Genomic DNA, 71,479 nt, shown 5'->3' with positions numbered 1-71,479 from the left:
ATCCTTGCACTTCGAATTGAAACGTGGAACTTTATTGAATCTTGTACACCAGCTCTGAGTATGAGCCATTTCCCTCTTACTCTTAAAGCCTCAGAGAGCTCTAAGCTGGCCATCTGTTTCAAGCAAACCATATTCAAGTGGAAAAGTAAAGAGAAAGGTTAAGGATTGTACCCACTTGAAGCTTGTATTGGGTGGTAATGGCCTTGGGATAGGTGTTTCCAGTGGTTCTGTAAGTTCTACTCCCTTGTAATCTTCTGCGAATTCCTCCACTTCTTTGCAAACTTCTTCAAATGCAACCACGTCTTGATCAAAGTCTTCGATATCTTCTGCATCACTCAAGTCATAAGTTAGAGGTTGAGAAAAATCTACCTCGACATCATCTTCGTATTCACTTGGATAAGGTTCTTCAATCTCAGAGAATTCACGTGCGGATGCGATTTCATTACTAGGAGAACTTGATTTGAGACTATCATCATCAAGGAAACTTGCATCTTGGGTTATTCCGTCTAGTTCTTCATGAAATACCTGCTTTGGGGGTTGTGCACTATCCTCCTTAGCATCAATTGTAACGTCCTTGACGGAATTTTTCACAACTCTGGATTCCCATGGAGGTTCAGCATCTCCTAAATCTTCAATCAGTACTTCTTCTTCTTGGATAATTTGAGCTTCCTCCAATTGTTCCAGAATAAAGTTATGCTCATTACTGCCTACTAGGGTTTCTAGTGTCTCCTTCATGCTACGTTTGTCCTTAGATTCTCCACATAAAGCTATTGGAGTTCCTTGAGTGTCTAAACGTCTGGAAGATAATTGATGTATTGCTTGCTCCAGCTGATGAAGGGTTGTATGAAGTTGATCTACTGTTTTCTTGAGGTGAGCCTGTGATTCTTGAGGTGATGGATATGGACATGGTACATAGGGAAGTGGTGGTGTTAGGGAGTGATTGGATTAGAATTGGGGTAAACAAGGATCATACGGTGGTGAGTGGTGAAAAGGAACTTGTGAGTGTGGTGGTTCAAAGCTACATTGAGAGGATGGTCTATAGGCACAGGGTGGGGCTTGTTGGTGATTACAAGGGGGTCCACCATATCTATCAGCTTGGTATGCATTGTGGAGTGGTCCTTGCCCATGATATCTTGGAGGGTGTTGTTGCCTAAAGAGTTGATCAGATCCTCTTGGCTCCATGCATCTTTGATTGCTCTGACCTTGATGCATGTTCCTGCTATAACTTCCGTTCCCATCAACAATATTAGAACCAAACTCAAAACGAGAGGGGTGAGAATTCATAGTAGCTAATGGAAATAAGAGGAGAAAACAAAAACAAATAAACAAGTAAAAGAAATATTTACCATAACCATTAATAGGGCACACGTTTGCAGTTCCCCGGCAACGGCGCCAGTTTGACGATCGGTTTTTCTATCGGTAAAGAAATATAAAAATATGATCGCGTTGTAAGTATAGCTTCTAAACCAACAGAAAATCCTTTCATATAAACGTTTTGGTTGTCACAAGTAACAAACCCCTTTAAAATTGATAACCGAAGTATTTAAACCTCGGGTCGTCTTCTCAAGGAACTGTAGGGAGGTGTTCTTATTATTGGTTATGAGTTTTGTAAATTGGGGGGTTTTGAAAGTAAGGAACAAGTAATTTAAATGACAAATAAAATAAATAAATAACTGTAAAATAAACTCTTGGCAAGGTATAAAAATTCGGAAGTCCCATCCTAGTTACTCCTATGAGAATGGAAGTTAATCCCACTTAGTTAACCATTATGAAAGCAAGGGAAAGTCAAGTGAACTAATTAGTTAGATTCCCAAGTCCTAGCCAACTCCTAAGAAAAGACTAGAGTTAGTGGAATACCAGTCAATTTAGCCGACATAACAACCAATCACGGATAGTTGATAACTCAAGAGCTTCCAGTTAATCAATTAAAGCCAATAACATAAAAAGCTAAATAAGAATCAATGATCTGAAATACCTCAATTGCATTAATAAGAGAAAATCAATTTAAACATAAAGAGTTCATAAGCCAATCTGGCAACATAAGTAATTAACGGATAGCATTAAAATATCTGAAAGTAAAAGAGAAATATAAAGTAAAAGGAATGTTAAACCTGATGAAGAGTTGAAATTCTAAATACTTTAAGAGGAATCCTAATCCTAAAAACATAAGAGAGAGGAGAGAACCTCTCTCTCTAAAAACTACATCTAAACTATGAAAAGTGAATAATTGAAGACATCATAATGAATGGATGCATTCCCCCACTTTATAACCTCTAATCTGTGCCTTCTGGACTTGGATCTGGGCCAAAAAGGGTTTCAGAAATCGCTGGGAGTGTTTTCTGTAATTTCTGGTGCGTGGGTCACGTGGTCGCGTCATCTGGAGTTTTCCTTGTCACGCGTTCGCTTCGGTCATGCGTACGCGTCATCTGTGTTCTGCTCATGGCGCGTGTCCGCGTCACTCACGCGTTCGCGTCGCTGCCTTTTCGCACTGGGCATGCGACCGCGTCGTCTATACGTTCGCGTCGCTGCCAGTTTCTTCAAAAACTCCATTTTGTGCTTTCCTTCCATTTTTGTATGTTTCTTTTCCATCCTTTAAGTCATTCCTGCCTTAAAAGATCTGAAACTTCTCAACACACAAATCACGGCATCGAATGGTAATAAAGGGTAATTAAAATAAATAATTTTAAAGCATAGAAAACATGTATTTCACATATATCACATAATAAGGAAGGAAAAGTGAAACCATGCAATTTACATGAATAAGTGGGTGAAGGGTTGAATAAATCACTTAAATTGAGCACAATATATATCATAAAATATGGGTTTATCAATTACCTAGATTAGACATTTTTTTTCTATTTTCGCTTGTACATTTAATTGCTTTTGTTCTTTGTTTTCTATGCTCTTTAACTGTTTGTGTTAATGCCTCACCAAGAAGCCCCTGTTCATGACACCTCTGGCTCTTGGTGATTGTGTTATTAACACATAGAATAGTTTCTTTTACTTAGTTTTCTTTCAAATAAAATTGGCATATGGTTACATTCCAAGTTTGGTGTTGCCCTGCAATAATCTATTTTCAATCTTTCTGGACACTTGCATCAATTCTAAGAGAAAGTGTCACACTAAGTTTGGTGTGCCACTTATTCTTTTATGCAATGTATCCAGCAACACCACTTGTTTGTATAATTATAATGCCTTTACTTCTTAGGCCTACAGTGTTATCCTTAAACTTTTGCTTGCTTAACCACATATACTACTAACATTCCATTGTTTAAGACATTCATGACCCATCATGAACCTCATCATCACTGTTTTATTCATTGCTTGAAGACAAGCAATCATCTTAAATTGGTGTGGGAAGGGGAAGAATAGGAGGAAGATGACAAACAACAATGAAGATGAACTACAAGGTGGTAAAGTTTCTTCTTCCTCTTACTTATTCCCAGCACTTTAAATTGCATGATTGTCTTCTATTTTCTTTGTATGTATGTGTGATTGCTCCTTGTGAATAAGCATAGCTTGATTTTTGAATTGTAACATGTTGTTGTGACATTATGACTACCATCTAGAATTTTGCGAGTCCAAAGTAAGTTAGTTTTATGATCATAAACAAACAAGGTCATTAAAGAAGAACTTAGCATGGGCATATAAGTATTGGAAGGCTAGCATGATTATTTTGTTGCTCAATTGCATTGGAATTTATTTAATTGAAGTTTTCATCTAGGACATTTTATGAATTTTTTTGAAATCATGAAAGCCTTGAAGAAGCAATTGCAATTAGGTTAGAAGGGAAAGAATGAGAAAGATGAAGGCTCTGAGTTCCAATGACAATTCAATTGTTAAGTACTTATGGTGTTTATGTATAAGCAAAAAGCTTGAGAACAAAACACTTAGAGTCAAGGCTAGGCTCAAGTGCAAAAGCACTCCCTCAAAGCTCAAGGCTCTGAGCATCAATGATTAGAGAGTAAAGAAAAGAAACAAATGAGCTAAAAGAGTCCTCTAATTAAATGCTTGTGGTGCTTATGTATCAAGTGGTAATACTTAAAAATAAAGCATTTAGAGTTGCAGCTTTCAACTCATGGTGCAAAGCACCCAAAAAAAAAAGATAAAAAGAGAATGAAAAGCTTGTTCAAGGAAGAAACATAAAGAAAAGATTTTATAAAGTGAGCTAGTGATGATTGGATTTTTGGTGGTTTAGAATTCACTAATGAAGTCTCGTTGCAAGTATAGTTTCTAAACCAAACAATAATCCTTTCATACAAAAGATTGTTTGTCACTAGTACAAACCCTTAAATTTATAAACCAAAGTATTAGAACCTGGGGTCGTTCTCCCTAGGAATTGCAACAAAGTGTCTTGTTATTGGTTAAGAGGTATGTGATGGGTGGAAAACGGATTCCACACCAAAACTCACCGGCAAGTGTACCGGGTCGCATCAAGTAGTAAAACTCACTTAGAGTGAGGTCGATCCCACAGGGATGGATGGATCAAGCAACTTTAGTGGATGATTAGTTTAGTTTAGCTAACATTGGTGAATTTGATGAAATTTAAAGCAACAGAATGTAAATGACAGGAAATTTAAAGTCAGAATGTAAATGGGCAGAAAACTTAAAGAGCAAGAAAAGTAAATTGACAGAATCTTAAATGACAAGAAATGTAAATTGCATCAAATGTAAAGGAGATTGGGCGCTAGAAATTAAAGAGGCAGTAAATCTAAGCTTGGAACAAGAGGCAGAATCTTAAATGACAAAGGAAAGTAAATTACATCAACAGAAAAGGGAATTGAGGTGTAGGGAAATGTAAATTTCTTAGAAATGTAAATCAAGCTCACAGCAAACTCATGTAAAATTTCAGAAAGAAAATTAGCAAGGGGGTAGAGAATTTAAATTGCATAGAAAGCAGACTTAGCTCAAGCAAAATGTAAAAGTGCAGAAAAGGAATTGCAAAAGAGAGAATTGTAGAGATTGAAAGTGTATAAGCGAAATTGCATTGGAAAGAAAATGAAGCAGAGAAGAAAAAAGAACCCAAATCTGATTTCCAATTCTCAAATTCAAACAGGAAAAATAAAAGAGAGTTCTCTACTCTACTCTTACTCCTACTGCTCTCTAATGGAGCCAGCCTCTTTCTAAAATGGAACAGATGCCTTTTTTATAGGCTTTCTACAAAATAAAAATGAAAATTGAAATTGAAAACAAATTACAATTAAATGAAATTCCTAATCTACTGATCCTTGTGCCTTTGAGTGATGTCAATTGGGTTTTGCTTGCTTTGGGGCTTCAATGAAATAGGTTGATTTGGTTTTGAGATGCTTGGTGGGTTGCGTCAGGTGGGTTGGTGCACCTCCAATGGAGCGCTCAGTGAAGTTAAATAACATAGCGCTCCCTTGCTTGTGTCAAGCCCTTCGAACCAGGCCTCATACATAGCGCTAAGTTAACTAATGCAACATAGCGCCCCTTGCTTTTCTTTTGTTTCCCTCTTCGAGCCCTGACCAATTCCTTTTTGAGCCAATTTCCTTATCATGTGTAGCGCTCAGTGAGAGGTTTTAACGTAGCGCTACATGCCTTGGAGTGAGGCTCCTTCTTTGAACCCTGGCTGCTCCCCTTTTGCCAATTTCATTTTGAATGCTGCTGGTGCACGGAATTGTGATCATCAACAATGGCGCCAAAGACTTGGTGCTCTCAAACGTGAATCACACTTTGTCACAACTTCGCACAACTAACCAGCAAGTGCACTGGGTCGTCCAAGTAATAATTCTTACGTGAGTAAGGGTCGATCCCACAGAGATTGTCGGCTTGAAGCAAGCTATGGTCACTTTGTAAATCTCAGTCAGGCGGATTCAAATGGTTATAGAGAATTGATAATTAAAACATAATTAAAATATAAACTAGGATAGAGATACTTATGTAATTCATTGGTGAGAATTTTAGATAAGCGTATAGAGATGCTTTCGTTCCTCATGAACCTCTGCTTTCCTGCTGTCTTCATCCAATCATTCCTACTCCTTTCCATGGCAAGTTGTATGCTGGGCATCAACGTTGTCAATGGCTACATTTCGTCTTCTCTATGAAAATGGTCCAATGCGCTGTCACTGCATGGCTAATCATCTGTCGGTTCTCGATCATACTGGAATAGGATTTACTATCCTTTTGCGTCTGTCACTACGCCCAGCACTCGCGAGTTTGAAGCTCGTCACAGCCATCCCTTTCCGGATCCTACTCGGAATACCACAGACAAGGTTTAGACTTTTTGGATCTTAGGAATGGCCGTCCATGGGTTCTAACTTATACCACGAAGACTCTAATATCTCGGACTCGGTCTCCTGTGTTAGATATCTAAGAGATACTCATTCTATCTCATCTTCATGTAGAACGGAAGTAGTTGTCAGGCACGTGTTCATAAGTGAGAATGGTGATGAGCATCACATAATCATCACATTCATCATGTTCTTGGGTGCGAATGAATATCTTAGAATAGGAATAAGCTTGAATTGAATAGAAAAACAATAGTACTTTGCATTAATACTCGAGGAACAGCAGAGCTCCACACCTTAATCTATGGTGTGTAGAAACTCTACCGTTGAAAATACATAAGAACAAGGTCTAGGCATGGCCAAGAGGCCAGCCTCCATGATCTCAGAACTAAACGTCCAAAAGATCCCTGAATACAATAGTAAAAAGTCCTATTTATGCTAAACTAGTTACTAAGGTTACATAGATAAGTAAATGATGCAGAAATCTACTTCCGGGGCCCACTTGGTGTGTGCTTGGGCTGAGCATTAAAGATTTCACGTGGAGAGGTCTTTCTTGGAGTTAAACGCCAGTTTATAACCTATTTCTGGCGTTTAACTACACTTTGCAACCTGTTTCTGGCGTTTGACTCCAGAATAGGGCAGGGAGCTGGCGTTGAACGCCAGTTTGCATCGTCTAAACTCGGCCAAAGTATGGACTATTATATATTACTGGAAAGCCCTGGATGTCTACTTTCCAACGCAATTAAGAGTGCGCCATTTGAAGTTCTGTAGCTCAAAAAAATTTACTTTGAGTTCAGGGAGGTCAGAATCCAACAGCATCTGCAGTCCTTTTTCAACCTCTGAATCTGATTTTTGCTCAAGTCCCTCAATTTCAGCTAGAAAATACCTGAAATCACAGAAAAACACACAAACTCATATTAAAGTCCAGAAATGTGAATTTTATTTAAAAACTAATAAAAATATACTAAAAACTAACTAAATCATACTAAAAACTATGTAAAAACAATGCAAAAAAGCGTATAAATTATCCGCTCATCACAACACCAAACTTAAATTGTTGCTTGTCCCCAAGTAACTGAAAATCAAATAGGATAAAAAGAAGAGAATATACTATAAATTTCAAAATATCAATGAAACTTAGCTCTAATCAGATGAGCGGGACTATTAGGTTTTTGCCTCTTGAATAGTTTTGGCATCTCACTTTATCCGTTGAAGTTCAGAATGATTGGCATCTATAGGAACTTAGAATTTAGATAGTGTTATTGATTCTCCTAGTTCAATATGTTGATTCTTGAACACAGCTACTTTATGAGTCTTGGCCGTGGCCCTAAGCACTTTGTTTTCCAGTATTACCACTGGATACATAAATGCCACAGACACATAACTGGGTGAACCTTTTTAGATTGTGACTCATCTTTGCTAAAGCCCATTAGAGGTGTCCAGGGTTCTTAAGCACACTGTTTTTTTTGCTTTGTACCTTGACTTTAACCGCTCAGTCTCAAGTTTTCACTTAACACCTTCACGCCACCAGCACATGGTTAGGGACAGCTTGGTTTAGCCGCTTAGGCCAGGATTTTATTCCTTTAGGCCCTCCTATCCACTGATGCTCAAAGCCTTAGATCCTTTTTATTACCCTTTCCTTTTGGTTTTAAGGGCTATTGGCTTTTTGCTCTTGCTTTTTGGTTTAAAGAGCTTTTGGCTTTTTCTGCTTGCTTTTTCTTTTTCTTTCTCTCTTTTTTTTTCGCCATTTTTCTTTTCTCTTTTTTTTTTCGCAAGCTCTTTTCTATTCACTGCTTTTTCTTGCTTCAAGAATCAATTTTATGATTTTTCAGATTATTAATAACATTTCTCCTTTTCATCATTCTTTCAAGAGCCAACATATTTAACATTCATAAACCACAATATCAAAAGACATATGCACTGTTCAAGCATTCATTCAGAAAACAAAAAGTATTGTCACCACATCAAAATAATTAATCTAGTTTCAAGGATGAATTTGAAACCCTGTACTTCTTGTTCTTTTATTTTTAGAACATTTTTCATTTAAGAAAGGTGATGGATTCATAGGACACTCATAGTTTTAATTCATAGACACTTAGACACTAATGATCATATAGTAAAGACACAAACATAAATAAAGCATAAGGCTCAAAAACCGAAAAATAGGAAAATAAGAACAAGGAGATTAAGGAACGGGTCCACCTTAGTGAGGGTGGCGTCTTTCTCTTCTTGAAGAACCAATGGTGCTCTTGAGCTCCTCTATATCTCTTCCTTGTCTTTGTTGCCCTTCCCTCATAGCTCTTTGATCTTCTCTAATTTCATGGAGGATGATGGAATGCTCTTGGTGCTCCATCCTTAGTTGTCCCATGTTGGAGCTTAATTCTCCTAGGAAGTGTTGATTTGCTCTCAATAGTTTTGTGGAGGAAAGTGCATCCCCTGAGGCATCTCAGGGATTTCATGGTGAGGAATTTCCTCATGCTCATGTTGAGGTCCATGATCTCTTGTTTGCTCCATCCTTTTCTTAGTGATGGGCTTGTCCTCTTCAATGAGGATGTCTCCCTCTATGTCAATTCCAGCCAAATTGCAGAGGCGACAGATGAGGTGAGGAAAGGCTAACCTTGCCAAAGTGGAGGACTTGTCATCCACCTTGTAGAGTTCTTGAGGTATAGTTGATAAACCCATATTTCATGAGTTCTTTTGTGCTTAATTAGAGTGATTTATTCAACTCTTCACCTACTTATTCACATTAATTGCATGGTTTTACTTTCCCTTCCTTATTATGTCATGTTGTGAAAAACATGTTTCCTAAGCTTTAAAAATTAATTATTTTAATTACCTTTATTTCCATTCGATGCCGTGATTAGTGTGTTGAGTAGTTTCAGATTTTCTAAGGCAGAATGACTTAAAGGATGAAAAAGGAAACATACTAAAATGGAAGGAGAAAGCAAAACGGAGCTTCAAAGAAACTGGTATCCACGCGATCGCATGGATGACGCGATCGCGTGCCAAGCACGAATCAGCAGCGACGCGGCCGCATGACTGACGCGACCGCACGCCTTAAGCAGAACGCATATGATGTGGTCGCATGACTGACGCGACCGCGTGGCAAGGAAAAGCTCTGAATGACGCGACCGCGTGACCCACGCGGACGCGTGACAGAGGCCACGCACCAGAAATTACAGAATACGCCCCCAGCGAATTTTGAAGCCCTTTTTGGCCCAGATCCAAGTACAGACAGCATAGACCAGAGGTTATAAAGTGTGGGAATGCTTCCATTCAGAGAGAGCTCGCATATTTTTACCTTTCAATGATTTAGATTTAGTTGAGAGGGAGATCTTCTCTCTCTCTTTTAGGATTTAGGATTTCTTCTTGTTTTAAGAGTAACTCTGGATCCCAAGTTTAATGTTCTTTTAGTATTACTTCTATTTATTTATTCCAACATTTGAATTGATTATTATAATTTGATTTATGAATTCTCTCATGTTACAGACTGTTATTTGAATTAATGATAATTGAGGTATTTTCAGTTTATGATTATTCTCTTTGATTTAAGTTACCATTGCTTCCCATCTAAGGACCTCTTTATCATTCCAGCAATTTTACTTTTCCCCTTTTGGTTCTGGTTAAGAATTTAGTAACTCAACAGTTATTTAACTCAACATAATTGATAATCGTTATCTTGCTAATTGAGCTGAACTTAAATAATCCCAACCTTTTCTGAGGAAATAATTAGGATTCGAAAGTCAATTTAATTAGTCCCTTAACTTTCCTTTGCCCTGGTGAAGGTTGACCAAGTGGAGTTTAGATTCAACTTTCATTATTGTAGAGAGAGATAACTAAGTTGGACCTCTAATTTTTAAAGGGGTTTGTTACTTGTGACACCCAACACGTTTGTACGAAGGGATTTTTTCCGGTTTAGAAACTATATCTACAACGCGACTGTTTTTATGACATTCTTTACTGGCAAAAATCCTAATGTCAATAATCTCATGAACCTCCACTTCCTCCCCAATCATGATACTATGGATCGTGATGGCTCGGTCTATAGTAACTTCAGACCGGTTGCTAGTAGGAATGATTGAACGTTGAATGAACTCTAACCATCCCCTAGCTACTGGTTTGAGGTGAAGCCTTCTTAGTTGAACCGGCTTGCCTCTTGAGTCAATTTTCCATTGAGCTCCTTCCACACATATGTCCATGAGGACTTGGTCCAACCTTTGATCAAAATTGACCCTTCTAGTGTAGGGGCGTGCGTTTTCTTCCATCATTGGTAAGTTGAATGCCAACCTTACATTTTTCGAACTGAAATCTAAGTATTTCCCCCGAACCATGGTAAGCCAATGCTTTGGATTTGGGCTCACACTTTGATCATGGTTCCTAGTGATCCACGCGTTTGCATAGAACTCTTGAACCATTAAGATCCCGACTTGTTGAATGGGGTTGGTGAGAACTTCCCAACCTCTTCTTCGGATTTCAAGTCGAATCTCCGGATACTCATTCTTTTTGAGCTTGAAAGGAACCTCAGGGATCACTTTCTTCTTGGCCACAACTTCATAGAAGTGGTCTTGATGGACCTTTGAGAAGAATCTCTCTATCTCCCATGACTCAGAGGTGGAAGCAATTGCCTTCCCTTTCCTCTTTCTAGAGGTTTCTCTGGCCTTAGGTGCCATTAATGGTTATGGAAAAACAAAAAGCAATGCTTTTACCACACCAAACTTAAAATGTTTTCTCGTCCCCGAGCAAAAGAAGAAAGAAAGAAAGAAGGAGAAGAAGAAGAGAAATGGAGGAGAGGGAGAGAGGGGTGTATTCGGCCAAGGTGGTGAAGAGAGGGTTGTGTTGTGTGAAAATGAAGAAGGATGGAGGGGTTTATATAGGAGTGGGGGGGGTTAGGGTTCGGCCATTAGGGTTGGGTTTGGGAGGGAAAATAGTTTGAATTTGAAGGTAGGTGGGGTTTTTGGGGAAGAGAGGATAGATGTGAGTGGTGAAGAGGTGATAGGGAAGAGTGATTGAGTTGATTGGTGAAGGGTATTTGGGGAAGAGAGTTATGAAAAGGTGTGAATAGGAGAGAAGAAAGGTGGGGATCCTGTGGGGTCCACAGATCCAGTAGGGTCAAGGGTTTAACATCCTTGCTCCAATTAGGTGTGTAAAATGCCCTTGCTGTGCAATCCTGGCGTTTAACTCCAGACTGCTACCTGTTTTTGGCGTTAAACGCCCAAATGTAGCCTGTTTCTAACGTTTAACGCCAGGTAGATGCTTGTTTCTGGCGTTAAACACCAGCTGATGGTGTTTTTGTGGAAAAACGAATTTCCAAACACATAAATACTAACCGGCAAGTGTACCAGGTCGCATCAAGTAATAATAACTCACATGAGTGAGGTCGATCCCACAGGGATTGAAGGATTGAGCAATTTTAGCTTAGTGGTTGATTTAGTCAAGCGAATCAAGTATTGGTTTGAATGATTTGTAATTGACAGAAGCTAAATTGCTTGAAATGTAAAGTGAAAGGGAAGAATTGCAGTAAATTAAAGAGAACAGAAAATAAAAGTGCTGAATCTTAAAGAATAAGTAAATTAAATTGCAGAAACTTAGATTGCAAGAAATGTAAATAACTGAATATTAAAGTGCAAGAAAGGTAAATTGCTTGAATTATAAAAGGGATTGGGAGCTGGGATGTGCAGAAATTAAAACAAGCAAAAGTAAATTGCAATAAACAGAAGAGTAAAAGGTGAATTGAAGTAAAATGGATCTTAAACAGCAAAGTGAAAATTATTGAAGAATTAAAAATAGAAAATGAATGTAGCTCAAGTGTAGGAATTAAAAGAGAAATTGAAGATCTCAGGAGTAGAAGAGACTAGAAAACAAGTCTAGATCTCAAATCCTTCCTTGATCCAATCAAGAACAATTGCAACAGAAAATAGAAAAGTAAGTTGCAAAAGTAGTAGAAGAGAGAAGATGAAGGCAGTAAACAGAATTTGAATTATGCAGAAAGATAAACAAGAGATCTCAAGGTGAGACTGAAACAGAAGTTCTTCAATTCTTCACCCAAGATCCAAGACAAGAAGTAAAGAGTGCTCAAGCAAGAACAAGGAAGAAGAGAGATCAATTCTCCTTCCAAATTCTCCAAGATCCAAATTCAAAGTAAAAACTCTAAAAATTCTAAAAAATGAAAATTCTCAAAGTAGCAAAAGGTGATAAAAGTCCCTAACTAAATCAAACTAGCTTCTATTTATACACTTTATATTCTTGGATTTAAGAATTTGGGTGGGCTTTTTAATTTGGTGAAGATTTGAATTTAATTGGATTTTTAATTAAATTTTCAGCCCAAGAGAAATTGCTCCCAGTGGAGTGCTCTGCTCTTGTAGGGAGCGGAGCATTGAGGCTTGTGTTGGAGCTTCTTCTTGCGTGCCAAGGCTGTGGGGCAATCAGGATAGCGCTCCGCTCTTGTGGGGAGCAGAGCATTGTGGCTTGTGTTGGAGTCTTGTGCGCACCAAGCTCCCTCTGCCCGTGTTATGTTGCGCTCCGATTCCCCCTGGCCGTGTCAAGTTCTTGCAAAGGCTAAGGAGAGTAGCGTTCTACTCTCCTTGGGAGCGTAGCACTCCTTTTGCTTGGGTGAGGTCCCAAGTTCGAAACTTATTGGAGGCATGCGCTGACTCCTTTTCTTTGTGAATGAAGTGGCGCCTCTCTCCTCTTTTTCTTGAGGTGCTTGGTTCAAATCCTTGTGAGTGCAATTTGGCCAGGTGTGGCTCATTTTCCTTTGTGAGTAACGCTCCCCACTCCCCCTTGCTCATAGGTTCGATCCTTGGAGCAAGCATTGGCAAACTATTTCCTTGGATTTATTCTTGAGTGAAGCCCGATAATTCTCTCAAGGGGAGCAGAGCATCATTCTTCTTTCCTTTGTTTCTTGGTTCAAAAGTGTGCTCCGCTCTCAAGGGGCTCGTAGCATCAAGCCTTGCTTTCTTGGTTCATTGTTGTGCTCCCTTGAGAGAGTGCTCCGCTCCTGAAGAGAGCGCTATGCTTCCTCCTTCCATGTGCCATGCTTCATTGTTTCCTTTGCTACACTCTTCTTTTCCTTGGGCCACGCTTCTTAGGCCATGCTTTCTTATTTTCTTCTTTTCTTCACCTACAATTAATCAAAACAACCAATCAAAGTATCACCAAATTCACAAGGTTTATAAATCATTCAAATATCAATCAAATTTAACTTAAACCTCATGATTTAGTATAAATTAAATAGTGGTTGATTGATTCAAAGAAATCATGCAATTCCATTCTAAATTACTTACTTATAATGCAAGAAAGTGCATAAAACTTTATAAAAACAAAGAAATAGACTAGTAAAACTAGGCTAAGATGACTTGTCATCACAACACCAAACTTAAAACTTGCTTGTCCCCAAGCAAGAAAAGAATTATGCTCAAAGGTTCTTTCAATCAGAATGGATTTGAAGAATAACATGTGCTATCCTGTGAGTGAAGTGATTAAGTGACAGTGGGGTGAACTCTAAATTATATGCTCAGGCAAGGGCTTCAGTGCTTACTAGTCCCTACATCTTGGAAGTCTTAGGTCTTAGAACTTCCATCCAAATAATATCATGGAGATCTCTCTATAGGTAACCACCTTGAAGCAGCTTATAATTTCTCTGTTTTGGCCTTGACTCTAAGTGTCATGTCTCAAAGCGGCTCTTTGGATAAGCTTTCAATCAATGCTCCTAAACCAGTTGGTTTTAAGGTATTAGGTGTTAAAGCACCCCTAAGGATTTACTTGCTCAAGCCTCTCTCTTTGATACAACTCGACCACAAGCATTTACTAGGATAACAACTTTTTGAGTTCTTGTTTCTTTCTTCTTTTCTGCCTAGTAATTGATGCTCAGAGCCTTGGGCCATGTTCTTTTGTTTTTGTATTCCCTTTATTTTCTTTTGTTTGCTGCTTCTTGAATCAATAAATATTTAAGAATCTCCACAATACTTCTTTGAACTCTATCTCCTGCCTATGAGCTCCCATGCAAGTTTTCACAAGCATGTAACCTCAATGCATAATCATACAACTAGAACCACCACTTCTCCTAATCTTTTGCTTGCCTCAAAACTGTTTAATTCTGTAATCCTTCTTTTCAAAGAACTGTCATGTGATGCTTTTTTGAGACATTGAGTGCAAACAAGTTTGGAGAGTATAGGGTTGTGAATGATCAAGCATCTCAATTATTGAATTACAAAGAAACTATGCTAAACAGGCAGACAGACAGGGGTACAATAGCACTTTCAATCATACTAGTATCTGATGTAAAATAATCACTTAACAATACAACCTTTTGGAGTTTACTTGCTTTATTCCTCATCATCATCATTGTTGGTCTTCACATTCCTTTTTCCTCTTTCTGGTTGATGATGCTTAATCCTTCCAAAAACTTGTATGATACTCTGCAATGATATTGAAAGTTGCTTGTTCCAAAACACTTGAAAAATAGTTAGCACGCATGAGTTATTTGTGGGCTTTTGAACTTACTTTAGTGTGGGAACACCAAACTTAGTACCTTGCCAATGGTTCTCATGCATCAGATTGACCATATGTAAAACTCTTTTTCTTTGACAAAGGTAATAGAACTAAAACCTAGAAAACAGCAGAATAGTTAACTAGTTTATCTAAATGCTTGAAGCTAGCATTATGCAGAAGGTGAGAATGTGTTTTATGATGAAGTTTTTAGTGGAAAACCAAACTTAAAATGCTTCATTCTCCCTTAGATTATTTTGGTGTGCAACATCAAACTTAGCTTCTTGCAGTATAGATAAAACTAATTGACTTTTTTATTAAAATAGCTACGAAAAAAAAACTACCTTAGGTTGGGTTGCCTCCCAACAAGCGCTTCTTTATTGTCACTAGCTTGACATTCTCCATCCTCTGATCATGGAAGTTGAGAATTCGGTTGCCTTTGAGTTTCTCCTCTTACTGTGGGCTTTCTTTCCTCTATTTCTTCTTGAGGAACTTCTCTGTGGTGCTTCTCTTTGATGATTGTTTCTTTTTCTGTAGCCCTCTCACTTCCCTCTATGATTTCTTTCCATTTCTCCCACCTAGCAACTTTTTCATTGTCTTTCAGGTTGTCTTCAGTGGCTCTGGGGAAAGTATTTGCCCTCTTCTCACCCATTTTTATAAGGTGCTTAGCCAGTTGTTCCATTTGCCTCTCAATTCTTCTGATTGAGGTTTCCTGGTTCTTTGTTGTCACCTCTTGGTGCTTTATCATTTTCTCTATTAAGATCTCCAAGTTGGTGATCCTCTGAGAGTCTTGTGAGATTGGTTGGTTGTGGGGTGTTGGAGGTTGGAAGGGTGGGTGTTGTGATGGTGGTGTGTAGTGGTTGTTGTTGGTATGGTGGTGTTTTTGCTGGTTTGTGAAGTTGGGGTTGTTGTAATTGAAGTCCGTTGGTCCTTGATTTTGGTGCTCAATCCTCCTCCAGTTGGAATGAGTCCTCCAGGGTAGGTTGTACACATCACCCTGAGACTTGTGTTGGAACAGGCTTGAGGTAGTGTTTGGAGAGTGTAATCGCTCATGATTTTGTTTCTCATAGTTAATTGCTCCAAAACCTTTTTCAGGTTGATTCCAACCATGTAAATTTTGAGGTAGGTTGTATGTATTTACTACAGCAGTTCGCAGCTCATTGATTTTTCTGACCATCAACTCCAGTTGTTGTAGAGTTTGTTGATGCATCTGCTTGTTTTGGTTCACGACTGCATTTACACCTTCAATTTCCATCACTCCTTTCTCTTGTGTGGATGGTTGCACTTCTGCTTCTAGCTTACCAATTTCCTCGGGTGGTTTCAACTTGGCCAGGAATTCACTCATTAGATCTTCCCATCTGGTGATGCTTCCTTGTGGGAAGGCTTCAAGTCATTGAGCAACATCGTTCATGGTGATGAGCGGATGCTTCAAGTCATGAGTTGCATTGTCATCTAAGGTGAGGACACTACTCCCACAATTACTGGAATTCGTTGAGTTCCCCTCCATGATCTGCACAATTACAAATAGTCCAAATGAAGATTGAATCTACTCATGCCAAAATGTGGTTAGAGGATTAGTTGACACAATGTATCAAATAGTTGACAGGCTAGAAAGATTAATAAAAGAGAATTTGCTTCTGTCATGTACTCAGCAAGCAAAAACACAGGGAATGCATATAACCAGCAAAAACCAGGAAAACTTCACTCTATTGCTAAAGTGAGGTTTTAGTTTGCTTAAGCAAAAATTCAAACAGTTAGTGGGTTAGTTGAAAAGTAAAGAAACAGAAAAGAAATGGTGCTTGATCTAGATCTCTACTTCACTTAATCATTGTCAATTTAATCAATCCCTGGCAACGGCGCCAAAAACTTGATGGTGTTTTTGTGGAAAACCGAATTTCCAAACACACAAATACTAACCGACAAGTGTACCAGGTCGCATCAAGTAATAATAACTCACATTAGTGAGGTCGATCCCACCGGGATTGAAGGATTGAGCAATTTTAGCTTAGTGGTTGATTTAGTCAAGCGAATCAAGTATTGGTTTGAGTGATTTGTAATTGACAAAAGCTAAATTACTTGAAATGTAAAGTGAGAGGGAAGAATTGCAGTAAATTAAAGAGAACAGAAAATAAAAGTGCTGAATCTTAAAGAACAAGTAAAATAAATTACAGAAACTTAGATTACAAGAAATGTAAACAGCTAAATCTTAAAGTGCAAGAAAGGTAAATTGCTTGAATTATAAAAGGGATTGGGAGCTGGGATGTGTAGAAATTAAAACAAGCAGAAGTAAATTGCAATAAACAGAAGAGTAAAAGGTGAATTGAAGTAAAATGGATCTTAAACAGCAAAGTGAAGATTATTGAAGAATTAAAAACAGAAAATGAATGTAGCTCAAGTGCAGGAATTAAAAGAGAAATTGAAGATCTCAGGAGTGGAAGAGACTAGAAAACAAGTTTAGATCTCAAATCCTTCCTTGATCCAATCAAGAACAATTGCAACAGAAAATAGAAAAGTAATTTGCAGAAGTAGTAGAAGAGAGAAGATGAAGGCAGTAAACAGAATTTGAATTATGCAGAAATATAAACAAGAGATCTCAAGGTGAGATTAAAATAGAAGTTCTTCAATTCTTCACCCAAGATCCACGACAAGAAGTAAAGAGCGCTCAAGCAAGAACAAGGAAGAAGAGAGATCAATTCTCCTTCCAAATTCTCCGAGATCCAAATTCAAAGTAAAAACTCTAAAATTCTGAAAAATGAAAATTCTCAAAGAAGCAAAAGGTGATAAAAGTCCCTAACTAAATCAAACTAGCTTCTATTTATACACTTTCTATTCTTGGATTTAAGAATTTGGGTGGGCTTTTTAATTTGGTGAAGATTTGAATTTAATTGGATTTTTAATTGAATTTTCAGCCCAAGAGAAATTGCTCCCAGTGGAGTGCTCTGCTCTTGTGGGGAGCGGATCATTGAGGCTTGTGTTGGAGCTTCTTCTTGCGTGCCAAGGCTGTGGGGCAATCAGGATAGTGCTCCGCTCTTGTTGGGAGCGGAGCATTGTGGCTTGTGTTGGAGTCTTGTGCACACCAAGCTCCCTTTGCCCGTGTCATGTTGCGCTCCAATTCCCCCTGGCCGTGTCAAGTTCTTGCAAAGGCTAAGGAGAGTAGCGCTCTGCTCTCCTTGGGAGCGTAGCACTCCTTTTGCTTGGGTGAGGTCCCAAGTTCGAAACTTATTGGAGGCATGCACTGACTCCTTTTCTTTGTGAATGAAGTGGCGCCTCTCTCCTCTTTTCCTTGAGGTGCTTGGTTCGAATCCTTGTGAGTGCAATTTGGCCAAGTGTGGCTCATTTTCCTTTGTGAGTAACGCTCCCCACTCCCCCTTGCTCATGGGTTCGATCCTTGGAGCAAGCATTGGCAAACTATTTCCTTGGATTTATTCTTGAGTGAAGCCCGATAATGCTCTCAAGGGGAGCGGAGCATCATTCTTCTTTCCTTTGTTTCTTGGTTCAAAAGTGTGATCCGCTCTCAAGGGGCTCGTAGCATCAAGCCTTGCTTTCTTGGTTCATTGTTGTGCTCCCTTAAGAGAGTGCTCCGGTCCTGAAGAGAGCACTATGCTTCCTCCTTCCATGTGCCATGCTTTATTGCTTCCTTTGCTACACTCTTCTTTTCCTTGGGCCACGCTTCTTAGGCCACGCTTTCTTATTTTCTTCTTTTCTTCACCTACAATTAATCAAAACAACCAATCAAAGTATCACCAAATTCACAAGGTTTATAAATCATTCAAATATCAATCAAATTTAGCTTAAACCTCATGATTTAGTATAAATTAAATAGTGGTTGATTGATTCAAAGAAATCATGCAATTCCATTCCAAATTACTTACTTACAATGCAAGAAAGTGCATAAAACTTAATAAAAACAAAGAAATAGACTAGTAAAACTAGGCTAAGATGACTTGTCATCACAAGCTTGGTGCTTGTTTCTGGCGTTTATACGCCAAAATGCTCCTCCTCCAGGGTGTGCTATTTTTAATGCTATTTTTCATTCTGTTTTTGAATTTTTCAGTAGTTTTTGTGACTCCACATGATCATCAACCTAATAAAACACGAAATAAAATAAAATAGATATAAATAACATTAGGTTGACTCCCAACAAGCGCTTCTTTAATGTCAATAGCTTGACAGTGAGCTCTCATGGAGCCTCACAGGTGTTCAGAGCATTGTTGGGACCTCCCAACACCAAACTTAGAGTTTGGTTATGGCCTCCCAACACCAAACTTAGAGTTTGACTGTGGGGGCTTTGGTTGACTCTGCAGTGAGAGAAGCTTTTCATGCTTCCTCTCCATGGTTACAGAAGGAGAACCTTGAGTTTTAAATACAAGGTAGTCCTCATTCAGTTGAAGGACCAACTCTCCTCTGTCCACATCAATCACAGCTTTTGTTGTGGCTAGGAAGAGTCTTCCAAGGATGATGGATTCATCTTCATCCTTTCCAGTGTCTAGGATTATGAAATCAGTAGGGATGTAAAGGCCTTCAACCTTTACTAGCATGTCCTCTACTAGTCCATAAGCCTGTTTTCTTGAGTTGTCTGCCATCTCTAATGAGATTCTGGCTGCTTGCACCTCAAAGATCCCAAGTTTCTCCATTACAGAGAGTGGCATTAGGTTTATTCTTGACCCTAGGTCACACAGAGTCTTCTCAAAGGTCATGGTGCCTATGTTACAGGGAATTAAGAATTTACCAGGATCCTGTTTCTTTTGAGGTAATTTATGCCTATCCAATGCATTCAGTTCATTGGTGAGCAAGGGAGGTTCATCTGCCCAAGTCTCATTACCAAATAATTTGGCATTCAGCTTCATGATTGCACCAAGGTATTTAGCAACTTGCTCTTCAGTAACGTCTTTATTCTCTTCAGAAGAAGAATACTCATCAGAATTCATGAAGGGCAGAAGAAGGTTTAATGGAATCTCTATGGTCTCTAGATGAGCCTCAGATTCCTTTGGTTCCTCAAAGGGATACTCCTTATTAGTCACTGAACGTCCCAGGAGGTCTTCCTTACTGGGATTCACGTCCTCCTCCTCTTCTCTGGGTTCGGCCACACCAAGTAGGGTAATGGCCTTGCACTCTCTTTTTGGATTCTCTTCTGTATTGCTTGGGAGAGTACTAGGAAGAGTTTCAGTGACTCTTTTACTCAGCAGGCCCACTTGTGCCTCCAAATTTCTAATGGAGGACCTAGTTTCATTCATGAAACTTAGAGTGGCCTTAGATATATCAGAGACTATATTTGCTAAGCTAGATGGATTCTGCTCAGAATTCTCTGTCTGTTGCTGAGTGGATGATGGAAAATGTTTGCTATTGCTAAACCTGTTTCTTCCACCATTATTAAAGCCTTGTTGAGGCTTTTGTTGATCCTTCCATGAGAAATTTGGATGATTTCTCCATGAGGGATTATAGGTGTTTCCATATGGTTCACCCATGTAATTCACCTCTGCTATTGCAGGGTTCTCAGGATCATAAGCTTCTTCTACAGAAGATGCCTCTTGAGTACTGTTGGATGCAGCTTGCATTCCATTCAGACTCTGAGAAATCATATTGACTTGCTGAGTCAATATTTTATTCTGAGCCAATATGGCATTCAGAGTATCAATTTCAAGAACTCCCTTCCTCATAGGCGTCCCATTACTCACAGGATTCCTTTCAGAAGTGTACATGAACTGGTTATTTGTAACCATGTCAATGAGTTCCTGAGCTTCTGCAGGCGTTTTCTTTAGGTGAATGGATCCACCTGTAGAATGGTCCAGTGACATCTTTGATAGCTCAGACAAACCGTCATAGAATATATCCAGGATGGTCCATTCTGAAAGCATGTTAGAGGGACACTTTTTGGTCAGTTCCTTGTATCTCTCCCAAGCTTCATAGAGGGATTCACCTTCTTTCTGTTTGAAGGTTTGAACATCTACTCTAAGCTTGCTAAGCTTTTGAGGAGGAAAGAACTTGGCTAAGAAAGTCGTGACCAGCTTATCCCAAGAGTTCAGGCTATCTTTAGGTTGAGAGTCCAACCATACTCTAGCTCTGTCTCTTACAGCAAATGGGAAAAGTATAAGCCTGTAGACCTCGGGATCAACCCCATTGGTCTTAACAGTATCACAGATTTGCAAGAATTCAGTTAAAAACTAAAAAAGATCTTCTGATGGAAGTCCATGAAACTTGCAGTTCTGTTGCATCAGAGAAACTAATTGAGGCTTTAGCTCAAAATTGTTTGCTCCAATGGCAGGGATTGAGATGCTTCTTCCATGTAAATTGGAATTTGGTGCAGTAAAGTCACCAAGCATCTTCTTTGCATTGTTATTATTTTCGGCCATGTCTCCTTCTTTTTCGAAAATTTCTGTTAGATTTTCTCCAGAGAGTTGTGCTTTGGCTTCCCTTAGCTTCCTCTTCAAAGTCCTTTCAGGTTCAGGATCAGCTTCAACAAGAATGTTCTTATCCTTGTTCCTGCTCATATGAAAAAGAAGAAAACAGAAAAGAAAATATGGAATCCTCTATGTCACAGTATAGAGATTCCTTTATGTGAGTAGAAGAAGATAAGAATAGAAGAAGGAAAAGATAAGAATCTAAACACAGGGGAGAGGAATGGGTTTGAATTTTTAGATGAAGAGGAGTGTCAGTAAATAAATAAATAATTAGAAGGAGATGAGGGAGAAGAATTTTCGAAAATCATTGAAAAGAAAAGAAAAATATTTTTGTTTTTAAATTAAATTTAAAGTTAGAATTCGAAAATACAAAAAAGAAAAATTAAATTAAATTAAAGTAAAAATTAAAACAATTAGTTAATAAAAAAGGAATTTTGAAAAAGAGGGAAGGGATTTTCAAAAATTAGAAAGAGAGAGTTAGTTAGGTAGTTTTGAAAAAGATATGAATCAAACAAAAAGATAAGATTAATTGAAAAAGATTTGAAAATCAATTTTGAAAAGATAAGAAGCTAGAAAATAAGTTAGAAAAGATTTTGAAATTAATTTTGAAAAAGATGTGATTGAAACTTATTTTGAAAAAGATTTGAAAAAGAAATTTAAAAAGATTTGATTTTGAAAATTAAAGTTGATTACTTGACTAACAAGAAACAAAAAGATAGGATTTTAAAATTTAAAGATTGAACCTTTCTTACTAGGCAAGTAACAAACTTAAAATTTTTGAATCAATCACATTAATTGTTAGCATTAATTTTGAAAATATGAAATAAAAATAAGAAAAAGATTTTTGAAAATCAATTTGAAATTTTCGAAAATTATGAAAGAAAAATGAAAAAGATTTGAAAAAGATAGAATTTTTTAAATTGAAAATTTGATTTGACTCATAAGAAACAAATAGATTTTTAAAATTTTTGAAAAAGTCAACTCAAATTTTCGAATTTTATGAGTGAAAAAGGGAAAGATATTTTTTTTATTTTTTTGAATTTTTAATGATGAAAGAGAAAAACATCAAAAAGACTCAATGCATGAAAATCTTGGATCAAAATAAATGATGCATGCAAGAACACTATGAATGTCAAGGTGAACACCAAGAACACTATGAATGTCAAGATGAACACCAAGAACATTTTGAATGTCAAGATGAACACCAAGAACTTATTTTTTTGAAAATTTTTTTAGAAAAGGAAAACATGCAAGACTCCAAACTTAGAAATTTTTAATTTTTTAGACACTAACAAATTGAAAATGCATATGAAAAACAAGAAGAGATGCAAAACATGAAAATGCAAAGATCAAACAAGGAAATTCATCAAGAACAACTTGAAGATCATGAAGAATGCAATGCATGAATTTTCGAAAAATGCAAGAAAGAGATAAACATGCAATTGACACCAAACTTATGACTTGACACTAGACTCAAACAAGAAACACAAAATATTTTTAGTTTTTATGATTTTATTAATTTTTTTGGATTTTTCGAAAATTCTTTTGAAAAGGAAAATAAGGATTTCAAAATTTTTAATAGGAATTCCAGGAATCTTGCAATGTTAGTCTAAAATAACTGTTCAAGAATTAGATATGGCTCACTAGCCAGCCAAGCTTTCAGTGAAAGCTCCGGTCCAAAACACTAGACATGGCCAATGGCCAGGCAAGCTTTAGCAGATACAAATCAGACATACAACAGCTGATACTTCATTCAACTTGCTTCTGTGCTGATGAGTGGAAGCCTCGGTCCAAAAGAGTTAGACATGGCTTTACAGCCAGCCAGGCTTCAACATGTTTCATGAAACTCTAGAATTCATTCTTAAAAAATTTTGAAGCCATAGAATAATTTTTTTTTGAAATTTTTTTTTAATTTTTTTTTGTCGAAATATTTTTCGAAAATAAAAATAAAAGCTTAAAATTAAAATAAAATTACCTAATCTGAGCAACAAGATGAACCGTCAGTTGTCCAAACTCGAACAATCCCCGGCAACGGCGCCAAAAACTTGGTGCACGAAATTGTGATCATCAACAATGGCGCCAAAGACTTGGTGCTCTCAAACGTGAATCACACTTTGTCACAACTTCGCACAACTAACCAGCAAGTGCACTGGGTCGTCCAAGTAATAAACCTTACGTGAGTAAGGGTCGATCCCACGGAGATTGTCGGCTTGAAGCAAGCTATGGTCACTTTGTAAATCTCAGTCAGGCGGATTCAAATGGTTATAGAGAATTGATAATTAAAACATAATTAGAATATAAACTAGGATAAAGATACTTATGTAATTCATTGGTGAGAATTTCAGATAAGCGTATAGAGATGCTTTCGTTCCTCATGAACCTCTGCTTTCATGCTGTCTTCATCCAATCATTCCTACTCCTTTCCATGGCAAGCTGTATGTTGGGCATCACCGTTGTCAATGGCTACATCCCGTCCTCTCTGTTAAAATGGTCCAATGCGCTGTCACTGCATGGCTAATCATCTGTCAGTTCTCGATCATACTGGAATAGGATTTACTATCCTTTTGCATCTGTCACTACGCCCAGCACTCGCGAGTTTGAAGTCACAGCCATCCCTTCCCGGATCCTACTCAGTATACCACAGACAAGGTTTAGACTTTTCAGATCTCAGGAATGGCCGTCCATGGGTTCTAACTTATACCACAAAGACTCTAATATCTCAGACTCGATCCCCTGTATTAGATATCTAAGAGATACTCATTCTATCTCATCTTCATGTAGAACGGAAGTGGTTGTCAAGCACGTGTTCATAAGTGAGAATGGTGATGAGTGTCACATAATCATCACATTCATCATGTTCTTGGGTGCGAATGAATATCTTAGAATAGGAATAAGCTTGAATTGAATAGAAAAACAATAGTACTTTGCATTAATACTCGAGGAACAGTAGAGCTCCACACCTTAATCTATGGTGTATAGAAACTCTACCGTTGAAAATACATAAGAACAAGGTCTAGGCATGGCCGAGAGGCAAGCCTCCATGATCTCAGAACTAAACGTCCAAAAGATCCCTAAATACAATAGTAAAAAGTCATATTTATGCTAAACTAGTTACTAGGGTTACAGAGATAAGTAAATGATGCAGAAATCTATTTCCGGGGCCCACTTGGTGTGTGCTTGGGCTGAGCATTGAAGCTTTCACGTGGAGAGGTCTTTCTTGGAGTTAAACGCCAGTTTATAACCTGTTTCTAGTGTTTAACTCCACATTGCAACCTGTTTCTGGCGTTTGACTCCAGAATAGGGCAAGGAGCTGGCGTTGAACGCCAGTTTGTGACGTCTAAACTCGGGCAAAGTATGGACTATTATATATTTCTGGAAAGACCTGTATGTCTACTTTCTAACGCAATTGAGAGCGCACCATTTGGAGTTCTGTAGCTCTAGAAAATCCACTTTGAGTGTAGGGAGGTCAGAATCCAACAGCATCTGCAGTCCTTCTTCAACCTCTGAATCTAATTTTTGCTCAAGTCCCTCAATTTCAGTCAGAAAATACCTAAAATCACAGAAAAACACACAAACTCATAGTAAAGTCCAAAAATGTGAATTTTATTTAAAAAATAATAAAAATATACTAAAAAATAACTAAATCATACTAAAAACTATGTAAAAACAATGGCAAAAAGCGTATAAATTATCCGCTCATCAGCTGCGCCTTGTTTTTTTCTTTTGTGAAGCCCAAAAAAGTTAAATAAATTCACGTAGCGCTCCTTTGTTTCTCCTTGGCTTTGTTGAGAGCTACGTTGCTTCCTTTTAACTTTACATGCATGCTTCCATGACTTTATAAAATAATGCCAATGCTTTCATTTGCTTAACTACTAATGCCGTAGCATTCATTCTCTCTTGGTATTAAAAATTTAATGCTTCATGCATGCATGATTGTTTTTAATGCCTTGGCATTGATTTAATAATGCATGCTTTCATTAATTTAATAATAATACCACTGCATTAACATTGCATTCATTCAATTTGTTCTCAATTAAATGCATGTCTGCTTTATTAGTTAGTAATGCCATTTTAGCGTTGAAGCATGATTCATTTAACGCCTTCATTCATTAGTATTAGTAATGCATGCATGCTTTCATTATATATTCATGCATGCATAAGGCATTACTAATTAAATGCATCATGGTCATGGGCCACGCTTTTAAAAGCGTGGCCTAACGTTCCAAAGCGTGCTCAACATTAAAGTGTGCTCCAAAATTCTTTTTTTCTCCTTTTTAGCTTATTTTGTGTTTTTTTTGCTTCTTTTTCTTCTTATTTCCTACAAAGTTTATCAAATCAAAAGATCAAAGAAATATACCATTTAAGCACAAAAGAATGCAACATTTAAGCACTAATTATCAATTTCTTGTATGAAAAAGCATAGAAAAACATGACATGATGACATGTCATCACAACACCAAACTTAAACCTTGCTTGTCCCCAAGCAAGAAAAGAATCATGCAATAAAGATTGACAATCCAAGGTATGAAGAATAGCAACTCAATGTTCATGGTTAGCTGATAAACCCCGATTTTGTGGTTTATCTTGTGCTTATTTTGGGGGATTTTATCAACATTTCTCACACTTATTCGCAAGAAATGCATGGTTTTGTGTTCACTTCCCAATATTGCTCCATGATGGAAAACATGCTTATTTTGCCTTAAAACTGCCATATTTAAATCATCTTCTATTGCCATTCGATGCCGTGATGTATTTGTTGAGTAATTTCAGGAGTTATAGGGTAGGAATGACTTAGAAGAGAGGGAGAAAGCATGTACAAAAAGGGAGGAACATGAAGAATTGAGATCTTGGAAAAAGCAGCATCAGCGCGCCCGCGCACTCCACGCACACGCGTGGATGAGGTTGGCTGGAAGCGGCGCGCAAGGATGGACGCATCCGCGCGGATCAGAAGATTCCTATCAACGCGCACGCACGCTTGGCGCGCACGCGTGGATCGCAAAAGCAATCGGCGCGCACACACGCATGGCGCGCACGCGTGGGAAGCTGCACGTGACCTCATTAAAGGAAATCGTGCCTGGCGATTTCTAAGGCTCATGAGGCCCAATTCCAAGCTGTTTCTGCATGAAAAAGACGCAAGGATGCTAGTGGAAAACGGAGGATCAATCATTTTACACTAGGACATAATTTTTAGCTAGTTTTTGGTTCTTGGGTGATTCTAGAGAGAGAAACCCTTGTTCCTCTCTAGATCTAGTTTTAATTTGATCTTCCCTTGTTGATTTATGAATTGGATCTTGTTAATTGCTAATTTTAATTGTTCAATTTGAATTCCTTGCTACAATTTTGCTTATATCTTGTGATAGTTTATGGATCCTTGTTACTTGTCATTTTATACCCATTTCATGAATGTTGTGATTCTTGACTTGTTGATGTTACATTGATGATTTCTATGTTTAGTCTTGTTGTTTTGATGATTGTATGTTGATAATTGTTAGTGAGTATTTGTAGATTCCAATTTAATTGCTATTTTGAACATGTCTTTTGTTAATGCTTACTATGTGTTCGATGAATTGTTTACTTTGATTATGGAGTAGTCTTCTTTACTCTTGCCTAGGTCAAGGGAATTGGGTAAACTTGAGTCATTAGGTCTAATGGATTTGATGATTTGGGAGCCCTTGGTGGTCAATTTGATACTCATTGACTCCAACCCACTACTAATCTAATTAGTAGGTAGGTTGGGACTTATGGGTTGATGTGATCAAAGCCATTTGACGTACTTCAAGTCTAGGAGTAGATATCACGTACTTAAGACTTTGAGGGTAGACTTAATGAGCTTGGTTCCTTATAATTTTTAAGATATGGTTGTTAGACAAGGATGGTGATCCCAATTCCCATGCCTAGCCAAGAGTTGCTTTTATTATTCATATTTGAAAACCAACTTTCTCAATTATTTGCTTTAGTTATAGTTACTTTTTTGGTTTATAATAGAATTAAGTGGAATGTTACTTATTCATTGGAATTGCTCATGTTTTGCTTAGTTAATTGAATTAGTTTGTTGCAATTTAAGATTACTTGCTTGTTAAGATTCCCATTTATTTTCATGCTCATAACTCACAACCCCGGATTTCTAACTAATGTTGAAGCATATGTTTGCCCATTCCTTGTGAGACGACCCGAGGCTTGAATACTTCGGTTATTTCTATTGGGGTTGAACTTGTGACAACCAAATCCCTCTTCTAAATTTGACACCCGAGGATTGTTGTTGGTAGAGCTATACTTGCAATGCAATTTTATTGAAGAAAATCTTTACCAATACACCCTTGGGGACAATCGGGTCAAATTTTTGGCGCCGTTGCCGGGGAATGGTTGCAACATGTGCCTTGATATTGGTTATATGAATATGTGAATATTGTAGATATTTTACCTCTTCCAATACTTAGCTATAGTTTAGACTTCTTTTACATTTGTGCTATGACTTTCAAGTTTGATGACTCGATCTCAATTGAATTCTAGCTTAGCCAATTTTGATCCCGAGATTAAAAGAACTTTGTTACACACTCAGCAAGCTAGACGGCGGTTGGACTATACGCCTAGTACTTCGGCCTCTCTTGAGGAAAATACCAAATCACTAGACGTCATCGAGAGTGACTTGGAGTCTGCTACTTCCTATTCTTCTGTTGACACTACTAATACATCTTTGCATCCTACAGGTGAGCCACACATGGCGGAGCCACGCCGGATCACTTTGCATGAGCAAGGAGCTCTGGATATCATACTTCAACCGTTGCAAGCAAGGTATCCTAACCTTGATCCGAACTTTGAGTTGAAGAGTAGCTTGATAAATCTACATCCTAAGTATCATGGGTTGCCGGGTCAAGACCCCATCCGACATTTGAAAGATTTTCAAGCTCCATGAGGCAGAAGAGGAAGGAACCAACGGAGAACATTCCCTTCGACGAGAAAAGATTCAAGACTGCCTTCCATGAACGAGAATTTGAGCGGATAAAGCTCAAAAAGATACTACCCGAGTTAAACTTCCAAATCAATGAAGACGAATGCCCACAGATTCGGGAGAAGATTAAAGAAAGAGGATGGCAATTGCTCACCAATCCAGAGGGGAAGATCAATGCAAACCTCATCAAAGAGTTCTACACAAATGTGGTCAGAGAAGACAAAACCAGAGCCCCAACCTTCAAAAGCTATGTAAGGGGAAAGGAGGTAGACTTCAGTCCAAATGCTATAATAAGAACTCTTCACCTGAAATCACCATACTTTGATGAGCCTAGCTATCATACAAGGATAAGTAAAAGCCAAGACAATGATGAGCTCACTGAGATAGTGACTGACATCTGTGTTGTAGCAGCTGACTAGGAAAGGTATGGAGATGGGAGACCCCGTTTCATCAAGAGGGGAGACCTTAGCCCAGAAGCCAAGGGGTGGTTTGAACTCGTGAGGAGGTCTATTCTCCTAGCTGCAAATAATTCAGAGGTAAATATTAATCGAGCAACTATGGTACATTGCCTAGTACAAGGTGGAGAAATCAACGTGCATGAACTTATAGCTGAGGGAATTCAAGATTCAGCTGAGAAGCTTGAATCAGGTGCCAGGCTTTGGTACCCCAGTACCATTCTCCGATTGTGCACAAAGGCCAAGGTGGTCTTTGAGGATAGTAATCCAGACTGGGTTAACCCAGGGAGGCTAATGACAACCCAGCGTATGGCCTATACTACACCTGCTCAGTAACAAAGAAGGCCACAAATAGGGAAACTAAAAGCAAGGGAAGGAACTCACCAAGAAGAGTCTCATCAGGAAGAATATCAACAGGGAGAGCATCCTTACCCAGCCGATCTGAATATGAATTATCTTCTAAGAGCTATTGAAGATTTGGGGATGAGACATATGGAAGAACAAGAGCAAATATTGAACTGGATGAGCCAACAAGAAGAGTGGAAGAAACAACAAATGGAGCAGCAACAGGAACAATACTCCCAGCTCACTCAAACCATCCACCAAGTTACCGAGAGGCAAGAACGTCAAGATAAGCATTTGCAGGAACTCAATCAGCGACAACTAGCCCAGATGAAAGCATTCAATGAGTTCACTGTACTTAATGAAGGACGACAACTACATCGGGAGGAGTTCAACGTCAACACTCAAGCCAAGCTAAACTACATGTCCAGTAATATGCATCAGCTACACTATGCCATCCCTAAATATGATGAGGTCCAAAAAGATTTTGTAGAACAAGAAGAGAGGAAAGTGAAACAGCAAAAGGAGACACTCAAGAAGAAGATGGAAGATGGTGGTTTCTGGAAGAAGCTGCTTGGAAAAGGCAAGGGAAGTGGGAGCACAAGCAATCAAGAAGGAGAGCATGGACATCCACAAGAGTAAAAGGTGGTGGAGTTCCTTCTTTGGTCCATCTTTCTCTATGCTTTAAATAAGGAAGATCTTGTATGAAATAGAACTTGCTTCCATTTCAGTTTAAACATTTCTAAATTCCTTCTTTTAAGTTCTTGTTGAAGAGGTTTATGATATCTAGTCCTTATGTCACTGCATCTTTACCGTGCTTACTTATATGTTTGTCCCTTTAAATCAGATGAAAAAGAGAATGAGTGTGTTTTTAAAAAGACCAAAGTGGAGTTCATAATATGGAAGTGCATTCATGAGTTTTTTGGTGTGATCATAAGTTAGCTAAGTTGGTTCAACCATAAGGTGGGAAGACAACTATCTGTCATGAATACTATACTTGAGACACACCCCCATGAGACTAGATAAATAAGAAGATCCTAATAAGAAAAAGGGAAAGAACAATCAAAGTTGAGGAATAAAAGAAAAAGATTAAGCAATAAGACTAGGCACCAATGGTTTTAAATCTTGAGGCATGTGTCTGTGGTGTTCTTGTATTAGGGATCTACTTGGATGAATAAGCTCTTAGGGGTGCCTTATCACTTGGTAACTTGGGTTAACTAACTCGGGATTATCAGCTGAAAGTCCACTATCAAGAGTAACCCTCACCACAGAATATTTAGTAACCCAAAGAGGTGCTGGACACCAAGGCCTCAAGAAAAGAAAATGAATAAACTATATGCCTGTGGTGTGTATGTATGGGGGAGAGGCTTGAGGGAGTAAGTCCTTAGGGGTGTCTCAACACCTAGCACCTTGAACCAACTGGTTCGGGAGTGTTGGCTGAAAGCTTATCTTAAAGAGTTGCCCCCTTATAGAACACTTAGCCTAAGAACACAAATAAGCCCTGAAATAACAACAAAAGGATCAATAAATAAAAGTTTCATGGGATGCAATCATAGTGTGTATTCTATGATATGATAAAGGTCTGAAAGCCAGGAATGAACCTAAGTTGCTATGCATGAAATCACTATAAAACCAGGGACATGACTTCCACAAGAATGACTCATTTCTCTTGGTATCTCATTCATCATTCTCTTGTTCCAGTACTTGCTTAGGGACAAGCAAGCTTTAAGTTTGGTGTTGTGATGCCAGGGCATTTTGGCCAGTTTCACTGACCTTTTCTTTACTGTTTTTAGAATAGTTTCATGCATTTTCTTAGGAAATAAGCTAGTTTTGGGTAGATATTCACTTACACCTTGATTCAAGCATACATTGTGCATTTTACATGATTTCATGAGGATTTTGCATGAGTTTAGTGACAAATTGTATTCTGCATTACCCATGACTTGGACTAGAACTTTGATGCACTCTATTGCTTGATTTCAGGACCAAAGGAAGCAAGGAATGGGAGGTAACTTGCAAAGTTAAAAGTGACTGCCAATGACGCTCTCGAAGCCATCATTACCCACGTTAAGAGTCACGTTAAATAAGTTAACATGAACTCTAATGTGAAGAAGGGAATTTGAGCCAACGTTAGTGACACTTAACATTATCACTAACGTTGGCCAATGCTCACAAGTGGCCACGTTAGAGTCCACGTTAACTTAGTTAACGTGGCCTCTAACGTTAAAAGGGGGAAAGGAAGCAAATGTTAATGACATTCAAAATTGTCACTAACGTTGGCCTAAGTGCACAATGCCACGTTAACTCCCACGTTAACTTGGTTAACATGGAAGCTAACGTGAAGAGGCAAGAGTGGTCGACAACGTTAGTGACACCCAACATTGCCACTAACGTTGGAAGCAACCACACAACCCCAAGGAGCCACGTTAACTTCCACGTTAACTTAGTTAACGTGGAGGCTAACGTGAGAGAAGAAGGTGATGGACAACGTTAGTGACACTCAACATTGTCACTAACGTTGGAAGGAGCCACACAAGCCACTATGAGTCACGTTAACTCCCACGTTAACTTAGTTAACGTGGAAGTTAACGTGGATGAGGAATGATGAGCCAACGTTAGTGACACTCAACATTGTCACTAACGTTGGGGATGGCTAAGCATGGCCACATTATACGCCACGTTAACCTAGTTAACGTGGATTCTAACGTGAGACATGGGGGCACATTGGAACGTTAGTGACAATGTTGAATGTCACTAACGTTCTCGAAGGATGGCAAGCCCACGTTAAAGATCCACGTTAACTAAGTTAACGTGGGCTCTAACGTAGGAGCAATGGGGGCTTTTCAACGTTATTGGGAATGTTAAGTCCCAATAACGTGTGCGAAGGACCTAGAGGCAATGTTGGTGGCAACGTTTATGCCACTAACGTTGAGGTTAAAGTGGCTTTTACTTAGGAACGTTAGTGAGAAAGTTGATTGTCACTAACGTTCTCGAACTCATATTTTCACTAAACGTTAACAACCCTAACGTCCTGAGCTAAAATATCTGCCCACTTCACACTTTCTCTCTGCAAGTACAGCCAAGCCCAAATGAAGAAGAGAACTGCTTCAAACTCAAGATCCAAAGGCCCAAGACTTGAAGAGCCAACTAGAAGATGAGAAGAGTAGTATATATAGGAGTAGCTTTGAATTATTTTAGGGAGTTGCTAGTTGTTGGAAAATAGCATAGAACTACTTTCTGTATTTTACTTTCTTTGCTCTTCTAGTTTTCATCATGTATTCTCCATCTTTGTTTTCATTTTCCAGAGCTATGAACAACTAAACCCCTTTCACTAGGTTAGGGAGCTCTGTTGTAATTTGATGGATCAATACTAGTTTTCATTATTATTCTTCTATCTTTTCTCTTGATTTTACTTGAAAGCTTTCGATCTTCATCCAATTGGGTAGTTATCTTGGAAAAGAAACTATTCATACTTGGATCTCTTCTGAACCTTGGAAGAGGAATGAAGAGATCAAGCTAGAAAAGCTTTCTCATGCTGGACCAAATTGGGTTTGGATGGATATGTGACTATAATCCTCTCAATGCTTGATTTGGGAAATGCATGTGGTATAATCAGTGACCATACTTCATCTCTTCTCATGAGCAATTGACCAAGGAATTGGCTATTGATCAAGATTTGAGAGATTGAATTACAAGAAATTGTAATTCAATCACTTAAGATTGCCAAGGAGATCAATGAGTGCATTCATTGAGAAAGAGATGTAAATGAGATTGATCCGGAGAATGCAACATATCCTAAGCCCAATGAACTCCCCATTTCTGATCTTACCCATTCTCTTTAATTTCTGTCATTTACATTTATGAGCAATTCTCCCATTCCCATTTAAGATTCTGCAATTTACTTTCTGTCATTTACTTTCCCGCATTTAACTTTCTGCAATTCACAACTCAATTTCTGATTTGCTCAACTAGAACATTCCTCTAATTAAAGTTGCTTGATCAATCAATCCTTGTGGGATTCGACCTCACTCTATTGTGAGTTTTTACTTAACGACAAATTCGGTACACTTGCCGAAGGAAATTTGTTATGAGACAAGTTTTTCGTCCATCAGCGAACTACTTGGTTGCGAAAGTCTTCCCTCCCAACTTTTTGAAAAACCAAAGGGGCAAGTTGAGGAGTGATTTCAAATAATATATTTGGGATGACCCTCACTTGTGGAAGAGGGGCGTGGACCAAGTAATTCGAAGATGTGTCCCGGAGTCTGAATTCCAACTAATTCTTGAAGCTTGTCATTCGTTCGAATGTGGTGGCCACTGATACGCACAAAACTTGTCTCTCAACAAATTTTCTTTGGCAAGTGTACCGAATTTATCGTCAAGTAAAAACTCACAATAGAGTGAGGTCGAATCCCACAGAGATTGATTGATCAAGCAACTTTAATTAGAGGAATGTTCTAGTTGAGCGAACCAGAATTTGATTTGAGATTTGCAGAAAATTAAATGGCGGGAAAGTAAATAGCAGAAACAGTAAATGCTAGAAATAAAGAGCTGAATGTAAATGGCGGAAAGTAAATTGCAGAATCTTAAACGAGAATGGGGTAATTGCTCATAAAAGTAAATGGCAGAAATTAAAGAGAATGGGTAAAATCAGAAATGGGGAGTTCATTGGGCTCAGGAGATGTTGCATTCTCCGGATCAAGTTCATTTTCATCTCTTTCTCAATCAATGCATTCATTGATCTCCTTGGCAATCTTAAGTGATCGAATTCCAATTTCTTGGTAATTCAATCTCTCAAATCTTGATCAATAGCCAATTTCTTGGTCAATTGCTCATGAGAAGAGATGAAGTATGGTCACTGATTATACCACATGCATTTCCCAAATCAAGTGTTGGTAGGATTATAGTCACATATCCATCTAAACCCAATTTGGTCCAGCATGAGAAAGCATTTCTAGCATGATCTCTTCATTCCTCTTTCAAGGTTCAGAAGAGATCCAAGTATGAATAGCTTCTTTTCCAAGATAACTACCCAATTGGATGAAGATCGAAAGCTTTCTAGTAAAAACAAGAGAAAAGATAGAAGAAGGAGAATGAAAACTAATATCGATCCATCAAATTACAACAGAGCTCCCTATCCCAATGAAAGGGGTTTAGTTGTTCATGAAAGGGGTTTAGTTGTTCATAGCTCTGGAAAATGAAAACCAAGATGGAGAATACATGATAAAAGTAAAACTAGAAGTGCAGAGAAAGTAAAATACAGAGAGTAGTTCTATGCCAAAGGCTCCCTAAAATTTTCAACTCCCTAACTAATTCAAAGCTACTCCTATATATACTACTCTTCTCATCTTCTAGTTGGCTCTTCAAGTCTTGGGTATGGGCCTCTGAATCATGAGTTTGAAGCAGTTATCCTTTTCATTGGGCTTAGCTTTACTTGCAGAGAGAAAAGGTGAAGTATGCACGGACTTTGACTCAGGACGTTAGTGGTGTCAACGTTAAGTGAAAGTGTGGGTTCGAGAACGTTAGTGACAATCACCTTTTTCACTAACGTTCCTAACCCAAATATGATCACATTGACTTCAACGTTAGTGGCACTAACGTGACCACTAAAGTTGCCTCTTAGTCCTTCGCGCACGTTATTGGGACTTACCTTTCCCAATAACGTGGAGAGTCCTCCCTTGTCCCTACGTTAGAGTCCACGTTAACTAGGTTAACGTGGCTTCTAACGTAGCAGTGCCAATTCTTCGAGAACATTAGTGACATTTACCTTTGTCACTAACGTTCCAATGTGCCCCTATTTCCCACGTTAGAGTCCACGTTAACTAAGTTAACGTGGCTTCTAACGTAGTCATGCTAGCCATCTCCAACGTTAGTGACAAAGGTGAGTGTCACTAACATTGGCTCATCATCTCTTTATCCACGTTAGCTTCCACGTTAACTTAGTTAACGTGGGAGTTAACGTTGCTCATGGTGGCTCTTGGTGGTTCACCCCAACGTTAGTGACAAAGGTAAGTGTCACTAACGTTGGCTATCAATTGCTCTCTCCACGTTAGCTTCCACGTTAACTAAGTTAACGTGGGAGCTAACGTGGCTTATGGAGGCTTGGCCAACGTTAGTGACAAAGGTGAATGTCACTAACGTTGGCTTCTCTTTTTCTTCTTAACGTTAGAGTTCACGTTAACTAAGTTAACGTGGCTCTTAACGTGGCCACTTATGAGCTTGGTCTAACGTTAGTGACAAAAGTAAGTATCACTAACGTTGGCTCCATTTTCTTTCTTCCACGTTAGAGTTCACGTTAACTTAGTTAACGTGACTCTTAACGTGGGTTATGATGGCTTCGAGAGTGTTATTGGCGATTACTTTTCTCATTAACGTTGCAAGCTAGCTCCCATTCCACGTTAGTGGTCACGTTAGTTAGACTAACGTGGCTGCTAACGTGGTTCTTCCTTGCTTCCTTTGTCCTGAAATCAAGCAATAAAGTGCATCAAAGTTCTAATCTAAATCATGAGACATGCATCCTCTAATTTGTCATATAATTCATGCAAAATTCTCATGAAATCATGTAAAGTGCACAATGTATGCTTGAATCAAGATGTAAGTGAATATCTACCCAAAACTAGCTTATTTTCTAAGAAAATGCATGAAACTACCTTAAAAACAGTAAAGAAAAGGTCAGTGAAATTGGCCAAAATGCCCTGGCATCACAACACCAAACTTAAAGCTTGCTTGTCCCTAAGCAAGTACTGGAACAAGAGAATGATGAATGGAATGCCAAGAGAAATGAGTCATTGTTGTGGAAGTCATGTTCCTGGTTTTATGGTGGTTTCATGCATAGCAACTTAGGTTCATTCCTTCACTGGCTTTCAGACCTTTATCATGTTCTAGAATACTCACTTGATTGCATCCCATGAGACTTTTATTCATTGATCCTTTTGTTGTCATTTCAGGGCTTATTTGTGTTCTTAGGCTAAGTGCTCTGTAAGGGGGCAACTCTTTAGAATAAGCTTTCATCCAACACTCCCGAACCAGTTGGTTCAAGGTGCTAGGTGTTGAAGCACCCCTAAGGACTTACTTCCTCAAGTCTCTCCCCCATACATACACACCACAGGCACATGGTTTGTTTATTTTCTTTCCTTGAGGTCTTGGTGTCCAGCACCTCTTTGGGTTACTAAATGTTCTGTAGCAAAGATTGCTCTTGATAGTGGACTTTCAGTTGATAATCCCGGGTTAGTTAACCCAAGTTACCAGGTGATAAAGCACCCTTGAGAGCTTAGTAATCCAAGCAGATCCTTGGTACAGGAACACCACAGACACATCCCTTAAGACTCAAACCCTTGGTGCCTAGCCTCTTTTCTTGCTATTTTTCTTTTATTCTTCAACTTTGATTGTTCTTTCCCTTTTTCTTATTAAGATCTTGTTATTTAGCTAGTCTCATGGGGTGTGTTCAAGCATATGATTCATGACAGATAGTTGTCTTCCCACCTTGTGGTTGAACCAACTTAGCTAACTTATGACCACACCACAAACTCAGGAACTTACTCCATAGTATGAGCTCTACTCTGGTCTTTTATAAAACACTCATTCTCTTTTCATTTGATTCAAAAGGACAAGCATACAAGTAAGTAAGGAAATGATGCAGTAATGACATTCAGACTAGCAATCCTAGACCTAAGCAATGAAAAACTTAAAAGACAGAATTTAAAAGGGTTCCAACTAACGAGTAACTATTAATCAAAAGTGCATTCGGACTTCCAACTTTCAACATTCTAAGTACATGGAATTAAGTAACAATACAACCTTCGGGTGATGGTTTCTAGTTGCCCTCTTTTTGTCATCATCCTATTCTTTGCTACCTCACTTCCTTGGATGAAGGTGCACCATTTCCTCATAAGATTCCTGCAAAGTTATTGGAAGTTGCTTGTTCCCAAAGCACTTGAGAAATAGTTAGCTTGCATGTATGCTTGTGACTTCTGAACTTAATTTGGTGTGTGAACACCAAACTTAGTTCTTTGCCCAGTACAAAACCTTGCATATATGCAGAGAACCTCATATATTGTTATTAACAAAACAATTATTAACTAAAGTCTAACTACATTTAAGTGGTTTCCCTTGATTGGTTGGAGCTAGCAATGTGCTTTGGGAGTGGAGTGTGATTCTAACTAAGATCCTTGGTGGAACACCAAACTTAGAATTACACTCTCACTCTTGGATTGTTTTGGTGTGGAACACCAAACTTAGCTCCTCGCAATACATGGGAAACAACTTGTGACCTTTATTGAAATAAAGATGAAAAGGAAACTACCTGAGGTTGGGTTGCCTCCCAACAGAGGGCTCTTTTATCGTCGCTAGCTCGACGATTCCTCAATTACTTGAGATGATACTTTACTCTGGGGTTTTCCCCCATGTTGCCCATATAATGTTTGAGTCTTTGTCCGTTCACAGTGAACGTCCTCTCTGAACCTTCATCCATGATTTCTATGTGCCCATATGGCGAGACCTTTGTGACAAGGTGATGAGCGGATAATTTATACGCTTTTTGGCATTGTTTTTAGTATATTTTTAGTAGGATCTAGTTACTTTTAGGGACGTTTTCATTAGTTTTTATGTTAAATTCACATTTCTGGACTTTACTATGAGTTTGTGTGTTTTTCTGTGATTTCAGGTATTTTCTGACTGAAATTGAGGGACTTGAGCAAAAATCATATTCAGAGGTTGAAGAAGGACTGCTGATGTTGTTGGATTCTGACCTCCCTGCACTCAAAGTGGATTTTCTGGAGCTACAGAACTCGAAATGGCGAGCTTCCAATTGAGTTGGAAAGTAGACATCCAGGGCTTTCCAGCAATGTATAATAGTCCATACTTTGTCCAAGTTTAGATGACGCAAACTGGCGTTCAACGCCAGCTCTCTGCCCAATTCTGGCGTCCAGCGCCAGAAACAAGTTGCAAAGTGGAGTTCAATACCCAAACTGGCACAAAAGCTGGCGTTCAACTCCAAGAAGGACCTCTACACGTGCAACACTCAAGCTCAGCCCAAGCACACACCAAGTGGGTCCCGGAAGTGGATTTATGCATCAATTACTTACTTCTGTAAACCCTAGTAGCTAGTTTATTATAAATAGGACCTTTTACTATTGTATTAGACATCTTTGAATCGGAGGAATCATCTTTGGACGCCTGGTTCTTAGATCAGAGGGGCTGGCCATTCGGCCATGCCTGGACCTTTCACTTATGTATTTTTAATGGTAGAGTTTCTACTCTCCATAGATTAAGGTGTGGAGCTCTGCTGTTCCTCAAAGATTAATGCAAAGTACTATTGTTTTCTATTCAATTCATCTTATTTCGCTTCTAAGATGTTCATTCGCACTTCAACCTGAATGTGATGAACGTGACAATCATCATCATTCCCCATGAACGCGTGCCTGACAACCACTTCCGTTCTACTTTCGATTGAATGAGTGTCTCTTAGATCTCTTAACCAGAATCTTCGTGGCATAAGCTAGATTGATGGTAGCATTCAAGAGAATCCAGAAAGTCTAAACCTTGTCTGTGGTATTCCGAGTAGGATTCAATGATTGAATGACAGTGACGAGCTTCAAACTCGCGATTGCTGGGCGTAGTGACAGACGCAAAAGGATAGTAAATCCTATTCCAGTATGATCGAAAACCGACAGATGAATAGTCGTGCCGTGACAGGGTGCGTTGACCATGTTCACTGAGAGGATAGGATGTAACCATTAACAAGGGTGATGCCTCCAGACGATTAGCCGTGCCGTGACAGGGCATTTGGATCATTTTCCCGAGAGAAGACCGGAAGTAGCCATTGACAATGGTGATGCATTACATAAAGCCAGCCATGGAAAGGAGTAAGACTGATTGGATGAAGATAGCAGGAAAGCAGAGGTTCAGAGGAACGAAAGTATCTCTATTCGCTTATCTGAAATTCTCACCAATGATTTACATAAGTATTTCTATCACTATTTTATTAATTATTTTCGAAAACCCCATTACTATTTTATATCCGCCTGACTGAGATTTACAAGGTGACCATAGCTTGCTTCATACCAACAATCTCCGTGGGATTCGACCTTTACTCACGTAAGGTATTACTTGGACGACCCAGTGCACTTGCTGGTTAGTTGTGCGAAGTTGTGAACCATGGTATTGGCATCATGTTTTTGGCGCCATTACCAGGGAAAGAAAGAGCGATGAATTTTACATAATCAAAGTGTAGTCACAATTTCTGCGCACCAAGTTTTTGGCGCCGTTGCCGGGGATTGTTCAAGTTTGGACAACTGACGGTTCATCTTGTTGCTCAGATTAGGTAATTTCCTTTTTGTTTTATTTTCAAAAATTTTTCAAAAAAATCTTTCAAAAATTTCTTCCTTGTTTTCGAAAAAAAAAATTGTTTTCAAAAATATATTTTTCTTCAAAATTTTTAAGAATGAATTCTAGTGTTTCATATAACATGTTTTAGCTTGGCTGGCTATTAAGCCATGTCTAACTCCCAGGATTTTGATTGAGGACTATGAATTCATTGCTTCCTTTTTCCCAAATATTTTCGAAAAAAATTAAAAGAAAATACAAAAAAATTTAGAAAATCATAAAAAAATCAAAAATATTTTTGTGTTACGGAAAAGCTCTGCATACAAGCCCTAATGGCTTGTATGCCATACAAGTTCATTAAAAAATAAGATCAAAATACGCGCTGCTTCAGGTACGTTGATTACACGCGCTATATAACATCGCGCGTATATCTAACTACCAGATTTAAAATATTTCTTTCCCTTTTCGTTTTCGTTATTTTGAGATTTCGTTCTTCTTCTTCTCCCGCGTTTACCCTCCTTCTTCTCCATTGTTCTTTTCTTCTCCTTTTCTCACTAGCATCTTCTTCGTTTAGGTTACCTTTGTCTCTCTCTGCAACTCCATCTTCGTTTTCTATTTTTGATTTGTTGTTTTTCGAAATCAAATTTTGATCTCGTTTTGAAGATAATGGATCATTCAACCTCAGATTGTCATCTGAATGCAGGCGAAGTGGATTATGAGTCAGAATCTAACGAAGTCCCTGAGGTTTGATTTACATAGGATTAGTATGAAATTTCTTTCAGTAATTTGTATAGCATTGTGTAGTTGAAAAATTACTGAACATTACTGTGAAAGTAACACGTTTACGTGAATCTGTCGATTCAATGTATTAGTTGTGATTAATTACCTGGAATTTGTAGCAGACGCTCGGGTGTAGATCAATTCTTGTTTGGGTGTACTTTAGCTAGAAGTGTGGGTGTATCTACACTTTACTGGTTTTTTGTTATTTTAATTTACTTGTTGTTGTTCAGCTGTATTATAACAGACATGATTAGGTGTGTTTTTAGAACTGTATTATATCTGCATGCTGTGTATTTACAGTTTATGGCTTTAAAAGTCATTCTGTTGTTGAGTTGTTGCGGTTAGGGTGTATCGTATTAGACATGATTGGGTGTATTTTAATCATATCTATGGGTGTATTTACAGTTCTGACACGGTGTATTTTGCAGCCTCTCTCAGTTGTTGATGACGAGCTTGTTCCAAAGGTCGGAATGACCTTTACCACCCTTGAAGATGCTGGAAAATTTTACAGGAACTACGCCAAGGCTGCAGGTTTCTCTACAAGAGTTCGGTGCACAAATAGGAAGGGAAACGAGATTAAGAACCAACTGATTACATGTAGCAGAGAGGGAAAATGGAAATCTAAAATATCTCCGACCGAGAAGACCAATCCGACAGCCGGTCTAAACTGTCCTGCAAGAATTTATATACACACATTGAAGGATGTCGGTGCTTGGATCATTTCAAAGGTTGTGCTGGATCATTCACACCCCTGCTGTCCAAGCAAAGCAGAGATGCTCAAACAGCACAGGGAACTAAGCATGTCCATTCGTCGTACGATAGAGAATAACGAGGAGGCCGGTATCAGACCAAGCAAAACCTACCAATCATTTGTTGCTGCTGCCGGGGGTCACCGCGAGTTAAATTTTATCGAAAAGGACGTGAGGAATTACATTACCAGGGAAGTGCGGAATGTTTCCGAACAAGAAGATGCAAAGGAATTCGGGAAATATTTGTTAAGAATGAAAGAGAAGAATCCGAATTTCTTTTTTGAGCTCCAACTCGAAGAGGATCAATCGATTAAGCTGGCTTTTTGGGCTGATGCAAGAAGCAGAGCCGCCTTTGAGTATTTCGGAGACGTCATTTCATTCGACACCACCTACAATACAAACAGGTAACAAACTGTCCCTGTTTATGATGCCAAATTAATTTATTTTTACGAATCCGCAGTAGAGGTGTATATTGGCTGTTTCATTGGGTGTATGCGAAGCATTTGTTAGGGTGTAGCTAATGATTTTGCATTCTGGACCATGGTAATTTGTTTCAGGTATAATTTGGTCTGTGGTTCTTTTGTCGGGGTGAATCACCACGGTCAATCAACACTTCTCGGATGCTCTTTGATGAAGAACGAAGAAATTGAATCATTCAAATGGTTATTTCAAAGCTGGCTTCGTTGCATGGGAGGAAACGCTCCGAAAGGGTTTCTCACCGATCAGTGCGCATCCATGAAAAGGGCTTTAGAGGCCTGTATGCCAACAACAGTTCACCACTGGTGCATTTGGCACATCATGAAGAAGATTCCAAGCAAATTAAACGGGTACAAGGGACATGCCGATATCGAACAAGAAATGAGCCAAGTTGTTTGGAACTCTCAAAGCAAAGACTCATTCGATAGGAATTGGAACGATTTTCTGCTGAATTTTGGTCTTGGGGACAACAAGTGGCTTTCAGGTAATGTCTTTTTAAAATCTGCATCAGAGGTGTAAGTTGCATGTTTTCTCGGGTGTATTTATAGACTGTCTTTGGGTGTATTATGCAGATCTGTACGAAGACCGTCACATATGGGTTCCTATCTATCTGGATCACCATTTCTGGGCAGGGATGAGAAGCACACAAAGGAGCGAGAGCATGCATTCATTTTTTAACAAGTATATCACCCGGAACAGCTCGCTTATTCAGTTCGTCAAACAATACGATAATTGCCTCGGAAGCAGGGAGCAAGCAGAGAGAGAATCAGATGCTGCAGATTTTCATACGGTCATACCGTGTGCAACGAAATCCTGCATTGAAGCTCAGTTTCAAGATGCGTACACTCACGCAAAGTTTAGGGAAGTCCAAGCGCAATTCAGAGGAAAGGCGAATTGCATCACCAGACTGAAGAATTCCGCTCTAGGCTATTCAGTATACGAAGTCGGAGAACAAGTTTCCAGCTCAATATTCAACAAGTTCGTGGTTACTTACGACTCGGTTGCAGCCGAGGTAAAATGCCATTGCTTATTATTCGAGTCGAGAGGGATACTGTGCCGTCACGCACTAAGCGTGTTAAGCTTCGAACAAGTAAGCCAAGTGTCACCGAGATACATACTGGAACGATGGAGCAAGAAGGTAAAGAGGCGACACACACACATCAAGAGCAGCCACGACGAGCCACTAATGGAGCCAAGAAGCAAGAGGTTCGACCAATTGGTTTTTCGTTCGCAAAATATATGCGAATTTGCCTCCGAATCGGAGGAGCTGACTGCAATTCTGCACCGCGCGTACGATAACGTCATGGCCGAGATGGAAGCATTAAAAGCCAAAAGGAAGGGGACATCTTCTTTATCCCACGAAGACGCCAACTTGGAATCCGTTAACGAGCTTCAAAGCCCGCCAAGGATTCGAACAAGAGGACGTCCAAAAAACAGGCTAGGTTCAAAGCTGGAGAAACAGATCGCAAATGCCACAAAGAAGAAGAAGACGAAAGTTTTAAGCGAGGTAAAAGTAATGTTCTTTAAATTTGTGGCGATTGAGTTTATTTTTCTCGTTAATAGTTTAGGTAATGTGTGTATGTTATATTTCAGATAAACCTGTTTGATGCTGCATCAGCGGCGCATTCAAATTGCAGCCAATATCAAGGACACGTTATGAGTTATCAGTTCAGGGTACCAGCAGCAGGGGATAACTGGTTGGGTGTATAGTATTACAGAATATGGGTGTAAAAGCACTGTTATTTCGGGTGTATTTTCGTTAATTCACAATTTAGATATAAATATAAAACAAAAGCTGTAAAAATTCTCAGGTTATGGGTTTATATTTGATTTGATGTTTTTCTTCATATTTTAGTACATGTAATTCATACATTTTGAATACAGCGCAGACAGTTTGGGTGTATATTTAATACAACCTTGGGTGTATTATTAGACTTGCGTTGGGTGTAGCATTTTATAATTTGTGTTTTTTCCTTCATATTTTAGCACCTGTAATACAGCTTTTGAATACATCACAGACAGTTTACCAGCACAGATAGTTTAACTATGGGAAAAAATATACATGGAATAGAAGTTGTAGATAAATGGCAAATATTTACATCATTTGTTCAATTTACAAACTACCCAGTTTTTATATCAGCAGAATTAATCTGACAAAACGGACTTAATAATATAGAGGATGGCTTCGACAACCTTATAGCACTACTCTCTCTAATTGCCTGATCTCTCTGGGTATTCATCTCACTGAATAGTATCCGGGATGCGTACTCCACTCTATAGTGGTCCACCTCCTCCTACAATAAAAAAGTATATTCTGTTTAAACAGCAATATTAATTCAGTAAAGTAATACAGAGTTATATGGTTCTAAAGACAGTTACCTGTGGCCAATTATCCCATTGATACTTCCCCTTTTTGATGTTTTCCGGCTCAATTATCTCCATCCACTTCATAACGTACACAGCGCAGTCATAGCTGAAAACAAAGAAAATAAATTACAAATCTCATTTACAAAAGTTTAATGATCAGACTCACAAATTTATACCTTGTTTTTTGGCCTGATATTTTAACATATGGTGATTTAATTTCCTTCTCCCTCTCCCCTTTCTGAAGAGGTTTCCCGCCGGCATATGTTATCAATCTTGAAAATACGTATCCCTTAAATACGAAAACAAATCAGTAATACACCCGAATGAATGGACAAGATACACCCAACTGAATGGACAATATACACCCATCACAAGTAACGAAATAGACCTATCTATTAAAGTAAAGAAGACAGAGGCAACTTACAGTGAATTTATTAATGGTCTTTCTCTCATCAGTGGGAGCTATTTTGTGTAGCGGGTCAAGTATTTGACATTTACGCTTTCTTGTATTTATCAGCCATAACCACCAATGCCCGGCGTAGCAGACAGGGGCAAAAATCTGAAGGATTCCCACACATTAACAGTGTGTTATTTTATTTTGCAAATAAGTAAATAAGCGTAGTAACAAATTTAGCAAACGAAAACTTACATATGGGTGCGAAGTTAATTTTTTTCTATCTATGAAGGGAATGAAACTCGGGTAGGCTTCCACCCTGAATTCCTTTTTCGTTTTTGGTGATACGAATTCCCCGTTTGGGTGATCCGAAAGCGCCATGCACTGCAAGAATGGGAAACGAGAAATGAAATACTAAACTTACACCCAATGGAACGTGACAAATACACCCAAATCAATACAGAAAATACACCCGAAGTTCGTAGAAGTAACACTTACCACAATATCGGGGGGGAGACAGTATATTTGTTCTTGAAATCTCTTTTCATTTTTGTTGTTGAGGATGAGGCAGACGGCAGATACAATCTAGAAATATATGCCGAAATCAATTTTACATTAATAAGCATTGTAATTGACTTTGGTGTAAAAACAGTAATCTTATTCTAATATTACCTGAGATTCTATATCACTTTTTGCCTGGAGGGAAGCAAGGTGCATTCTTATCAAAATGTATTCTCCTTGGCCAATCAGAGTGCACATCTCCTCATACTCGTTAGTATTTCCATCTGCATCTTCCTTCAGTCTCGTCCCCCAGATGTAGCACTTTTGTTTCATATCATCCGTAATCTGATATAATCCCCGAGGAGTTTCAAACTTTGCAGAACTTTCTCCCCCAGTCTCCCTCTGAATTTGTGGACTTGTGTTTTTTCCCTTCGTCGCGCTGCTTGCTATTCTTTGGACCAAACTGTCCAATTGTTCTATCAAATTCGCAGCTTCTGGAGATTTTTCCCTTTCTGTCTCCTGTGTTGACGCCCCCTCCTGGCTTGAATCAGTCAATCCAAGGCTGAATGATGGCACCCCTGGATCTGTTTTAGGAACATAGGAAGCTGTCCGTGCCATCATCAACAGAACAGCAGCGTCTTCTGCGTCTGGATGACTGCGTCATCATGTATAAGAATAAGAATAAGAATAAGAATATACAGATGATAAGGAAAGATTGATTTTAGTCTGATGAACTTACACTTTAGTTGGAGCTGGGGGAACCGTGGGTGTGGTCTCTTGAAGTTGTTTGGGGGTTTCAGGAGTGCTGCACAGTTACAAAAAATTAATCACGTCGTAAAAGAAACTAATCAGGAACAATATACACCCAAACTGTTAGCTAATATACACCCAAACTCCAAACAAATATACACTCAATACTATTTCTTACGTTTCCGTAGTCCCTTCAATCTGTAGCATAGGGGTTGGTTCAAAATCTGTCTCTGTGGTTGTTTGGGATGCCGGCACAAAAACCTGAATCGGGACTCTAAACAAGAAGAAAAATGAAAGGTTAACAACGCCTTTGAAAATAATAAGGTTATAAGGTTGAATATTATTGTAAAACTCACATTGCAAGCGCTTCGGACGGTGTCTGTTCCCTCACAACCATCATATTCGAATCAGACGGACTCAACCTAAAATACACCCAAAGAAATTCAAGAAATACACCCGAACAATTCAAAAAGAAGACAGGCTTTGTTTTTTTGAGAACTTACATACTTGCAGTTTTTGCTTTTTTTTCCTGCCTTTTTTTTCTTGAATAAAATAATAAAGGGCTTTTTTTTCTAAAAAAAAATATATACAGAATTAGAAGTAGAAGGGTAATAGAAGAACAAAAGTAACGGTTATTTGAAAGAGAAATTACATGCTCTGTGACGGCTGGTTTACACTACTCTGTTCTGTGTTTCCTTGAGAGGAAGGAGCATCAGTTCCCAAGTTCACAGCCGGTATTCTAAGACAGATTTGATCCAAGCAACACAACAAAGTTAATATTCCAACTTATTAGACAACATACACCCAACTTGATCCACTCAATACACCCAAATGGTACCACAAGACACACCCAATTCATGATAACAAGATTTTATTAAATAATAAAGCTTCTTACGTTTCAGACGACACATAGCGACCTTCTGTCGATCGCAGGTCAGGTTGGTTCTCCCTGCGAAACAAGAAACAATTATTAGCATGCAAAACACAACAAAATATGAAATAGACAGTCCATCAAGACATACCCCTCTGCAGCAGATTTATCAACATTTTGCCCTAGCCATTCATCCAGTTCGTCACTTGATATTTCATATGTCTCACTACATTCATAAAGGAAGATGTTAACAAAAATAATTACGACGATAGACGGTAATATAGCTTACGAGGTACTGTACCCGTCAAAGTATTGGTCTTCTTTAGGAGGTGAATCCTCCACGAGAACTTTTTTCTTTTTTGGTTGTGTTCTGGGTGGAAAAAAAAGAGTACCAATCAGAAATAAAAAATTAATTTTATCACAGAATATTATGCAAAGAAGTGCTTACTTTTTTGGTGTTGTTTTTGTTTTTTTCTTCTCCTTCTCCTTCTCTGCAGGTGATGATTCTTCACTCCTATAAGTTAATAACAGACACTTCAGTTAATACACGAAATCTTTATAATGAAGCCAAAAGAAAGGAGTAATAATTTCAGGACATTACTCATCACTTTGTTCAGATTCAGATTCTGAATCAGAATCTGGCTCCTCTTGCCTCTGCTTTCTTTTTCTGGAGTCCATTCTGGAAGGCAAACAGTGATTATTTAGAACATATTAAAATACACCCAACGTGATCAACAAGATACACCCAACTCGAAAAAGAAATTACACCCAAGTATGGTACTTACTTTTTCCCCTTTTTGATGTGTTGTTTTCTTGCTGAATCCTCCGAGTCTTGTTGAGTCTCAGACTCAGAGGTAGAAGTGTCACTGTCAGTAGCTGTTTCTGTCTCCGAAGACGATGTTGGACTCGCCTTCCTTTTTTTTGTTTTTTTGATTTCTTGTTTTTTTTCTTTTTTTTCTTTTTCTTTCATTTTTTCTCTTGCTCTTGTCTCCGCCATCTTCACAATTCCCTGAAACATGAGATATTTTAGCTAGCAGCATTCAGGTAAATATAGAAGCAACATATTATGTTTACTTACCAAAATTTCTTCTTTTTCTGCAGTCATTCTTTCCACCAACTTCTCCTTAGTCCAGTTGGCAATCCAAGGCTTTGGTGGTCTTTCAGCCCTCTTCTTGCCTTTGTTTTCAGAAAGATGAAAGTATATTATCATGAGGGCAAAGAGGCAGCCATCAATTGCCTTCTTCTTCTTATCCTGGTAGTCTGTGATGCCTTTGATCAAGAAGGTCAAAACATGCGCCCCCCAGTTTCTCTCCGATATGCCGTCCATCTTAAAAATTGGGGCGAGGTGCACGGGCGATATTTTGTTTATCGTCGTTAGCAAAAGGAACGCCATCTGTATGTAGAGGATGAATATCCTCTTGAACATCAGGCGTTCCTCTTCGCTGCCAACGCCGATTTCCATCATTTCATCGGTAAGACTTTTGAGGGTCTTACCCTGGAATCTTCTATAAATTATTTTGTCATCATCAGAAAGTTGCTTATAAAGTTGCTTATACTCAACTTTCTCAGGAAACAGATTTCCTACAAAAAAGAAAACAACAAAGTATCAAAATCGGTTCAAAAACACCCAAGCATCAACCTTAAATACACCCAAGCATGAACTTAATATACACCTATAATTTTGAGCTAGTTACCTGTTGCATTGATGCCAAGCGCATCACCTATTGTCTTTGGTGTTATTTGGAAAGAACCATATCCTGTCTTCAGTTTGTTCTCCCCAAGTTTGAAGTTGTTTGCCAGTTCCCTTAAGAGTTGGTGATCCACCCTTAGAGGTGGGACATGCATCAACCCACCAAATCCGAGATCCCTGACAATTGCCTTCTTCTCCTCAGCCATGTTTCTGAACTTATCACTCAGGAGATGTGTGGCACACTTAAGGTCTTTCGTTTGGTTTCTTGCTGCCATTTTGTCTGAAACAAAAAATACACACAAATATATTCCCATTAGTAACAGTAAGATACACCCATATGTAAGAATCAGATACACCCATTGATAACAGTGAGATACACCCATTGAAATTATTCAGATACATTCATATATATCAGTCAAACATGTTTCAATATCAAGCAACATTACAAGGTCTAATAACAGTAAGATACACCCATATGTAAGAATCCGATACACTCATTGTTAACAGGGAGATACACCCATAGATATTATTCATATAAATCCATATATATCAGTCAGTTATCACTCAAACATGCTTCAATATCAAATTAATTCAGATATCAGTAAGATACACGCATATATGAGTCAGATACACCCATTGATAAGAGTAAGATACACCCATATGTAAGAATCAGATACACCCATTGATAACAGTGAGATACACCCATTGAAATTATTCAGATACATTCATATATATCAGTGAGATATCACTCAAACATGCATCAATATCAAGTCACATTACAAGTTCAAACAGTATACAACCCCCAATCTACGGAATAAAGCCCCAAAAATCAACAACAGTAGCAAGAGAACTTAGAACAAGAATGTAGAACGACGTAAAACTTAGAAGAATGACGTAGAACTTAGAACAGTGTGACAAAGAAGCAAGAATAATAGCACAGTAAACCCTAGAGAAGAACGACGTAGAAGAAAACTAAAATTGGGAGGTTTTCTTGATGAACTTACGTTGAGTGTATTTGCTTCGTTTTGTCTTCAGATTCTTCACGGAGAGTTTGATGTTGTTTTGATGGAGGTTTCGAACAACGATTTCTATATTTTGAACTTTGATTTTTGCTCGAAATTGGGAGTGTTTCCTTGGTTTCGAAGCGTTTTGAGAAGTGGAAGAAGTGGAGGAAGTGGAAGAGTCTGCCATACGTAACTGTTTGTGTTGAGCGCGTGATTTTGACGCGCCATGTTATGCTTCCTTATGCGCGTGTCTTCGATTTGGGCTGGGCCAACTTGGAAGCTTGGATACTTGTATGTGTAGCAGGCCCGTTCTTGTTTGAGTCTTGAGTCATGTTATAAGTTTGGTGTTAATTGCATGTGCATCTTGCATTTTTTGAAAATTCTCATGCATTCATAGTGTTCTTCATGATCTTCAAGTTGTTCTTGGTAAGTCTTCTTGTTTGATCTTTGCATTTGCATGTTTTGTGTCTTTTCGTGTTTTTCATATGCATTCCTGAATTCTTTATGTCTAAGCATTAAAGAATTCTATGTTTGGTGTCTTACATGTTTTCTTTGCATTAAAAATTTTTCAAAAATATGTTCTTGGTGTTCATCTTAACATTCATAGTGTTCTTGGTGTTAATCTTGACATTCATAGCATTCTTGCATGCATTCATTGTTTTGATCCATCAGTTTCTTGTTTTTCTCTCTCTTCATTAAAAATTAAAAAATAAAAAAAATATCTTTCCCTTTTTCTCTCTCATAAATTCGAAAATTAGATTTGACTTTTTCAAAAATTTTTAAAATCTAGTTGTTTTTATGAGTCAAATCAAATTTTCAATTTAAAAATATTATCTTTTTCAAAATCTTTTTCAAAAATCAAATCTTTTTCATAGTTATTTTCGAAAATTCCAAAAATATTTTTCAAAAATCTTTTTCTTATTTTTATATCAAATTTTCGAAAATAACAATAACAATTAATGTTTTGATTCAAAAATTTCAAGTTTGTTACTTACTTCTTAAGAAAGATTCAAACTTTAAGTTCTATAATCATATCTTGTGATTTCTTGTGAATCAAGTCATTAATTGTGATTTAAAAAAAAAATCAAACCTTTTTCAAAACCAATTTCAATCATATCTTTTCAAAAATATCTTCTTATCTTATCTTTTTCAAAAAAAAAATGATTTCAAAATATCTTTTCTAACTTCTTAACTTCTTATCTTTTCAAAATTTGTTTCAACTAACTAACTAACTTTTTGTTTGTTTCTTATCTTTTTCAAAACCACCTAACTAACTCTCTCTCTCTAATTTTCGAAAACATCTTCCCTCTTTTTCAAAATTTCTTTTTAATTAATTAATTATTTTAATTTTTAATTTTAATTTTCGAAAATTACTAACCTTTTTCAAAAACTGTTTTCGAAAATCACTAACTCCTTTTCAAAAATTATTTTCGAAAATCCTCTCCCTCTCTCATCTTATTCTATTTATTTATTCATCTACTAACATCTCTTCCTCACATCACTCACCAAATTTGAACCCCCTCTTCTATCTGTGTTCGAATTTTTCTTCTTCTTCTTTTCTACTAACAATAAAGAACCTCCTTACTGTGACATAGAGGATTCCTCTTCTTTTCTTTTTCTCTTCTCTTTCTTATGAGCAGGGACAAAGAAAAAGGCATTCTTGTTGAAGCTGACCCAGAACCTGAAAGGACTCTGAAGAGGAAACTAAGAGAAGCTAAATTACAACAGTCCAGAGACAACCTTATTGAAAATTTCGAAAAAGTAAAGGAGATGGCAGCCGAACCCAACAAAAATAATGCAAGGAGAATGCTTGGTGACTTTACTGCACCTAATTCCAATCTACATGGAAGAAGCATCTCCATTCCTGCCATTGGAGCAAACAACTTTGAGCTGAAACCTCAGCTAGTTTCTCTGATGCAGCAGAACTGCAAGTTTCATGGACTTCCATCTGAAGATCCTTTTCAGTTCTTAACTGATTTCTTGCAGATCTGTGATACTGTTAAGATTAATAGAGTAGATCCTAAAATCTACAGGCTCATGCTTTTCCCATTTGCTGTAAGAGACAGAGCTAGAATATGGTTGGACTCTCAACCTAAAGATAGCCTGAACTCTTGGGATAAGCTGGTCACGTCTTTCTTAGCCAAGTTATTTCCTCCTCAAAAGCTGAGCAAGCTTAGAGTGGATATTCAAACCTTCAAACAAAAAGATGGTGAATCCCTCTATGAAGCTTGGGAAAGATACAAGCAGCTGACCAAAAAGTGTCCTTCTGACATGCTTTCAGAATGGACCATCCTAGATATATTCTATGATGGTTTATCTGAGCTATCAAAGATGTCATTGGATACTTCTGCAGGTGGATCCATTCACCTAAAGAAAACGCCTGCAGAAGCTCAAGAACTCATTGACATGGTTGCAAATAACCAGTTCATGTACACTTCTGAAAGGAATCCTGTGAATAATGGGACGCCTATAAAGAAGGGAGTTCTTGAAGTTGATACTCTGAATGCCATATTGGCTCAGAACAAAATATTAACTCAGCAAGTCAATATGATTTCTCAGAGTCTGAATGGAATGCAAGCTGCATCCAACAGTACTCAAGAGGCTTCTCCTTAAGAAGAAGCTTATGATCCTCAGAACCCTGCAATAGCAGAGGTGAATTACTTAGGTGAACCTTATGAAAACACCTATAACTCATCATGGAGAAATCATCCAAATTTCTCATGGAAGGATCAAAAGCCTCAACAAGGCTTTAATAATGGTGGAAGAAACAGGTTTAACAATAATAAACCTTTTCCATCATCCACTCAGCAACAGACAGAGAACTCTGAACAAAATACTTCTAATTTAGCAAATTTAGTCTCTGATCTATCTAAGGTCACTGTGAGTTTCATGAATGAAACAAGGTCTTCCATTAGAAATTTGGAAGCACAAGTGGGCCAGCTGAGTAAAAGGATCACTGAAATCCCTCCTAGTACTCTCCCAAGCAATACAGAAGAAAATCCAAAAGGAGAGTGCAAGGCCATTGATATAAGCACCATGGCCGAACCTGTAAGGGAAGGAGAGGACGTGAATCCCAAGGAGGAAGACCTCCTGGGACGTCCAGTGATCAATAAGGAGTTTCCCTCTGAGGAACCAAAAGACTCTGAGGCTCATCTAGAGACCATAGAGATTCCATTGAACCTCCTTATACCATTCATGAGCTCTGATGAGTATTCCTCTTCTGAAGAGAATGAGGATGTTACTGAAGAGCAAACTGCCAAGTTTCTTGGTGCAATCATGAAGCTGAATGCCAAATTATTTGGTATTAAAACTTGGGAAGATGAACCTCCCTTGTTTACCAATGAACTAAGTGATCTGGATCAACTGACATTGCCTCAGAAGAGACAGGATCCTGGAAAGTTCATAATACCTTGTACCATAGGCACCGTGATCTTTAAGGCTCTGTGTGACCTTGGTTCAGGAATAAACCTCATGCCCCTCTCTGTAATAGAGAAACTGGGAATCTATGGGGTGCAAGCTGCTAAAATCTCATTAGAGATGGCAGACAATTCAAGAAAACAGGCTTATGGACAAGTAGAGGACGTGTTAGTAAAGGTTGAAGGCCTTTACATCCCTGCTGATTTCATAGTCCTGGATACTGGAAAGGAAGAGGATGAATCCATCATCCTAGGAAGACCTTTCCTAGCCACAGCAAGAGCTGTGATTGATGTGGACAGGGGAGAATTAATCCTTCAAGTGAATGAGGACAACCTTGTGTTTACAACTCAAGGATCTCTCTCTGCATCCATGGAAAGGAAGCAGAAAAAGCTTCTCTCAAAGCAGAGTCAAACAAAGCCCCCACAGTCAAACTCTAAGTTTGGTGTTGGGAGGCCACAACCAAACTCTAAGTTTGGGGTTGAACTCCCATATCCAAACTCTAAGTTTGGTGTTGGAGAGTCTCAACAATGCTCTGAACATCTGTGAGGCTCCATGAGAGCCCACTGTCAAGCTATTGACATTAAAGAAGCGCTTGTTGGGAGGCAACCCAATTTTTATTTATCTAACAATATTTTTCTTAGTTATATGTCTTTATAGGTTCATGATCATGTGGAGTCACAAAATAAATATAGAAATTGAAAACGGAATCAAAAACAGCAGAAGAAAAATCACACCCTGGAGGAAGGATCTGCTTGGCGTTCAACGCCAGAACAGAGCATGGTTCTGGCGCTGAACGCCCAAAATGGGCAGTGTCTGGGCGCTGAACGCCCAAAATGGGCATCATCTGGGCGCTGAACGCCAGAAATGCACCCTGGAGAGGAGCTGGCGCTGAACGCCCAGAACAAGCATGGTTCTGGCGTTCAACGCCAGAAATGGCCAGTAAATGGGCGTTGAACGCCCAAAATGGGCACCAACCTGGCGCTGAACGCCCAGAGTTGTGTGCAAGGGCATTTTACATGCCTAATTTGGTGCAAGGTTGTAATTCCTTGAACACCTCAGGATCTGTGGACCCTACAGGATCATCTCAGGATCTGTGGACCCCACAGGATCCCCACCTACCTCCACTCACTTCTTCTCACCCCTCTTTCACACAATCCCATAAACACTCTTCCCCAAAACCCTTCACCAATCACCTCAATCCCTCTTCCCCATCACCTCTTCACCACTCACATCCATCCACTCTTCCCCATAAACCTACCTCATAAACTCCACCTACCTTCAAAATTCAAAATCAATTTCCCACCTAAACCCACCCTACATGGCCGAAACTTAATCCCCCCTCCCTCCCCTATATAAAGCCTTCCATTCTTCCTCATTTTCACACAACACAACCCTCTCTTCTCTTCTTGGCCGAAACACAACCCCTTCTCCCTCTCCTCCATTTTTTCTTCTTCTTCATCTATTCTTTCTTCTCTTGCTCGAGGGCGAGCAAAATTCTAAGTTTGGTGTGGTAAAAGCATAAGCTTTTTGTTTTTCCATTACCATTGATGGCACCTAAGATCGGAGAATCCTCTAGAAAGGGGAAAGAGAAGACAAAAGCTTCCACATCCGAGTCATGGGAGATGGAAAGATTCATCTCCAAAGCTCATCAAGACCACTTCTATGATGTTGTGGCCAAGAAGAAGGTGATCCCTGAGGTCCCTTTCAAACTCAAAAGAAATGAGTATCCGGAGATCCGACATGAAATTCAAAGAAGAGGTTGGGAAGTTTTAACAAATCCCATCCAACAAGTCGGCATCCTAATGGTTCAAGAGTTCTATGCCAATGCATGGATCACCAAGAACCATGATCAATGTAAGAACCCGGATCTAAAGAACTATGTTACAATGGTTTGGGGGAAATACTTAGATTTTAGTCCGGAAAATGTGAGGTTGGTGTTCAACTTGGAAAACATGGAAGAGAACGCACGCCCCTACACAAGGAGAGTCAACTTTGATCAAAGGTTGGACCAAGTCCTTATGGACATATGTGTAGAAGGAGTTCAATGGAAGATTGACTCCAAAGGCAAGCCAGTTCAACTAAGAAGATTGGACCTTAAGCCTGTAGCTAGAGGATGGTTGGAGTTCATTCAATGCTCAATCATTCCCACTAGCAACCGGTCTGAAGTTACTATAGACCGGGCCATCATGATCCATAGCATCATGATTGGAGAAGAGGTGGAAGTTCATGAGATTATACCTCAAGAACTCTACAAGGTGGCTGACAAGTCCTCCACTATGGCAAGGTTAGCCTTTCCTCACCTCATTTGCCACCTATGCAATTCGGCTGGGATTGACATAGAAGGAGATATCCTCATTAAAGAGGACAAGCCCATCACTAAGAAAAAGATGGAGCAAGCAAGAGAGCCCATTCATGGAGCTCAAGTGGCGTATGAAGCTCATCACCATGAGATCCCGGAGATGCCTCAAATGCACTTTCCTCCACAAAACTATTGGGAGCAAATCAACACCTCCCTAGGAGAATTGAGTTCCAATATGGGACAACTAAGGGTGGAACATCAAGAGCACTCCATCATCCTTCATGAAATAAGAGAAGATCAAAAAGCAATGAGGGAGGAGCAACAAAAACAAGGAAAAGACATAGAAGAGCTCAAGGACATCATTGGTTCCTCAAGAAGGAAACGCCACCATCACTAAGGTGGATTCATTCCTTGTTCTTATTTCTTCTGTTTTTCGTTTTCTATGTTATGTGCTTATCTATGTTTGTGTCTTCATTACATGATCATTAGTAGTTAGTAACTATGTCTTAAAGTTATGAATGTCCTATGAATCCATCACCTCTCTTAAATGAAAAATGTTTTAATTCAAAAGAACAAGAAGTACATGAGTTTCGAATTTATCCTTGAACTTAGTTTAATTATACTGATGTGGTGACAATGCTTCTTGTTTTCTAAATGTATGCTTGAACAGTGCATATGTCTTTTGAAGTTGTTGTTCATGAATGTTAAATATGTTGGCTCTTGAAAGAATGATGACTAGGAGACATGTTATTTGATAATCTAAAAAATCATAAAAATGATTCTTGAAGCAAGAAAAAGCAGCAAAGAACAAAGCTTGCAGAAAAAAAATATAGAAAGAAAAAGAAAAAGCAAGCAGAAAAAGCCAAAAGCTATTAAAACCAAGAGGCAAGAGCAAAAAGCCAATAACCCTTAAAACCAAAAGGCAAGGGCAAATAAAAAGGATCCCAAGGCTTTGAGCATCAGTGGATAGGAGGGCCTAAAGGAATAAAATCCTGGTCTAAGCGGCTAAACCAAGCTGTCCCTAACCATGTGCTTGTGGCGTGCAGGTGTCAAGTGAAAACTTGAGACTGAGCGGTTAAAGTCAAGGTCCAAAGCAAAAAAAGAGTGTGCTTAAGAACCCTGGACATCTCTAATTGGGGACTTTAGCAAAGCTGAGTCACAATCTGAAAAGGTTCACCCAATTATGTGTCTGTGGCATTTATATATCTGGTGGTAATACTGGAAAACAAAGTGCTTAGGGTCACGGCCAAGACTTATAAAATAGCTGTGTTCAAGAATCATCATACTGAACTAGGAGAATCAATAACACTATCTGAACTCTGAGTTCCTATAGATGCCAATCATTCTGAACCTCAATGGATAAAGTGAGATGCCAAAACTATTCAAGAGGCAAAAAGCTATAAGTCCCGCTCATTTGATTGGAGCTATGTTTCATTGATAGTTTGGAATTTATAGTATATTCTCTTCTTTTTATCCTATTTGATTTTCAGTTGCTTGGGGACAAGCAACAATTTAAGTTTGGTGTTGTGATGAGCGGATAATTTATACGCTTTTTGGCATTGTTTTTAGTATGTTTTTAGTAGGATCTAGTTACTTTTAGGGACGTTTTCATTAGTTTTTATGTTAAATTCACATTTCTGGACTTTACTATGAGTTTGTGTGTTTTTCTGTGATTTCAGGTATTTTCTGACTGAAATTGAGGGACTTGAGCAAAAATCAGATTCAGAGGTTGAAGAAGGACTGCTGATGTTGTTGGATTCTGACCTCCCTGCACTCAAAGTGGATTTTCTGGAGCTACAAAACTCGAAATGGCGCGCTTCCAATTGCGTTGGAAAGTAGACATCTAGGGTTTTCTAGCAATGTATAGTAGTCCATATTTTGCCCAAGTTTAGACGACGCAAACTGCCATTCAACGACAGCTCTCTGCCCAATTCTGGCGTCCAGCGCCAGAAACAAGTTGCAAAGTGGAGTTCAATGCCCAAACTGGCACAAAAGCTGGTGTTCAACTCCAAGAAGGACCTCTACACGTGCAACACTCAAGCTCAGCCCAAGCACACACCAAGTGGGCCCCGAAAGTGGATTTATGCATCAATTACTTACTTCTGTAAACCCTAGTAGCTAGTTTATTATAAATAGGACCTTTTACTATTGTATTAGACATCTTTGAATCGGAGGAATCATCTTTGGACGCCTGGTTCTTAGATCAGAGGGGCTGGCCATTCGGCCATGCCTGGACCTTTCACTTATGTATTTTTAACGGTAGAGTTTCTACACTCCATAGATTAAGGTGTGGAGCTCTGCTGTTCCTCAAAGACTAATGCAAAGTACTACTGTTTTCTATTCAATTCATCTTATTTCGCTTCTAAGATGTTCATTCGCACTTCAACCTGAATGTGATGAACGTGACAATCATCATCATTCCCCATGAACGTGTGCCTGACAACCACTTTCGTTCTACTTTTGATTGAATGAGTGTCTCTTAGATCTCTTAACCAGAATCTTCGTGGTATAAGCTAGATTGATGGCAGCATTCAAGAGAATCCGGAAAGTCTAAACCTTGTCTGTGGTATTCCGAGTAGGATTCAATGATTGAATGACTGTGACGAGCTTCAAACTCGCGATTGCTGGGCGTAGTGACAGACGCAAAAGGATAGTAAATCCTATTCCAGTATGATCGAGAACCGACAGATGAATAGCCATGCCGTGACAGGGTGCGTTGACCATGTTCACTGAGAGGATAGGATGTAACCATTGACAAGGGTGATGCCTCTAGACGATTAGCCATGCCATGACAGGGCATTTGGATCATTTTCCTGAGAGAAGACCGAAAGTAGCCATTGACAATGGTGATGCATTACATAAAGCCAGCCATGGAAAGGAGTAAGACTGATTGGATGAAGATAGCAGGAAAGCAGAGGTTTAGAGGAACGAAAGCATCTCTATTCGCTTATCTGAAATTCTCACCAATGATTTACATAAGTATTTCTATGACTATTTTATTAATTATTTTCGAAAACCCCATTACTATTTTATATCCACCTGACTGAGATTTACAAGGTGACCATAGCTTGCTTCATACAAACAATCTCCATGGGATTCGACCCTTACTCACGTAAGGTATTACTTGGACGACCCAGTGCACTTGCTGGTTAGTTGTGCGAAGTTGTGAACCATGGTATTGGCATCATGTTTTTGGCGCCATTACGAGGGAAAGAAAGAGCGATGAATTTTACATAATCAAAGTGTAGTCACAATTTCTGCGCACCACAAGGAAGGGTCCAGACCACCTTGACTTAAGTTTACCAGGGAACAGTCTCAATTTGGAGTTGTAAAGGAGTATTTGTTGCCCCTTTTCAAAACTCCTTGGTGCCAGATGCAGGTCATGTCTTCTCTTCGCCTTTTCTTTATAAATCTTGGCATTTTCATAGGCTTGAGATCTAAATTCCTCCATCTCTTGCAGTTGCAGGATCCTCTTTGCACCAGCAGCAATGTTGTCAAAATTTAGTATCTTGAGAGCTCAGAGAGCTTTGTGTTCTAGCTCCAGTGGTAAATGACAAGCTTTACCATACACCAGTTGATATGGGGACATTCCAAGTGGAGTTTTGAATGTTGTTCTGTATGCCCAAAGAGCATCATCCAGCTTCTTTGACCAATCCTTTCTTGATGCTCCCACAGTCTTTTCCAGAATCCTCTTTAGCTCTCTGTTGGATATCTCCGTTTGCCCACTTGTTTGGGCATGGTAAGGCGTGGCCACCTTGTGTTTTACCCCATATCATAGGAGAAGAGCTTCTAGTGGTCTGTTACAAAAATGGCTCCCTCCATCACTGATGAGTGCTTGTGGGACTCCAAACCGGCTAAAGATATTCTTCCTGAGGAAGTTCATGACCACCTTGTTGTCATTCGTTGGGGTTGCAATAGCCTCTACCCACTTGGAAACGTAATCCACTGATTCCAAGATGTACTCGTTTGAATATGAGGTTGGGAATGGTCCCATGAAATTGATTCCCCACATATCAAACAGTTCTAGTTCCAAGATGAAATTTTGTGGCATCTCATTTCTTTTGGGTAAGTTTCCAGATCTTTGACATTCATTGCAGCTCTTTACTAGTTCTTTGGCATCCTTGAAAAGGGTGGGCCAAAAGAATCCGCTTTGTAACACCTTTGCTGCAGTTCTGTCCCCTCAAAAGTGGCCTCCATAGCATGAGCCATGGCAATTCCATAGGACCTCTCGTCCTTCTTCTTCCGAAACACATCTTCTAAGGATTCCATCTGAGCACTTCTTGAAGAGATATGGCTCATCCCAGACAAAGTATTTTGCATCATTCATGAGCTTCCTTTTTTGATGTTTATTGATCTCTGGAGGTAAGGCTGCAGTTGCCTTGAAGTTGGCAATGTCTGCGAACCATGGTGCTTTCTGAACTGTCATCAGCTGCTCATCGAGGAAGAGCTCGTTCACACTTGTATCATGTGTTCCACTTTCCTCATGAGGGATTCTGGATAGGTGATCTGCTACCTTTTCTCTACTCTTTTCTTGTCTCTGATTTCAATATTGAATTCCTGCAACAATAAGATCCATCTTATTAGTCTTGGTTTTGATTCTTGCTTGGCAAACAAGTATTTAAGTGCTGTGTGATCTGTGAAAACAATCACTTTAGCACCGATGAGGTACGATCTAAACTTGTCAAATGCAAAAACTATTGCTAGCAACTCCTTTTCAGTAGTGGTATAATTTCTTTGAGTATCATTGAGGACTTTGCTAGCATAGTATATCACATGGACTAAGTTATCTTTCCTCTGTCCTAACACTGCCCCAACTGCAAAATCAGATGCATCACACATCAATTCAAATGGTAAGTTCCAATCAGGTGGGGAAATGATAGGAGCAGAGGACAACCTTATTTTCAAATTTTCAAATGCTAGCATGCATGATTCATCGAAGATAAATGGTGTATCAGATATAAGGAGATTGCTTAAGGGCTTGGCTATCTTTGAAAAATCTTTAATAAATCTTCTGTAAAAGCCAGCATGCCCTAAAAAGCTCCTAATTGCCTTGATATCACTAGGTGGAGGCAGTTTTTCAATAAGTTCCACTTTAGCCCTGTCCACTTCAATGCCTTGGTTAGAGACCTTATGGCCAAGGACTATTCCTCCTGTCACCATAAAGTGACATTTCTCCCAGTTCAAGACCAGATTGGTCTCTTGGCACCTTTTCAATACTAAGGCAAGGTGACTCAGGCAGCTAGTAAAGGAATCTCCAAATACCGAGAAATTATCCATAAAAACTTCAATGAATTTCTCTATTATATCTGAGAAGATAGAAAGCATGCAGTGCTGGAAAGTCGCAGGTGCATTACATAGCCCAAATGGCATGCGCCTGTAGGCAAACACTCCATATGGACAGGTAAATGAAGTTTTCTCTTGGTCTCTAGGATCAACCACTATTTGGTTATATCCTGAATAACCATCAAGAAAACAGTAATATGCATGTCCTACGAGTCTTTCCAACATCTGATCCATAAATGGGAGGGGGAAATGGTCCTTTCGTGTAGCCTCATTGAGTTTCCGATAGTCTATACATATCTGCCATCCTGTGACGGTCCTTGTAGGAATTAGTTCGTTCTTCCCATTGGGAACTACAGTGATTCCTCCCTTTTTGGGCACGACATGCACGGGGCTGACCCAGGGGCTGTCTGAGATCGGGTAGATTACCCCTTCCTGCCATAACTTCATAACTTTTTTTTGTACCACTTCCTTCATGATTGGGTTCAGCCTCCTTTGGGATTGAATGGATGGTTTGGCATCATCTTCCAGTAGTATCTTATGCATGCATATGGCTGAACTTATTCCTTTCAGGTCAGCAAGAGTCCATCCAATGGCATCCTTGTGCTTTCGCAATACTTTGAGTAGTTCATCCTCTTGATCTTGGCTGAGGCACGAGCTTATGATCACTGGGTAACTTTCATTTTCTCCTAAGTATGCATATTTGAGAGTGGGTGGCAGTGCTTTGAGTTCAAGTTTGGGTGCTTCTGACTTTTCGTTCTCTTCTTTTGATGCCCCTTGTATATGAATCTCTACTGTTGCAATATCTTCACTAAACGTTGACTCCTCCTCTGTTAACCCTTCAGGTTCTTCTTCTTCAAAACTCTCCTACATTGCATCTTCAAGTGAGTCCAACCTCATACATTCTCCCAATTGTTCTGGTGGGTAACTCATGGCTTTGAACACATTGAATGTCATCTTTTCATTGTGTAATCTCAGGGTGAGGTCCCCCTTTTGTACATCAATGACAGCTCCAGCAGTGGCCAAGAACGGCCTTCCCAGGATGATGGAAGCCTTGGTTTCCTCCTGCATGTCCAGCACTACAAAGTCTGCTGGGAAGATGAAATCTCCCACTTTCACCAGCAAATCTTCTACTACGCCATGAGGGAACTTGAACGATCTGTCTGCCAGTTGTAGGGCCATCTTTGTTGGTTTAGCCTCTTCAATCTTCATTTTTCTCATCATGGCTAACGACATCAAATTTATGCTGGCTCCTAAGTCACATAGAGCCTTTTTCACTGTGATTTCCCCTATGATACAAGGCATCTGAAAGCTCCCTGGATCCTTCAATTTCTGGGGTAGTTTATGCTGAATGATAGCACTACATTCTTCGGTTAGTATCACAGTCTCGCTGTTCTTCCAGCTTTTATTCTTAGTCATTAGCTCCTTTAAAAACTTGGCGTAGAGGGGTAATTTGCTCTATTGCTTCAGCAAAAGGTATGTTGATTTGTAGTTTCTTGAAGATTTCCAAAAATCTCAAGAACTGGCTGTCATCCCCCTTCTTCTTTAATTGCTGAGGGTATGAGACTCTTGGGACGTCTGGCTTCAGCACTCCTTCCCCTTTTTGTGAACTCAAAGTGGGAACTCGAGCTCCATCCTGCTCTTCTTCCTTTTCATTTGAGTCCTTTTCTTGTGGTTTCTGGGGGGTTTCCTTCAGTTCCTTCCCACTCTGAAGGATGATAGCCTGACACTCCTCCCTTTGGGTTGAGTTAGTATTGCTGCGAAGGTTGTGGCTGGGAATTTGCTTGAATAGGTAGCCAATTTGTGTCTCAAGTTTCTTGATGGCAGCATCCTGATTCTGCATATTGGACATCACTTCTTCTCGGAACGCTTTACTGTCTTAAATCTCTTTGCATATACCTTCAAGTAGGTTTTCAATCTTCGAGAGTCTGTCATCAGATGATGGTGGGTTGCGGTTGGATGGATGAGAAAGGTTAGTTTTCCCTTGGTATAAGTATTGAGAGGGGTGGTTATGTAGGTGCTGATATGGTCTAGGTGTGGCATGTTGGTGACCTAAATTGTTGGGATTTGGACGTCTTTGATCTAGGCCTTGGTCTTGTTGATTTTCCCACCCAAAGTTTGGGTGGTTCCTCCATCCAGGGTTGTAGGTCTTGGAGTATGGGTCATGATTTTGTCTAGGTAAATTCCCAATGTAGTTGGCTTGCTCCTGCTCACTCTCTACCTCTGCATTCACTCCCTCTTGGGTTGTTGATGAGGTGGTGATTGCTGCTACTTGGTTCCTCTCCATCTTCTTGGTGAGGTCAGCTAATTGCTTGGTAATGAGCTTGTTTTGGGCCAGCAGAGCATCTACATTGTTTAGCTCCATCACTCCTCTAGTGTTCCCTCTTTCGGAGGCATAGAAGTAGTCATTCTCTGCTACATTTTCTATGACATCTATGGCCTCCTCAATGGTCTTCTTCTTGTTCAGAGATCTCCCAGATGAGTGGTCTACTGCTTTCTTTGATTCATAAGAAAGGCCTTTATAGAAAATGTGTAGCTACACCCATTCATTGAACATATCTGGTGGACACCTCCTTGTTAGGTCCTTAAACCTCTCCCATGCTTCATATAGAGTCTCACCATCCTGCTGCCTGAAAGTTTGAACCTCAGCTCTCAGCCTGTTGATTCTTTGAGGAGGATAGAATCTGGCTAAAAATTTGTTCACCACATCTTCCCAGGTTGTCAAACTCTCCTTAGGAAAGGATTCCAGCCATTTAGATGCCTTATCCTTGAGTGAGAAATGGAACAAAAGTAGTCTATAGGTGTCAGGATGAACACCATTAGACTTCACAGTATCGCATATCCTCAGGAAGGTGGTTAGATGTTGATTGGGGTCTTCTTGGACGCCTCCTCCGAATGAACAGTTGTTCTGAACAAAGGTGATGAGCTGTGGTTTTAGTTCAAAGTTGTTGGCATGTATGGTTGGCTTTTGGATGCTACTTCCACAGTTTCCTGGGTTTGGGTTGATGTAAGAGCCTAGAACTCTTCTCTCTTGCCCAGCATGATTTGCTAGACCTTCTCTGCCATGGTTGTGAGCCTCTTTTTCATGATGGTTCTCCATATTCTCCTCCATGTCTAGTTCAAAGTACTCTTCCTCTTTCTCAGCACCCACTACTCTTTTTTCTCTTGTTTCCCTCCTTAATCTAAGGAAGGTCCTCTCAGATTCAGAATCAAAGGAAGTTGAAGCCCCGCTTCTCCTCCCTGTCATACAACAAACAAATTACAAGCAAGGAAACAGATCCAGAAAGTATTCTGTTAGAATTACTGTTAGTGTGAGTGATGCAATATATCAAACAATTAGTGGGTGAGTGAAACAGAGTGTAAACAACTGAAATAAAGGGGTTAAAGGGATGGGAATACAAAACAACTAAAACCAAAAGTAAAGTGCTCAAACAGAAATTTAAATCAACAGAATAACAAATGCTCAATCTAGTGATCCTCCAACTTAATCATTGTTGATACAAAATCAATCCCCGGCAACGGCGCCATAAACTTGATACGCACAAAACTTGTCTCTCAACAAATTTTCTTCGGCAAGTGTACCGAATTCGTTGTCAAGTAAAAACTCACAATAGAATGAGGTCGAATCCCACAGAGATTGATTGATCAAGAAACTTTAATTAAAGGAATGTTCTAGTTGAGCGAACCAGAATTTGATTTGAGATTTGTAGAAAATTAAACGGCGGGAAAGTAAATAGCAGAAACAGTAAATGCTAGAAATAAAGAGCTGAATGTAAATGGCGGAAAGTAAATTGTAGAATCTTAAACGGGAATGGGATAATTGCTCATAAAAGTAAATGGCAGAAATTGAAGAGAATGGGTAAGATCAGAAATGGGGAGTTCATTGGGCTCAGGAGATGTTGCATTCTCCGGATCAAGTTCATTTTCATCTCTTTCTCAATCAATGCATTCATTGATCTCCTTGTCAATCTTAAGTGATCGAATTCTAATTTCTTGGTAATTCAATCTCTCAAATCTTTATCAATAGCCAAGTCCTTGTTCAATTGCTCATGAGAAGAGATGAGGTATGGTCACTGATTATACCACATGCATTTCCCAAATCAAGTGTTGGTAGGATTATAGTCACATATCCATCCAAACCCAATTTGGTCCAGCATGAGAAAGCATTTCTAGCATGATCTCTTCATTCCTCTTTCAAGGTTCAGAAGAGATCCAAGTATGAATAGTTTCTTTTCCAAGATAACTACCCAATTGGATGAAGATCGAAAGCTTTCTAGTAAAAACAAGAGAAAAGATAGAAGAAGGAGAATGAAAACTAATATCGATCCATCAAATTACAACAGAGCTCCCTAACACAATGAAAGGGGTTTAGTTGTCCATAGCTCTGGAAAATGAAAACCAAGATGGAGAATACATGATGAAAGTAAAACTAGAAGTGCAGAGAAAGTAAAATACAAAGAGTAGTTCTATGCCAAAGGCTCCCTAAACTTTCCAACTCCCTAACTAATTCAAAGCTATTCCTATATATACTACTCTTCTCATCTTCTAGTTGGCTCTTCAAGTCTTGGGTATGGGCCTCTGAATCTTGAGTTTGAAGCAGTTATCCTTTTCATTGGGCTTAGCTTTGCTTGCAGAGAGAAAAGGTGAAGTATGCACGGACTTTGACTCAGGACGTTAGTGGTGTCAACGTTAAGTGAAAGTGTGGGTTCAAGAACGTTAGTGACAATCACCTTTTTCACTAACGTTCCTAACCCAAATATGATCACGTTGACTTCAACGTTAGTGGCACTAACGTGACCACTAACGTTGCCTCTTAGTCCTTCGCACACGTTAATGGGACTTACCTTTCCCAATAACGTGGAGAGTCCTCCCTTGTCCCTACGTTAGAGTCCACGTTAACTAGGTTAACGTGGCTTCTAACGTAGCAGTGCCAATTCTTCGAGAACGTTAATGACACTTACCTTTGTCACTAACGTTCCAATGTGCCCCTATTTCCCACGTTAAGGTCCACGTTAACTAAGTTAACGTGGCTTCTAACGTAGTCATGCTAGCCATCTCCAACGTTAGTGACAAAGGTGAGTGTCACTAACGTTGGCTCATCATCTCTTTATCCACGTTAACTAAGTTAACGTGGGAGTTAACGTTGCTCATGGTGGCTCTTGGTGGTTCACCCCAACGTTAGTGACAAAGGTAAGTGTCACTAACGTTGGCTATCAATTGCTCTCTCCACGTTAGCTTCCACGTTAACTAAGTTAACGTGGGAGTTAACGTGGCTTATGGAGGCTTGGCCAACGTTAGTGACAAAGGTGAATGTCACTAACGTTGGCTTCTCTTTTGCTTCTTAACGTTAGAGTTCAAGTTAACTAAGTTAACGTGGCTCTTAACGTGGCCACTTATGAGCTTGGTCCAACGTTAGTGACAAAGGTAAGTGTCACTAACGTTGGCTCCATTTTCTTTCTTCCACGTTAGAGTTCACGTTAACTTAGTTAACGTGACTCTTAACGTGGGTTATGATGGCTTCGAGAGCGTTATTGGCGATTACTTTTCTCATTAACGTTGCAAGCTAGCTCCCATTCCACGTTAGTGGTCATGTTAGTTAGACTAACGTGGCTGCTAACGTGGTTCTTCCTTGCTTCCTTTGTCCTGAAATCAAGCAATAAAGTGCATCAAAGTTCTAATCTAAATCATGAGACATGCATCCTCTAATTTGTCATATAATTCATGCAAAATTCTCATGAAATCATGTAAAGTGCACAATCTATGCTTGAATCAAGATGTAAGTGAATATCTACCCAAAACTAGCTTATTTTCTAAGAAAATGCATGAAACTACCTTAAAAATAGTAAAGAAAAGGTCCGTGAAACTGGCCAAAATGTCCTGGCATCAGCCACTTTGGCCCACAAAGGACCGCTAAAAAAGTGTTGAATTGTGGATTCTGGTGGCCAACCTTATTCAAGGATGCTAACCAGTTATGTGTGTCTTGCCATCAGTGTCAGAAGTCAGGAAACGCATCCCAAAAGGATGAAATGCCTCAACAACCTATGTTGTTCTGTGAAATATTTGATTTATGGGGCATTGACTTTATGGGACCGTTTCCCAACTCTAGTGGGTATCTGTATATTCTGTTAGCGATTGACTACGTATCAAAGTGGGTAGAGGCCATACCTACCCGCCTTGACGACACCAATGCCGTTGTGTCTTTCATTAGGAATCACATTGTATGCTGTTATGGGTCGCCACGAGCAATCGTGAGCGACCAAGGATCCCACTTTTGTAATAGAAAGGTAGAAGCATTGCTCAAGCGCTATGGAGTGTCACATAAGGTTGCTACTTCTTATCATCCGCAAACAAATGGACAAGCAAAAGTGTCCAACCGGGAAATCAAGAGAATCTTGGAGAAAGTGGTCAATCCGCAAAGAAAGGATTGGAGCTTCCGGTTAGGAGATGCACTATGGGCGTATAGAACGGCCTACAAGACTCTGATAGGGATGAGTCCTTTCCGGATCGTCTATGGTAAGGCATGCCACCTCCCGGTGGAGATTGAGCATCGAGCCTATTGGGCGGTAAAGCAGTGCAGCATGGATTTAGCCAAGGTGGGTGAAGCTAGGAAGTTACAACTAGAGGAGCTTGAGTATTTGAGGAACGAGTCATATGAGAATGCCCGAATCTACAAGGAAAAGACTAAAGCATTCCATGACCATCACATCCGGAAGAAGGACTTTCAAAAAGGTGATGAGGTCCTCCTCTACAACTCAAGGCTCCGATTTATTCCTGGCAAGCTCCGCTCTAGATGGGAAGGACCTTTCAAGGTGAAGGAGATGAAGCCCTACGGAGTGGTGGAATTGTTTGATCCCAAGAGTGAAGCAACTTTCAAAGTGAATGGACATAGAGTGAAGAAGTACCATGGGTGCAAGCCCCCAAAAGAGCTAGAGGTGTACATATTTGAGGATGCACCAAGAAGAGAGGAAGCTTAACAAAAGGATCGTCCAACTTAAGGACATTAAAGAAAAGTGCTTGGTGGGAGGCACCCCACCGTGGTAAGAACTTCCTTGTTTATACCATCTTGTTTGCATTCTTTAGTTTCTTGTGAATTTTGTGATCTTTTGATGATTGATTGAATGCATAGAAATGCTAGCTTTGTTGATTTTGTTGGATAGGTAGAATGTTCATATAGATAGGATGTGAAAAAGATAAAGAAAACAAAAATTTTTTCTTTGAAGAAGGGCACCGACGCGCTAGCGCACAGTGCGCGCACGCCGGTGGCGAAATTCCATTCTTGGGCCAAATACCCGAGAGTCATGCCCACTTTGTGCCCAACTCGCGCCAGGCACCCACGCGTTTGCGTACATGCCGCCTGCGCGCACCCTTGCAATTTAACCATCGACGCGCCAGCGCACGGTGCGCGCGCGCGCCGACGGAGATATGTGGATTCTTTGGTACAAAAACCAGAGAGTTGTGTCACAATTGGGCCAACCTTGTGCCAAAACTGAAGCGTCCGCGCGTTCTGCGCATCCGCGCCAGTTGCGAAATACCTCAAGCACGCGTCTGCGCAAAGTGCGCATCCGCGCGCCTGCCTCACTGATTCACTCTGGTACAAAAACCAGAGACTTGAGCCAACTTTGTGCCACTTCTGTGCCTGAGGCACAACTTCCCTCACACGCGCGCGCCACTGACGCGCACGCGTCCTCTGCTAGCACCCTCACCGACGCGCCAGCGCACCTTGTGCGCGCGCGCCGGTTGCGCGAGTCAGTTTAATACCTTCGTGCCTTGCCCTGTTTTTCTTTATCTCAACCCCTTTTCTTTCTTAGTTTCTTTTCCTTCTTCCTCCATCATTTCCCTCCTCTTCTTCTTCTTCCTCCATAATCTACCACCACTGTCTCCGGCCACTCACCGGCGACAACCACCTTTTCCGGTGGCACTACACTTCTCCTATTTTCTTTCTCATCTTCACAAAAGAAGATTCAACCTTGTTCCTTCATACTTTTCAAGGTTTCACTTCTTCTACTTCTCTTCTTTATTTTCTCTTGCATTATTTCTTCTAGTTAGATGCTTCTTATTGCTTTACTTAGTTTCTCTTTCACTTGCATGATGATGTTTCTTACTTCTTGTTTGCTTACTTTTCGTTTTTCCTTATTTCTCCATGGATGTTGAATTTGAGCTTAATTTGTATTAATAGATCTTTTGTCATTCTTTTTCTTATCTTTGCGATTGTGTGATGTTTATGTGATGATTGATGTTCAATTTTGGGCTTTGAATTAGTTCAGTATCTCATAATTGCTCATTGCTTGATTATTGCACGCCAAGTGTTCGAGGAAATGCACACATACCATTTTGGTTCATTTTAGTCGAAGATTTTCAAATTGGTGCTCCCTCCTCATTCATTTGCTTTCTCTTAAATGCATTGAGTCTAATTTGTGTGCCTCAAGTTCATACTTGCCAATTAGATATTGATTGAACATGACTTGCTCTTTATTATGGATGCTTGAGATCACTCTTCTCATGCCATTGCATGCTTTACTTCCTCTTGCATCCCATGCCAAGTGTTATGACCTTGCTTTTACATTCACCATGGGCACTACAAGTCACTTGCATATTTTTGTCAAATTGATTATTGGGTTTAATGTTTTCCTTCCTTCCCTTCTTTTTAGGATGGCCACCAAGAAAGGCAAAGAAATAGCTTCGAGGAAACCGGCCGCAAAAAGGGCACCCCAAAGGTCAAACTCTAAGGCGCGCTCTTCATTAGGAGCCAAACCCCTATCTAAGAAAGGGAAGACACCCGCTCCTATTGATGTGAATGAAAAGGGCAAACCGGCGAAAGATTCTTCAAGGTTCCCCAACCGCTTTTGTGAACTTATGTTCCCCTCCATAGCCGTAAGGAACTATCATCCTGAGCATCTACTCGCTCCGCCGGACAAGGTTGCTCCTTATATTTTGCCCCGCATTGAACAACGAGGATGGGAGTTTCTCTTGAGGAAACCAAGGGAAATCAACCTCTTTTTGGTGGAAGAATTCTACACTAACTACCATCTTTCTTCTTTTCAATCGGTATACATGCGCCGAAAGCAAGTCTCAGTTTTAGAAGAGGCTATTCAGTAAGTGCTTAATGTCCTACCAGTACCAAGTGACATGGATGGCTACCAAGACGTCTTACGTCAGCGAGAGAAGTTTGGATTCAATTGGGACTCGATCCTCCGAGTCATTGCTGAACCAGAGGCATTTTGGATCCATGGTCGAGTGCGGATGAGGCCCAAGAGCATTGACGCTCGCTTTCTCACTGTTGAAGGTAGAGCTTGGGCCCAGATCATATCTTATTATGTGCTACCTAGCACCCACAAGTCGTCCCTCATGGCAGACCTCACCTTGCTTGTTTGGTGTGTTCTCACAGAGAAGCCGGTGAACATCCCGCTTCTTGTCTTTGGTGATTGGTTTAGCATGCTGATACGCACAAAACTTGTCTCTCAACAAATTTTCTTCGGCAAGTGTACTGAATTTGTCGTCAAGTAAAAACTCACAATAGAGTAAGGTCGAATCCCACAGAGATTGATTGATCAAGAAACTTGAATTAGAGGAATGTTATAGTTGAGCGAACCAGAATTTGATTTGAGATTTGCAGAAAATTAAATGGCGGGAAAGTAAATAGCAGAAACAGTAAATGCTAGAAATAAAAAGCTGAATGTAAATGGCGGAAAGTAAATTGCAGAACCTTAAACGGGAATGGGGTAATTGCTCATAAAAGTAAATGGCAGAAATTAAAGAGAATGGGTAAGATCAGAAATGGGGAGTTCATTGGGCTCAGGAGATGTTGCATTCTCCGGATCAAGTTCATTTTCATCTCTTCCTCAATCAATGCATTCATTGATCTCCTTGGCAATCTTAAGTGATCGAATTCCAATTTCTTGGTAATTCAATCTCTCAAATCTTGATCAATAGCCAATTCCTTGGTCAATTGCTCATGAGAAGAGATGAAGTATGGTCACTGATTATACCACATGCATTTCCCAAATCAAGTGTTGGTAGGATTATAGTCACATATCCATCCAAACCCAATTTGGTCCAGCATGAGAAAGCATTTCTAGCATGATCTCTTCATTCCTCTTTCAAGGTTCAGAAGAGATCCAAGTATGAATAGCTTCTTTTCCAAGATAACTACCCAATTGGATGAAGATCGAAAGCTTTCTAGTAAAATCAAGAGAAAAGATAGAAGAAGGAGAATGAAAACTAATATTGATCCATCAAATCAAAACAGAGCTCCCTAACCCAATGAAAGGGGTTTAGTTGTTCATAGCTCTGGAAAATAAAAACCAAGATGGAGAATACATGATGAAAGTAAAACTAGAAGTGCAGAGAAAGTAAAATACAGAGAGTAGTTCTATGCCAAAGGCTCCCTAAAATTTCCAACTCCCTAACTAATTCAAAGCTACTCCTATATATACTACTCTTCTCATCTTCTAGTTAGCTCTTCAAGTCTTGGGTATGGGCCTCTGAATCTTGAGTTTGAAGTAGTTATCTTTTTCATTGGGCTTAGCTTTGCTTGCAGAGAGAAAAGGTGAAGTATGCAGGGACTTTGACTCAGGACGTTAGTGGTGTCAACGTTAAGTGAAAGTGTGGGTTCGAGAACGTTAGTGACAATCACCTTTTTCACTAACGTTTCAAACCCAAATATGATCACGTTGACTTCAACGTTAGTGGCACTAACGTGACCACTAACGTTGCCTCTTAGTCCTTCGCACACGTTATTGGGACTTACCTTTCCCAATAACGTGGAGAGTCCTCCCTTGTCCCTACGTTAGAGTCCACGTTAACTAGGTTAACGTGGCTTCTAACGTAGCAGTGCTAATTCTTCGAGAACGTTAGTGACACTTACCTTTGTCACTAACGTTCCAATGTGCCCCTATTTCCCACGTTAGAGTCCACGTTAACTAAGTTAACGTGGCTTCTAACGTAGTCATGCTAGCCATCTCCAACGTTAGTGACAAAGGTGAGTGTCACTAACGTTGGCTCATCATCTCTTTATCCATGTTAGCTTCCACGTTAACTAAGTTAACATGGGAGTTAACGTTGCACATGGTGGCTCTTGGTGGTTCACCCCAACATTAGTGACAAAGGTAAGTGTCACTAACGTTGGCTATCAATTGCTCTCTCCACGTTAGCTTCCACGTTAACTAAGTTAACATGGGAGTTAACGTGGCTTATGGAGGCTTGGCCAACGTTAGTGACAAAGGTGAATGTCACTAACGTTGGCTTCTCTTTTGCTTCTTAACGTTAGAGTCCACGTTAACTAAGTTAACGTGGCTCTTAACGTGGCAACTTATGAGCTTGGTCCAACGTTAGTGACAAAGGTAAGTGTCACTAACGTTGGCTCCATTTTCTTTCTTCCACGTTAGAGTTCACGTTAACTTAGTTAACGTGTCTCTTAACGTGGGTTATGATGGCTTCGAGAGTGTTATTGGCGATTACTTTTCTCATTAACGTTGCAAGCTAGCTCCCATTCCACGTTAGTGGTCACGTTAGTTAGACTAACGTGGCTGCTAATGTGGTTCTTCCTTGCTTCCTTTGTCCTGAAATCAAGCAATAAAGTGCATCAAAGTTCTAATCCAAATCATGAGACATGCATCCTTTAATTTGTCATATAATTCATGCAAAATTCTCATGAAATCATGTAAAGTGCACAATGTATGCTTGAATCAAGATGTAAGTGAAT

General features: G+C 39.4%; 3 protein-coding genes and 3 non-coding genes across 6 annotated transcripts; 2 read left to right on the top strand and 4 right to left on the bottom strand.

Moving 5' to 3' along the window:
• The first annotated feature begins 20,584 nt into the window (after nt 1-20,584).
• On the top strand, nt 20,585-20,692 carry LOC148545658 (small nucleolar RNA R71). Its single transcript, XR_015901016.1, has one exon. It is a non-coding gene; the product is annotated as a small nucleolar RNA R71 (small nucleolar RNA).
• Nucleotides 20,693-43,960: 23,268 nt separating this feature from the next.
• Nucleotides 43,961-45,088, bottom strand: LOC148545657 (uncharacterized). Its single transcript, XM_088500176.1, has 4 exons — nt 44,639-45,088; nt 44,465-44,551; nt 44,222-44,350; nt 43,961-44,131 (listed from the first exon to the last, which is right to left on the bottom strand). The coding sequence occupies exons 1-4, from the start codon at nt 45,086-45,088 to the stop codon at nt 43,961-43,963; spliced, it is 837 nt and encodes a 278-aa protein (XP_088356302.1).
• Nucleotides 45,089-45,391: 303 nt separating this feature from the next.
• LOC148545656 (uncharacterized) lies at nt 45,392-46,886 on the bottom strand. Its single transcript, XM_088499081.1, has 10 exons — nt 46,874-46,886; nt 46,690-46,767; nt 46,537-46,602; nt 46,390-46,458; nt 46,240-46,314; nt 46,113-46,166; nt 45,870-45,956; nt 45,721-45,789; nt 45,574-45,639; nt 45,392-45,491 (listed from the first exon to the last, which is right to left on the bottom strand). The coding sequence occupies exons 2-10, from the start codon at nt 46,764-46,766 to the stop codon at nt 45,392-45,394; spliced, it is 663 nt and encodes a 220-aa protein (XP_088355207.1). The 5' UTR covers nt 46,767; nt 46,874-46,886.
• Nucleotides 46,887-47,087: 201 nt separating this feature from the next.
• LOC110267037 (uncharacterized) lies at nt 47,088-48,799 on the bottom strand. Its single transcript, XM_088499080.1, has 4 exons — nt 48,783-48,799; nt 47,783-48,058; nt 47,207-47,669; nt 47,088-47,097 (listed from the first exon to the last, which is right to left on the bottom strand). Exons 2-4 carry the CDS (start codon nt 48,051-48,053, stop codon nt 47,088-47,090), a joined length of 744 nt encoding a protein of 247 aa, XP_088355206.1. The 5' UTR covers nt 48,054-48,058; nt 48,783-48,799.
• A 2,152-nt stretch (nt 48,800-50,951) lies between these two features.
• Nucleotides 50,952-51,059, bottom strand: LOC148545655 (small nucleolar RNA R71). The gene has a single exon (XR_015900235.1). It is a non-coding gene; the product is annotated as a small nucleolar RNA R71 (small nucleolar RNA).
• An 11,271-nt stretch (nt 51,060-62,330) lies between these two features.
• LOC148545654 (small nucleolar RNA R71) lies at nt 62,331-62,437 on the top strand. The gene has a single exon (XR_015900799.1). It is a non-coding gene; the product is annotated as a small nucleolar RNA R71 (small nucleolar RNA).
• The last annotated feature ends 9,042 nt before the right edge of the window (nt 62,438-71,479 follow it).

Source organism: Arachis ipaensis, chromosome B9, assembly GCF_059453495.1.
Source record: "Arachis ipaensis isolate K30076 ecotype BB chromosome B9, ASM5945349v1, whole genome shotgun sequence".
Classification (NCBI taxonomy): Eukaryota; Viridiplantae; Streptophyta; class Magnoliopsida; order Fabales; family Fabaceae; genus Arachis; species Arachis ipaensis.
Note: the sequence above shows the minus strand (reverse complement) of the source record. Positions and strands in the feature narration are given on the sequence as shown.

Coding starts and splice junctions, on each gene's coding strand:
- LOC148545656 (XM_088499081.1), bottom strand. CDS start 46,766: ATGGACTCCAGAAAAAGAAAGCAGAGGCAAGAGGAGCCAGATTCTGAT. Junction 46,459..46,536: donor ACAAAAACAACACCAAAAAA/GTAAGCACTTCT, acceptor TTTTCCACCCAG/AACACAACCAAAAAAGAAAA. Junction 45,640..45,720: donor AAAGCAAAAACTGCAAGTAT/GTAAGTTCTCAA, acceptor GGTGTATTTTAG/GTTGAGTCCGTCTGATTCGA.
- LOC148545657 (XM_088500176.1), bottom strand. CDS start 45,088: ATGATGGCACGGACAGCTTCCTATGTTCCTAAAACAGATCCAGGGGTG. Junction 44,351..44,464: donor GTCTCCCCCCCGATATTGTG/GTAAGTGTTACT, acceptor CCATTCTTGCAG/TGCATGGCGCTTTCGGATCA. Junction 44,132..44,221: donor AATTAACTTCGCACCCATAT/GTAAGTTTTCGT, acceptor GGAATCCTTCAG/ATTTTTGCCCCTGTCTGCTA.
- LOC110267037 (XM_088499080.1), bottom strand. CDS start 48,053: ATGGCAGCAAGAAACCAAACGAAAGACCTTAAGTGTGCCACACATCTC. Junction 47,670..47,782: donor GCTTGGCATCAATGCAACAG/GTAACTAGCTCA, acceptor TCTTTTTTGTAG/GAAATCTGTTTCCTGAGAAA.